The sequence below is a fragment of the Cebidichthys violaceus genome, unplaced genomic scaffold (genome assembly GCF_023349555.1).
Source record: "Cebidichthys violaceus isolate CVI_PGR_0920_01 unplaced genomic scaffold, fCebVio1.0.p SCAF_8, whole genome shotgun sequence".
NCBI lineage: Eukaryota > Metazoa > Chordata > Actinopteri > Perciformes > Stichaeidae > Cebidichthys > Cebidichthys violaceus.
The window spans coordinates 912,099-984,187 of record NW_027176964.1 but is presented as its reverse complement, the minus strand read 5'-3'; the positions used below and the strand labels follow the sequence as shown (position 1 = coordinate 984,187).

Here is a 72,089-nt window from a genome sequence, read left to right as displayed (position 1 = left end):
TTGAAAACAGCAGGGGACCTTGTGTTGGGTGCTTTTAATATGACATCAGCTGATGATTGCGACAATGGAAAAAGTTAATCTTAAATAAATGAAATATTTGAAAAAATGTTGTTTTTTGGAATAAATATGATATAAAGCACTTTTTGTGAAGTTAATGAATGAAGCTTCAGCATATTTGTGTCATTGAATGACCACAGCCAAACATAAGACACATGTAGAATGTTTCGTGATGAGAGGCCCTTGGGTATTAAACATATCTTTAAACACTGGAAGGTTGTATGATTCATAAATATTTCCTTGTATAAAATTTCACATCAATGAGAAGAGTGAAGAGCAGAGGTCTCTATATTTGTACATCTTTTCAGCATTTCAAGACATTCCTCTTCCATCTGCTTTTGATAGTCATTAAGTTCTGTTTTCACTCTAAATGATGTCTTGCTGTTTTGGTCTGTTTGTTGTGAGACTTGAAAGTTATGTAAATGAAAACTCAAAAGGATTGTCTTATTTAAAAAATGTGATTGTGCAGCTGTGATGTTGCTTTGTAGTTCAGACATAAAACATTTGGGCCAGATTTTTTATTTTATTTTTTCTTACAGAATTCCAGTTTTATGTTATTTATGTCAAAACCAAAATAATTGGAGTGACTGACATCTTTCTATGCCCCTTTGCTGGTGAACAATGAGGCTTCAACTCTTCAAAGGTTCAACAGAGCATGGACTTTGTCCAAATTGACTTGGGGTGCAAACAAGAATGCCCTGCTTCAAACATTAATGAGGGAATCCTTTTTGAAAGTGTTTTGCTTATTATGCTGCTTATCCAAATGAGGAGTGGGACCTTTCAAAAGAGGAAGCCATTTATCTGTGCCGGGACAGCAGAGCTGTTCTGGAGAGCCTCACTGTGCTTCTCTTATCATGAAAAACTTGAGTAGATTCAGTGCATAATGGCACTCATTTGATCTCAATGGGGCGCTGGACTGTCTACTGTCAACTACTGACCCTATCAGTTTTATATATCCAGAGTATTTCACCATTCCAGCGATGTGATTAAATGGACAATTATTATTTTGCAACATGCACACATGGGCCTAAGTGTGAGTCACTTGGCTCGCTGTGAAGAAGTTGTCAATAATAGCGTGAAAGGTTTTCACCCCTTGACTAGCAGAGAATATTTCCATGAAATATTCTCCAGATTCAGAATAATAAACCGCATGCCTGTTCTGTCCCCCAGCAGCAGCATGCTGTGATCATACACAGGCTTTCTGTCAGTTTAGAAATCGTCGTTACCGCAACTGTGCTTCTAAAAAAAGATGAAAGACTGCATCTGGACCGGTGAGGTGGCCTTTAGCAGGTCTGTTGCACCATTGCGTGCTATCTGCTCCATCTTCTAAAACCTCAAGGTGAAGAAGATGAACAAAAACACATGTGACCCGGGAGTGATTTCACACTGCAGAGCCGGGTCAGGTCATTCTCCATCTTCCTTTGTTTCAAAATGATTCTTTGAACCCGGGGGCCATAAGCCTGCTAACTCCATCATAAACACGACATGAATCTTTCAAGCCGTTCTGGTACGCAGCCAGAATATTTCAATAGCTACACTCAGTTTTGTAATGTTAGAAGTTCTTACTACAACCCACAACGCTGTAAATCATCTCACCTGTAACCCAAACGTGTTGGTGGATTTTAGTGTAATTCAGAACTACTAAAACATTCAAAAATTGTTCAAAGATAAATGTGCATGATTTATTACAAATAACGTACAGCCAACTGTTTTACAAACTCTGCTTTCCTTTTTTTAGATATCTTAAATGTTTTGTCCATTATGTTCTATTCATTTAAGTCTTCTTGATGTTTACTGTTATAAATTGTGCAACCGCTGACACAATTATTTGGAACGCTACTGCGGGACATTTTCAAACATGGCCGCAACTTGAGTGCCTGACCTTTCATGTTGCAAGTCTGACACGAGGATGTTTCTGTCTGTTTCTCATGAGTGTGTTCTGTTTCATGGTGTAGGGGGAACAGGTTTGACTCGCCTCTTTTCGTGGGACTGGAGTCTGATATTAGCCATTTGGTTGGTACACCTCTTCTGGCTTTGGTGTCTGCTCTTCTCTTGACATACAGTTCAGATTGTATTATGGGTAAAACGGTGGATGACAAAGTTCCCACATTAAACAGTCCAACAAAGCCTTTCAGGGTTGTTCTTCTTCTTTTTCACCGGACTACAAAGCGGAGCCCATTTCCATTCAATTGCCAATGTTAAGCAAACTTTTGAAATGTTGCAAAAAAGAAATGTGAATTAGGAACGTTTCCATCTACTGGTTTGGAGCACACAGCGTATTTTGGTCAGAACTTGGCGCTATGGCTATAATCTGCTAGTAACCAGAGTAGGAGAAGTAGAGATCCTTTTATTTCCTTTGTAAAGTGTCTTTGAGTTTCTTGAAAAGCACTTCCTAAATAAAATGTATTATTATTATTATTATTAGAGGTTGTGAAAGAAAGTCGGCTTGGCCATCTATGAGAGAAAAATGCAGAGAGGTCTCCAGGAATTGGTTTCAATTGTTCTTTCATGTCAGCTATTTTGGTCATGTTTTATGTTGTCTCTAGACAAAGACATGCATTTGCACATTATGGGAATATCCAAGACAACGCCAACAGCCGAAACAGCTGTTCAGTCATGTGAGTTAAAATTTGCTAAGTCAGAAAGGAACGTTTTCAATTCTCCATTTAACAGCCTTTTTACCACGTACAAAAGACATTTTGAAACATTTTCCAACTTCAACTGACCAACCAATTAATCTAATAATGGCTTAGGGTATAGATTATCTAAAAATAGGACCAGAAAAAGCCTACTTCATGATTGCAAACCTAAACATCTGCTTATTCCAGTTAAAACAGTTCAAAAAGCCAGTGGGATGCGGTTTAAATGATATGGAAAGGAGGAATCTTCCCAATGGACAAGCAGGAACTTACAAATATTTGTCATTTTTATTAAAAGTTTGGAAAAGGGTGATTTGAGACCTATCTGACTCTCGCCCTTCATATCTCTATCGATGTCCTACAGCATCTCTGATAAATTGCTTAAGTCCAGTGTGTATGATTATGTTATCTCTGTCGAGCCCTACCGTTCCCAGCTGGTTGACAGAAGCGAGCCAGTAATTGTCTGATGAAAGGCAATTAAGAGAAACCAAGGTCCTGATGTTAACGTTTGTGTCCTGACAACGCTGGTGGTCATAGAGGCCTGCTGTGTGCTCGGACTCTCACAGTTTGGGAAGTCGACATAACCCTTTGAGACATGAACGTAGCTCAATATTAATTCCTCCTGTCGTTAATGGCCTTTGCGCAAAGTCTTTCGTATATTGTTTTAATAGGGGAGCGGTGCTGATGTAAGGAGGGAGCAGTGTTCTGACTGCTCTAAAAAGGGAGGGGAGACCAAAAGGTTTCCATTGTCTCAAATGAAGTTGGCAGTGAGAGTGGTTTACTTGGATTCTCCCTGCATGGTGTAATTTGTGAGTATTATATTGATAACCTGCATTCAGCTTCACTGGTGTGTTTGTCTGTACTCTGCTGTAAAAAGAAATGATGCCATGTGTAACTGAGGCCAAAGAGAATAAAATTTCATCCAAACGGTTAAGTGAATCACCAACTGTGTTGCATGTGAAGTGTACATTTGCGTGACTTGTTGTTTATTGCCCACATTCAGTTCCGTGACTGTCCACCATATTGGTGCCAAGTCTGAGGCCACGTTCTTAAATCACTACAGTTTTTTTCGGTAGAGAAAGTGGCTTTTTTTTCCTCCGCTGGATAAATCCATTTCTCATCCACTATATATCCTGGGACATGTATGTTATATAAATACATTACCCTGTGTGTGGCATAAAGGATTAGAAATCGTACCCACAAGATTTTATTTCTGCCGAGGTGTGGATCCTTCTCCTTTCTTAACGGTGTCCTTTTGAATTTGTATGTATTTATTCTTATTTTTTATGAAAATGTGCTTATTGTTTTTGTCTAAAACTGCTAAACTAAAACATATGCATATGTTGCAGATAACCGCATAGTCTAATAGAATGTCAAAGATAGTAGAGGTGTGGAGATTTCTAGCTGCTAAGGTGCATCGCTATGTGGACGATTCTGCATGACTGAATGATGCAGTGACAGAACATAATCAGGAGTTTGGTTTCAGTTCAGTGTGAGACTTTGCTGCCTTTTGCTGTTATTTAAAGTCATGCTATTTCCTCTCCTCTCAGTTAGTGTTCACTGAGAGCGGAGCAACGGCTAACTTGTCGCTCTCGCTACCAATATTAACTGCTCTGTTCCAACTATGTCAGGCTGGGAAAACGTGCAATTAGGCTGAAAATCAACCGTGGTGTTGTTCCGTCAAGAGATGCAGTGACTTAAACCGAGTAAGAGTCAAAGTGCTTGGAAACCTCTGCTTGCTGCAAGGCTAATCTGTGCAGTTTGAAATGGCATAGGCATTGAAGAAGTGCCCTAGACCTGCTATGTGAAAACCTTATTTTTGACGATTGCAGCACACTTGGAATGCATTGCAGAAGTAGTAATGTTTGGTTTTTTAATGTTTATATTCTGAGGTGGGTCACACAGGTACTGGTATTGAAAAGAAGCAGGTTTTTATATTATAGATTCTTGTCGTCAGATTTTTTGGAAGACTTTCTAAGTAAAAAGGGAGTTGGGATTAATTGACTGCTTGTATTAACTGATGAAGTTTACATGTGCAGTAATATATAAAATTGAGGATGTGACAATAAGATGCATCAAGAATCGTTGCGCATTCAAATCGTTGAGAGGGATCGTAATCGTATCGTGACGCCAGTGAAGAGTCACACCTCGAAAAGATACATGTAACTTTTAATCATGAATTCCTATTCTTTACCTAACTTTACCTTTCAGGTTGATCACTTTACTGAGCAGAAATTATTTATGAAATACAGGTAAAGTTTGATAACCGTATACCTGCACCTGAAATTCACATGTTAAACTGAGAAGTAGCTGTGAACCAACTAAAAACCTCATTCTAATCTGTCAGATGTTACATTGTTTGCAAAAGAGAAATCAAAATGAAGGAGCTTTAACTGGTTTAACCCGTTTAATCCGCTCTTTTCTCACTTGTTTCACTTTCTTTTGAATAAAAAGAAGGTCTACATTCATATTGCATCCTATATATTTTCCATTTGAGTAGTAGTTGTTCGTTAATCTTTTAGTATAATAAAACTGAAAAGAATTTCTTCAGGGCGTTCACACGGATATGCACGCTTCACTTGCACTTTTGTGGATCCATGTGTTGTATTTGGCGTGCTGGCTGAGCACGTAAATGTGTTTGGCAGATCCATAGTGTAGTTTTGTGACTCATTCACAAGGGTTACATGTTAGGTCTGAAGAGAAGAACTCAGCTGATTTACAATTTGTCATAGGTGCCACTGCCAATAGGTCCTTTTCATTTTATGGCAGTGCCAATCAAATTTACAAGAGGGACCTGTGAACACCTCTGCAAACATAAAAGGGCCAGGCCTTGAAAATGCACTGCCTTAAAATGTGATGACATGTATATCCTTCCTAAGAGGATTGTGCCCTTTGCTTCACTCTGCGCTCTCAAGCAAGGAAGTCTGGCCACATGCCAAAACTATCGCCTTTATTATCAATATACGGTTTCTTTTTTTCTTTTTTTACATTTTCCTGTTTTGTAGTGATGCTTAGCATCTGCAAACTATTAGACACTAATAAACATAAAGCAATCGACTTAAAAGTGGAGGTGCACAAACACTATCTGTAGCTTTATTTTGTTTTAAATACATCTGTCTTTTTAATCACGTTGGCAGCATGCATGCTGGCAAAAGCAGGATTTGCATATTTACAAAACAGATGAATCAGTGCTGTTCATGAGGACATTTGTATGGTAAACATGTATTGCCGCATTGAAAAATCCAAATGTCCATGAGCGAATGTACACAAATGCTTATGTCTGCAAGTTCAGCAAATAATAATAACTTTGCATATTCATTTTTTTAAATCAAGTCAAAAATGTGTATCTTTTTTTTATTTATTTGTCTCTATCTCCTTGCAGGTTTAGACATGTGCATAGTTACTGACTCTGTCCCATCAGGTTTCTTCTATTCCGAAGCCAAGCAACTCTGTGACTTGTGGAGCTAAGGGACGGGAGCACACATGAGCAGACGATCGTCAACATCAGCATGTTTCAGACGACAGTGTCTCTAAGACTGGGAGGTGTTCAGACAGCAACAATTAGTCCCATCTGAAGAGTGATCATCATTTCAGTGCCACTTTTATATACTTTCCCACAGCCTGTCCCCTTCCCACTGGGACTGTCGATGCTATCTACTGTCAAATGTTTACATAAAATGTTAAAAGAAAAACATGAAGAAAAAATTGAAATGATGTTGAACACACGCAATAAAAATATGGGACTGCATTTCACTGAAGCTATAATATAGTCATTTGTAAAATACCAGCTGATTGTTTGGGTTTAGCAGATTTATTGGGGAAAATTAGATGCCACACAAGTCCATATTATCTACAAACTGATACAAGTGGAGCTAATCCAAACACTGACCCACCCTGTGATTGAATATAATTACAGATGGCCTTCCCGACATCTCATTCACTACAGCGGAGTTTGCGTCAGATTTTCACTAAGTACATTTTAAAAAGAGAAGTTAGAAAAGTTGTTTATCATTTGTTCATTTCATTGGAGCTACTGAATGTGGCTACGATGACCTAACTCTTTTTCTTTTTTTTTTTAGGGATTACAGTTTTGTCCGTCAACCCAGACTGACCACGATTTCGAGGTAAGGTTGGGTTCAGCTCAGATCAAAAGGTCACATCCTTCAGTATTTGTAAAGTTGATATACTGCTGGCAGCATAATTGAAAGGCAGGAGGTTGTCGGGCTGGCGGCGCAAGCACTTTACAGAGTGTTGTTTTCTTTGGGCGCATGGTGAATCTCATACTGCATATTTTTCTTTTTCCTGTATGGATTTCACATTTGCAAGGAAAAATCTTTCTTGTGTGTTTGGATTTCCATTGTGTGGACAACATAAAGGGCTCTGGGATGGGATGTGGGAAAAGGGAGTGTGCAGTTTGCCTAAGTGCATGTTTTGATGTCTATTTGACAGCCTTGGTCAGTGGCTGATGTCAGTACATACACAGAGTTAACGGCCATCCTCTTTCCTACTCTTAAATTCACTGAGGGATACCAGTGAAAGGCTGCTACTGCAGATATCCCACAATATAAAAATGTGGAACGCTTCCAGTACATACAATGTCCAATCATTATGCTAAGCCTGGAGCACTTTAAACAACCGAAAGATTAAACATTTGTGGTTGCGATGATATAAAATAACTTGAAAGCTACAAATTGATCAAGAATTTCTGTAATGCGGACTGTAAACCGGCTTACCCTTTAATTTGAAAATAAGGGCTGATTTTCGTATTTCAGTGGTTCCTTAAACACTATTTTGAAAGGAAGTATCTCAGTCATAAGATTTGTCCCGACAAATTGTGGTCACGGACCAATTGGGCAAACAATCACTGAAGTATTTATTTTGAACTGGAAATGGATGTCTGCTCAAAATGTATCCGATTTTATCCTCAGTGCTAATTATTTGTATAAAGCTCGGATTTTCCCATGACTGCTCTTTAGTCTAGCGCAGCAGACACTGAATTGAATGTGGATATTGGCATTAATTTGAAATAAATCAATAAATCTTTTTTTTTTTTTTAACAAGCACATTTGTCTTCCTCAGTCATCTGTGTCTTGGCTCTGCCCGGTTGAAGAAAGTTTGCTATGGCTGACCCTCATGGAACAAAGACAGCCTCGCTGCTTGAGCTGAGCATGAGAAGTACCTGAGCACTTTGTCACCTCATCAAGTCTGCATCGTGACCTTCGCTGCAGCCTTTGGCAAATGGAGGGTGTTGTCTCCAGATTAAACTTCCTTCAAAACTGGCACACTTACTCTCCCCATTCTTCTCTAGGTTCCCCTCTTTATTGCTTTTTCCGGCTTCTTTTTGTTGTTGTACAAATGTCGTGAGTATGAGGTGTTTAATAAGTGTCCACATTTCCTCTGTAAGAGGAAATAATACATCCCAACTCATTATTTCAATAAACAAAATGTACTACGATCCCTCAACAGCTAATGAGAGAAAAGTGTGTTTGGCACATGCATGTAACAATGATATGCCAGGTGCTGCTATTCTGTTATTTAGACGGTCTGGCAAAGACGGTTTCTTGGCATAAACCAAGGCAGTCATCATTTTGCTTGACACTTAGCAACTGAGCGTGAGAGGGGTTTTTTTCTGAGTTATAATAGGAACTGACCTTGTGACGGTAAGTATGGAGTCACTGACTAAATATTGGAGCATGAGGTAGAAATGTGGAGCTTGAAGTAAACGTCATCAGTCCGATTGTTGCTACTCATCTCACCATAACTCAGATATGTCGAGCTACCTGAAGCCAGCTGAAAATCAACCCTGACGGCATCAAAAGTATGAGGCTGTTGGCATGAAGGACTGAAATACCTTTCACATCCCTGTGACTGATGTCACCTCCACAGGCTAAATAAAGCCATCCTGGGTCTTGTTACACATGCAAGTTATCTGACCGATTAAACTTTCAACCAGTCACAAAAGTGAGACGGACTACAGTAGGCCGTTTCAATAAGGCAAGTGCAACAAACTAACTTCTCATCACTGAATATGCAGTGGTGAAGGGCTCTTTAAAGTAAAAGTAACAATACCACACTGTTAAAATACTCCATAGTCCAGAATTAAAAATCATACTTATGTAAAAGTACAGAACTATTAACAACCAAATGAATTCATCAAAAGTAAAACTTATAATGCAAAAGCCCGCTTTCAGAGTATTATAGTAATATACTGTATGTATATTATTATTGAAGCATTTGAATAAAAGAAGCATGATCATGTTTAAGTCATGGTGAAGCTCATTTGAACTACTTTGCATTCTGTTGGTAGTTCAATCTATAAGAATTCATCAAATTTTATAAACTCATCATTTGTATTGTATAGAAAATGTGAATCTGTAATATCAGATACATGTAGTTGAGTAATAAAGCAGAATAAAATGGAAACACAATGTGCTGTACAGTAACTTTCTCCCACTGTGAATGTTACTAAGCCATTCAGTAACCAGGTGTAAGACCCAAGAAAATGACAAATGGGACACAAACCCTAAGGTTTCTTTGTTCTTGCCCCTCCTCATAGGGAGGTCAATGTGCAGAGTCAGCAACAGAGGATTAAGTGTCATCCTCAAGGACTCGGCAGCAGGGTGGTTGTTTGCCAAAACCAGGGCTTGAACCTGGCTTCTCCAGTTAAAGGACAGCTGTCTTCCCCCCCAAACCGCAGTCACTCTGGCAGCAGTGGTATCGCCGCCAACATGGGACGGAAAGAGAATCCCTGACCCAAGTGCAAAAGACAATAGAAAATATGACATGGGAACGTCTCAACTCTCTGGTTCTCCAACACTGAACACCAAGAGTCAGACCAGCGAGGGGATCCCCAGTTCCAACCTGGGAGCCTTCGCTTTGTTGAGGGATTTGCCCCTCATCCTGTTTTTCCTTCCTGTCCTCCCGGTGAGCACGGCCAGGGATCCCCACGCTTCTTGAAAGTGGAAAATGATGGTCCTGTGTCATTTGTCTGGACAATGACTGACAGTCTCCCTGCACACTCCAAAGCTGTGAGGGAAAAATAATTTCCATGAGGGTAAGCAGACGTGGGAAGCTCTGTTACAAGTCGGAACCAAACTGGGAAGACGTGGTCACTTTAGCTCGCTTTTGAGGCGCTGACTCCTTGAAAACATGTCAGTCGTAGGAAATTGTGAAAGGATGGATGTCGTAAATCAATCCGTAAATTACTAATGGCGTATCAAAGTTATGTTTTTTTGTCAATAACTTTGCGCAACTTGAATTCTGGATTCAACCCAGAGCTACGCATCCATACAGTAATCCCTTTTTCTGTCATTAAAATAATAATTTAGCAATTTCTTTTTATTTTGAACTCAATTGACATCAAATATACCTTAGAGCATTTAAGCGTTTAGGCTGCTTGAAATGATCTAGTTCGCTCAAACTTTTTGTTTGAAAAACATCTGTTTTATATCTGTTCCGAATGCCCAAACTTAATTCCAGGCTGAAGATCCTGGCATCATTGCCTCCTCCTGCATCAAACTGCCTTCCTGATCTCTCTGCAAGGCCCCTGTCTCTTTTGGGTGTCTTTGTAATCTTGATGAGATGACTCAATAGATGTAACATACATTCTCTCCTTTATGGTGTTGTACTTAGTTTTATGCACAAAAAGTGAGAGAAGTAGTTTCACACCTGGCCCATTGCTGCAGGAAACTTGTTGAATTGTCTGTTTCGGAAAGTCGGCAGCCCCTCACACAGTTTTCATACTGAGGTCTTCTTTTTTGTTGTTTTCTTATGACCTATCTGACTAATCTCCTTTTGAGCCCGGTACTCAGGATTTTGTTTTGTTATTTTGGAAAGTCTTCTATTCCTCCAATCTCCTCATCATCTATTTGCATTGGACTCCACTGCTGTCTGTAGATATTGGCCTAATATAAACAAAGCTTTCATCATACCAGGGGGTCAGTTCAATGGTCAGGTCACAGGGGTGGACACAAACATCCCACCCCTAAAACCTAATTCTCCTGCCGCTTTCTCTTCCAAGACCCATACAAATCCCACACCCAGCAGCCTCCCACAGTCCTAAAATACGTGCTGCTGGAGCACAAAAAAAAGGAAAAAGAGCTGCCTGACCAGTGGGGCTCTTTCTTTTGTTTAATCGAGGTTGGCATTCTTTCTCTCAGCCTGGGCCTGCTCTGTGCTACAAGGGTGCAGCTCCAGCGGCTTAGGCCACTGGTGGCACCTGTCTCCTCTTCAGCGCCAGGCCGGGGAGACTGCCCTGCTAGCCTTGATCCCCGCGCTAATTATTTTCAAAGCAGCCGGGATTTATATCACTCTCATGCAGGCGCCAGTGGTGCTACAGCTCCCCCAGGAAGTAGCTTTTCTGGCTTTTCTCTGTTGCTCGGTGGGCAGAGATTGTCACCATGGACGCGAGCGGCGCTCAGGCACCACAGAAGCATCTGGCCAGCTGTTTGGATTTGGATGTTTTTCAGTGCTTCAGTACATGTAGGCTACTCAACATTTGTTTCGCAAGTTATTCAGTAACAGAAACAATTTCTTTCTCTTAGAGTGTGTTGGCCAGGTTTACACTTACATTGGCATGAGATGAGCTTTTTGGAATACACTGCAATACAAACAACCACAGGGACTGACCTCATTGATCCTTAATGGCACTGAAAGCAAATCAGTGGAATCATGGAAAAAGTCTATGACAAACGTTTTGATCAGGCACTTTTCTAAACGGATTCTGTTACACAGATTGGTAGAATCCGTTTAGCACTACCACGTATATAAAGTTGAGCAAAAAAGCATTTTTAATTAACATCTGTCTACACAAAGGTTTGGAGGCAGACAAAATAAAGTAGGATTCTTGAAAATGGATTTGCAACATGTGTTTTAATTGTCCTCCTGGTAAGCCAATATGAAATCAAAGCAGTTTCCATTTTCTTGGCAGTCCGAAGTTGACGCCACATCCTAAAGCCTGCCCATTTTAAATAGGTGAAACATTATGGTTCAGCAGATTGTAAAACACACAGGAACTTGAACTGTGACCTTCCTCATACAGCAGCCTATTCTCTCCTCTCTTTGTTTTGTGCAGGAGTCAATCTGGATCATTAATTTTACGGGCTCCCCAGGGCTCGCTGCATTCTTTGATGTTTTCTGATACGCTGCACTTAACATTCCACATGTACCTCTCGTCACTCTCAGGCCTGACGTGACGAACAAATAAGTAATGTCCCATGCAACACGCACTTATCTAAATGCAGAAGAAAGTAAGGAAAAGGCATGCATTCTTGGCTCTTTGCCATGCTACAGTACACCGCTGAGATAAGGGCTCCATTTGATGGTGTTGCTCGGTAGAGGCCGACTCGGTGGAGTTAGTGTACTCTTGACACACGCCGCCACACCTGCAGAATATTAATGAACCAATTGACACAGGTTCAGTTCTCTGGTAATCCCTCCGTCATATATCTTTGTCGTCCCAATTGCACAATCAATACCTTTCATAAAATCTCAATATTACCTGTTTGCTATTGGAACATGACTGTGAAAAGTATGTGATAAAGATCAAGCCATCTATCCTTAATCTCGTTTCTCTCTCCTCCACCATTTTAGCCATTGTTATGAAATGTTTACACTTCCCAATCTGGCAGGTCCATAAAGACATGTTTGTCTCTAATTGACCAACTGGCAGGGGTGCTGTTTCTCCTTATTGCCTACAGGTAAAAAGCCTTTAAGTTATTCACTCGGCATCCCAAAGGAATCCAAGAAAAAACAAACCACCATGTTTGACCTTTGCAGAGACTCTTGTAGCAACAGGCTCCTCTTACAACTCATATCAGCTTCCATTGAAGTACAAACAAAGGCTCAGTAATAGTAACCAAATAGACAAGCTGAGCAGTGGTCTGGCACAGGCTGGGGAACATTATGAACGTGAGGCAGATCCAGATTACATTTACACACGTATTATAACCAAAACCAATAAATAACAGTTTTAAATTGTTTTCCCTGCCTTGTATTTGTGGACAAGTTCAAAATCAGTTTGACCAATTTCATAAAAAAAAAAAAATCTGATCAATAAAAGCTAATATTGGACATAAACAGTCACAATTTTCCGGCTTATGGCCACAGTGACACTGAACAGGATGGTACTGCCAGGGGAATAGCCCATTACAACTGATTTTATAAATATTTAGGCTTATCCACATTAAGCTGATTTGGGTACTTTACTCTGCTGGTCTGCCGTGAACACTTGAGTCTAAATCTGCTTAATTTCTGTACTGTGCCACTCCGCGCAAGTTTTGCATTCTCTGGAGATATTATAAATGCCTGATCTTGCTGTTACATCACCATGCATTCTTTATATTATGCGATTCATGGATGCCATGAGGCTCGCTGATGACGTGTGATGCGTTTTTGGATGCTCTGAGTACAAAAACGGCTCCCGTCATCAGCTGGGAAAGTCTGAGCAGGTCTGTGATAATTGATGGGAAACCAACGACCCCAGAAATCCTGGCAGTATAGAGTTATGGGTGAGTAAGTAACCAATAGGTTATTGTGGCGAGACAGCGGAGATGTTGTGGTCAAGGGCTAGGCTAAACTCTCTGGGTGAAGGATATAGTGATCCCTGTGGTTTGAATGAAAGAAACAATTACTGGAAGATTAAAAGGGACTTCAAGAGAAGACATGATGAACATTATAAAGAACTGAAATAGAGATGTTTGTTTTTCCACTAAACGATTCACTCCATTTTAGATGTCAGACATTTTTGTGGATCTCAATCAAAAAAAGGGGATGCAGACGAAAAGACTGTGGTTCATCTTTGATCCTTGGACTCAAGGTGCTAGCTCCGACCACACTGCACAAAAAGGGAATGTGACCTCAATGGGTGTGTTTCATACAAAGTACTGGATAATTTATAACAAAAAATCCTAATTGATATATTTCAACAAGATGAGAAGAGAAGAGTCTACAGCCATGCTAATGGCTCTACAGCTATGAGCTAAAGAAAATGCTAAATGCTCACAGTGATAATGCTAGCACACAGATTTTAATGTTTACCATGTTCAACATCTTCAATGAGGCTGATGAGTTTTTGTTTTTGAAGGTATTTGGTCATTAAAGTTTTCAGGTATCACTAAACTTGTTACAATAGACCCTTCACTAAGCCCCTTCTTAGAACGGCCAGTGTCCAAACCTACGTTAGCAACTGCAACTAGATGAGGAGGCCGGTCAAGCTTCCAGCTGTGTGTAAGGAACCTGCAAGTCTGGCAGCAGATATCCGCAAAGTAAGTGGAGTAAAAGGTGAGAAGTTGCATATGGATTTAACAGTGGGGAAGACGAAAATAAACAAAAACTCCTTTGTTTGCTCCAAGGTGAGATGCTAATAACGTTTGCTAGCTTAGCATGTTAGCAAACCAAGACATTTAATTATTATTGATTTATGAGATCCAATGTATCAAGCCCACAGTGTGCAAACAATATCCTGGCGCACTTTAAACAAATGGGAAAGCAGGATAATTTCATTTTATATTAGATAATGAAAGCTATAGGGAGTCATAGCTTTAAAAAACACAATATATTGACTTAACCTGCATTGTTGTTGTTCCTGCATATTGTAGTCCTTTTCTGTCTACTTATGTCTGATATTTCAGAACAATTTATTTTAGGATATCTTCACTAGCACCATATTGACATGCCGGGTGCGAAAACTTAAAAGGCCTTTCAACAGTAACTGAGGGGGGGAAGGGCCTAGTGAAGGGTGAATTAATCTTGAAGGGGGCACAAATTATAAAGAAAATGTAAATATGTGCAACTTTTATGGCAAGTCATCAAATATTTGTTGAGTAATTTTGCTCGAAACTAAAAATGGGAACCATGTGGTGGCACTAGAGGATTACCAAATTTGTTAGGATAAATCCTCTAGGGATCATGAATATCTCTACCAAATTCCATGGCAATCCATTCAATAGTTATTAAGATATTTCAGTCTGAACCGGACGGACCGGACAGACCGGCTGACCGATCAACATTGCCATCCCCAGATCCTTGCCTCTAGCATGGCTACAGCGTTACTTTGGAATTAAATATTGTGTGTTTATATTTCAGCGAAAAAGGCACCCAAAATATTTACAGAGATACCCATCGAAAGCCCTTCCTTCTCTGTCCATCAGCGCTGCAATTCAATCTGTGGGGAGCCTGTTGCCCTCACTAGCCTCTCCCTCGCTGAATCTACTATCTTGGGCAAAATTCTTAACACAGCCACCGAAGAGCCAATGACAAGCTGGTCACACAAGTATTATGTTTTATGTTTTCCCCATTGCTGTCTAATGTTTCACATTGAGGTTGGGACCATCAAGCAAACTACAGCTCACAAAAGAATGGGCCCATTGATTCCCAGAGGAATAATTTTAGTGGAGGGAGTATTTAGCACAGGCCCAGCTAGAAAGAGCTATTAGCTGCTTCTCCAGCTCTGTGATCCATGACTGGAGAGGCTCAGTGTGAGGAGAGAAAGAGGACCCTCGCCTGGCACCGCATCCACACTCATTTCACCCCACACAGGCAGTGTGCTGAAGTCTCATCTCAGCCATAAAAACACAACCAATATGGCTTCCTTCTCAGATGCTTTATTTGAAACAAACAATGCATTTGATTTCCAACAACATCATTTTCGAGCTATTTTCATCTCTTGATATAATTGCTCAAATAAGAAGAAAAAACCCACTGGAAATGTTCTGTTGCATCTGAGCCGCAAACTCGCAGAGATATTATAGAAACAATGTCAGTGTGCTGGAAACCATCGCGTTCGCTTCTGTGTACATGCAGTCAAGAACCTCTGAGATTGGGCCTGAATTCCTATTTCTCAGGAGAAACCAAAGTGGTCCATCATTACCTCCTCCAAACTCCCCCTTTTCCCATTTCAGCACCACACTGAGCTAAGATATCAGCTAACACATTATCCTCTTAGCCCTGGAGACTGATAGCCAGCGAGGGCCTCGAGCCAAGAGCAGCCAAACAGTTCAGGGAATAAAACAGTTTATTACACAGTTACAGCAACAGTAAATTTAACACAGATCAGATCGGATATTGCTCACTTATTGATCAATTGACCAGTAGCAATGCATGCACATTTACCTTTTTGTTGAAAACAGATTTGAAAAATTAGTTATAAATAACTCTTACACTAAGATTACAAATCGTGTAATTAACTTTTGGATTCGATAATAGTTTTTTTAGGTCTACAAAAAGCAGCAAATTCATGAATCAATTAGCACTGGGACTATAAAATCAAAGAGATATATCATTGCTAAATGTTGTTTTTTTAGTAATCAATCCTGAGTAAAATAGAAAAAATATCCCCACTCTGTCCAGGCTTCACTCACACCTCAGCCACCATTAGTATGAGACAGTAACTTCAAACCATATCCCATAGGCTGATATTATCCTGTCTGTGTTGCCCACCACGACTGCCTTTTTCAAGAACATTTGATTGTATTTCTTGGCTCAGACCGCTCTATGTCAACACAGGAAGCCAAACCCACCAGGTTTTTATGATTAAGTGGACAAAGTCAGAAGGGTTTTATTCCAGACTTCTTGCCAAGTCATTTTATATCACTTCAACAAGCCAAAAACTGAACTTATGAAATAACATTAATAGATGTCAATGTAAAAGAAACAAAAGCCCGTAATGGCTGAGAGATGTTTTACAAGCAAATGTGACATTCCTCGGGCACCGTGTTTTTCATCAGAGCTCGGAGGCATTTTATGTAATACGTCGCTCCCTAAAAGTGAGATGTCATGCCGCTAGAAGCATTACAGCAGACCTACATGCTGGCAATGGCCCAAGATGCACCTGCACTTTGAATTACTCAGCGAGTGTACTCTGCTAGTCTAGACACCCAACACCTGCTGCACATTAATCTGTAATGGTCTCCGCTGCCGGATATTCCCAGTTAAAAAGACAACATGTGATTGCCACACCTTTCCCTCCTGCCTAGCAGGGCCACGCTCCTCGGTCTGGTCTGCAGAGGCTGCCATGCTCAGCTTCACTTACTGCATAACCAGCTGATACCTGTCACCGAGTGTGTGGTTTGGGGCTCGGCGGGGGGAAGCCAGGAAGGTGGCAGACCCAGTTTCACATGAATTAGCCATTTTGGCAGAGGCATTGTCAACTTGGAAGAAACTGAACACCTCCATTCTGCTTCGATACAAGGTTACAGTGTTTCTGGATGTGGTCCATGGGCTCGGTCCTCGCAAGCCACCCTCTTCCCCGGTGACGTCATTATTCCCTGTAGTCACAGCTCAGAGCTCGCTACAAGTTAGAAATAATCACAACTTGAACTGCGTGCTTACATTTTAATGACCTCCAATTTTTAAATGCCAATAAACTCAGCATGCATTCTGCTTTTGCACATATACCACATATTAGCCACCCAAAGGTTCTCGTTAGTCAACTGGAACTGAATACTCTTAAAAGGTGCTTTAATATGAAAAAACTCTTTCAAAAACAGTGACCTAACATGCTTTTTCAATAAAATGCTATTCAGTTTCTCTTTTAGCTTTACTTTAAAGCCCTATAAGTTCTGCAGGAATACAGTGTTAGAAATGTACTGTTCTTTAGAACAACAAACCTGGAACAACAAACTGCTCAAGAAAGGAAAGCTCAGCAAAGTGTCAATAGACAGCTGTGCACTCTCACAGGAGTCCACACATTACTAATACTAGTGTATTTAACTCAAATGTCAGAGGTCATTTTACAGAAAACACACCTGTTTTATAATTATTTGTATTCTTTGGCTGGACCAACAGGTGGTACAGTAATAGCTCGCATGCATCAGCACAATGTTTAACACGTTTTCTGAACTGGCAGTAGATCCTCACGGTAGATTATTCTGTTTCACTCACCAGTTAGTGTCTGAGAGATTGCACTGACTTTTGCATAACTCAAAGAACAATTTAGCACCTGCTTAGGCCAGTAACTATTGTGATTTTGAAAACACTAATGTATTGCCAAGATGCAACATATCCCCACGTCCAGTCTAGACAACGTGATCTCACAGAAAAAGAGGAAATGACAACGACCTCCTAAAATGACATGCCAGATAATTTACATGCCGCTACCACGGAAACTATTTATGTTTAAGCAACAAAATCACTCGTTAAGTCTTAGGAAAGACAGGAACATGGTTTGGGTTACAATTAGTAGCCTACATTAGTTACGTAACTTGATTTACGCAGCCTACATAATTTAAAATAACTCAATGTTGACTTTTGGTTTCAGAAACACCCGTGTTTGACCCGTAATTCAACCCTGACGTACATGGATTTAAATTAAACGTATTTCTATTAAGACCTGGAATTTGTGTTTCACCCAGAACAAAGAATCCTAATTGACTTTCCTTTGTCACTGTTTCCATGGTGCACTGTTAAGAGGTCAGTGGTCATTTAAAGTCTCTCTGTGAGATCAGACTGGTCTAAACAATCAACAGAAATTCATTCAAACAACATTTTTTATCAATGGTTAATTGTTTCAGCTTAACATTTGCTAATTCCTACTTGTCAAATGTAAACATTTACTTCTTTACATTGTTTTTTAACATTGTAAACTGAATATCTTTGGGGGTTTTGACACAACTCCAGTCAGTTTCTGTCTTTTCCTTGCCACAGGTCATTGCCACGCCTCCTGACCTGCAGTAACCTCATTCCTGCCACCCCCATCACCTGACCATCCCCATCCACGTACTCACCTGTTTCCCATATACCTAATCAGCCTTGCAGCCTATATATACCGACCCATCTCCACTCATTCCTTGACAGATTGTCTAGTTTGCAGATGCCCCAGCTTGTCAGCCTTTGTTTTAACTGGTTGTTTCTCCCTGTTTCTCTATGTAACTGGTTTTGACTCTTGCCTGCTTTTCAACTTCAGTAAACAGAAACTTTTGGGTTTAAGCTTCTGAGCAGTAATGTTTTGGACTTCTGGTTGAAGAAAACAAGCTGTCACATTGGGCTCTGGGAAGTTCTGATGAGCATTAATCACTTTTAACTGACATACTTTAAATGATGAATTGACTTGTTGCTAAATAATCGATTGATTTACAAGGAAAATAATGATTAGTTGCAGTTGTGGTTATGAAAGAAGCTCATCCACACACTCCTGCTCCAGTTTCATCATTGTGGACCAGCAGAGCAGAACTCCTGATGAGCTGAGGAGTCAGTGAATTCATTCATTGTTAAAGTTCGAGGAAGATGGTGGTTACAGTTAATAAAAAGGCAGCCATTATTTCTAGGTCTGTGACAAGATGTGAACTCTAGTCTCCTGCATGAAAAGTTGATGAACAAACACGCCCATCCACCACAATGACCTCGACACCCTAAGGTCTCTAGTTCACTACAGAGAGAGCCCACTACTTTCTGAATTGAATGTTGGTGTTGGATATAAATCTGTAGATAAAAAATCATGCAATATGGAACTTTTTTTTCACTTCCTAGTAATACTGGGCTATAATTTGACTGGTGTTTTAAGGAACAGGATGAATGATAATGACCTGAGGTCACTGAGATCTGAGCCTGCAAGGTGCACTCATCCACCCTGGCTGGCTGAAGTCAAGGAATGGAGCAGACACTGACAGCTGCAGGGCAGTGTTGAGTAAAGTGAATGTAAGGATACACAGAGAGTAGGAGACAGTTGCTCAACCTGTCGACAGCTTCTCCATAATTCAATAAGTCAAGGTGGAGGACCATTCCTGCGAGGCTACAGCAGCTCCGTAAATAGCTGTCTAGCATGATGAGTGGTTTTTTTTTTCCACGGTAATCTTGCTTGTCTCTCTCAACAAGCCTGCTAACATAATTGAAAACACGGACGTGAAAAAACACAAGTATCACTGACACAAGGAATGTTTCTTTGTCCTGGACGGTTACGCTTTCACTGTCCTGTTTTAACATGTTCCAAGAATCTCTGAAACCGTCTGCAGGTCAACATGTTCGACAATGCACCCCCTTGTTCCATTATCTTTAAAATGAAATAATTCATCGCTATTTTCATGCACGATGACAATGTGTCTCATGTTTACATTGCCAAGGAAATACTGTTCTGTCAGTGTGCTACAAAGGGAAATATTTATTTAAGATTTTTGGACTTGATTGGGGTGTTGTCTTTTCAATAATTCAGCTTTAAATGTTGATGTATTCTGCCAATGGGGCCTGCTTTGTTATATAGTATGTCAAAAGTTCCTCTGTATTTTTTACTTTTTACAATTTAAAAATATTAGCAAAAGTAAATCGCAGTAGTGAAGGACTTTTTGACAAACCTACCGCAGACTGTTGCTTCAATTTCCTCTTCAAATTCCTTCTTTTTGTCAAAGAAAAGCAGCATTTCAACTTTCCCACCGTCTCCTCTCAATATATCTGCCCCACTCCAATTGTGACTTAAGTCTCTGTTGGACCCTGGCCAGCGTGTTAACTCCAGCTAAATCAATGGATTAACAATTTAGCCCAACCCCACCACACACACACACACACACACACACACACACACACACACACACACACACACACACACACACACACACACACACACACACACACACACAACCACCACCACTAATCTTCAGGAGCTGACCTCGGCCAACAAATGACCAAATTCACACAAAATGGAGACCCGCCCCCAACGACAATGTGGTCTTTCCTTTCTCCTGTCCTTATGAGAGGCTCCTATTGAAGCAGCCAGCAACACTTGTTGAGATTGCGGTGACAGATCCTCAAGTACCTCTCTGTTAAACGAAACCCCACCATCCTTTGGGATTCCATTTAGTTGGCGAATGCTTGTGACAAAAACAGCAAGGGTGGGAATCCAGCTAAAGCAAACTATCTTGCATTTGTAGATGGGATTACTGTCTCCTGAGCTCATATTCCCACACCAAATTTGTCGGGAATGAATGAATTGCCTTTCCGTACGCTTTACGACCTATTTGTGTTACACTGTCCTAATTTATGGGAAATGCCGATGGTTTCACTGCCTCCAGTTAGCAGGCAGTGCTGGTTGTGACCCATGAGGTCAGCGTTACTGTTGAACCCGTGCCATAGCGTCTGGTACAGTCAAGCGGGCAATGTGCAGCTGTGCAGGGCTCGGTGCTGCAGGGCCGCTCACACACACCGTGTTGTCACACACTGTTTGTCGTTCCACATGTCAGTCATTCTGAGCTCTGCCAACACGAAACACATTTTAGTAAGAGGATGCAGGAGGAAAAGTGTTGCCTCTTCCTGTGTTAGCATCAATGTTTCCCACATTTTAGTGGTTTCCTATGCAGTCCACTGTGCATATGTTCCTAGAGCTACCATTCGAGACTGTCAGTACATGTATGGGCTTTCATTTAGTTTTGACATTTTTCATGATCAGCATAGATCACATCACACCCAAATTGCATGCTTTTTAATAAATGTCCTATGGGATTCCAAGAATGCCACATAGGACTTAAGCAGATTTCATAACTGTGAATTAAGAGGTTACAGATTACCGTAGCAGGCTGCATATGTAGGCACTGTCGAGCTCTATAGACTCAAGAGTGTTTCGGAGAAATCACATGGAGACGACAAGATAATTCCTTGTATTTGTAATATCTTAGTCACTTAACGCCAACTGATTTGCATATCATTTTTGGAAACTTAATTCTTCGTATAGTAACATTTTATGTGCATACAGCCAAACTGCAGGCTTGCCTGTTGAGAACACACATTTTTGCATATTAAACTGCTAAGCTCCGACGTAAAGACTAGGTAACTGTATCAACTAATTTAAAAATGAATTGGAAGTCTACAAATTGAACACTGTCTCTATTTACCAAATGACCCAAATGATATAGTTTGTTCCAAATTTCCTTGGAAATTACAGACTTGTGAAATAATGCCCCTATGTTTCTGATGGTGGTGAAGATTGTTTAAAGAGAAGACATCAAGTTTGTTCAAACTAAATATATTTTGTGATCCAGCAAAGCCCGTTTCAGCTTTTAATGCATGCTCCTGTCTAGTGACATTCACAAGGCAAACCTCTGGCTGAAAGAATGAAAACGCTGTACCTGCTAGCATACATAAGCATGACTCAACTCCATAATGTATAACACATGTGTTACATTCATTCAGCCCGATCATACAGAAATACTTGAAATGATCACAATCGTATAATAATGCATTACGTTGTGGTGGCACATAATTTGTCAAAATTACACACTGGCACTGAAACTGAAACCAAGTGGTAGTCAATAGCATCCTTTGTCGTGGTGGACACACAAATTCCCAGGTTCAACAGAAGTTAGTTCTGATTCACATATGGAGGAGGTAGGGTGGATGAATTCATGGGTCAAACCCTTTTAAACGACTTTCGACCAGAACACCGGTGTTCATGTTCCATGTGAAAATAAAAGTCAGTTGATTTTATATTAAATAGGCCACAGAAGTTATGTAACACACCTCTTTTAACCCAAACCACGATCTTTTCATTCCTAAACCTAACAACGTTAAATTGTTTGCACCGTTAAGAGGTCTTGGTCATGTCGCGTATTTCTGTGAGATCCCGTTAATTTGAAGCTAAACTAGAAGCATGGAAAGCAGGGCCACCATACATTGAGACACAGGTATAGATCCAGTTTGCTGGAATAGAAATTTGTAGCAGTCAAATCCTGTTTTCGGGAATGACTCTTTCTTATTATGTCATAAAACGTTCCCCTGATTTTGATACCTACAATGGGCAACAGGCTCATTTTCCCTCTCATGCGGTCCACAAACCCAGGTCTTATGTTGGGTGCTCCGTGTTGGCGACCTCCGCAGCATCACCCGTCCATCCTTTTTTCCTCCCATCTCATCTCATCTCATTCTACATTCTCCGGGTCAGAGGCGCCTGGTCTAGCCGCGGTGCCATGTATCCTAATCACATAAGCACACGGGCTAATCCGTAGGACAGCTGGGGAATCTTTACTGCACAATTGAAGCATGAGCTGGACAGCAGCTTCATGGCCCATCTCTGTAAACCCCCCTCGCTTTAACCAGCCTCCCATTGTAACCCCCCTTCCACCAACACACACACACACACACACACATGCAGTCAACACAACTACCATCTAATTTCCCCGCCGTCACCCCACACGCAGACACAAATGAGTGGTCGTAGGTCAGCGCAGCTGCTGATAGAAACTTCCAGGTCCTCCTCAATTCAGTGTTGTACAACTTTCCCTTATGTGCTTACATAACATCAACATTTTTGGAGAAAACAAAGCCCACAATTTGTCCCAGTAGTTAATATTTCATACATCCCTGATGCACAAAACAGGTGGTGACCTGGTTGAAGAAAATATCTCCTTCAGAATTGTAAATGGCTGCTCTACTCTGACATTTAATGTTGCATAGTTATGGTATTGAATATCCATTCAGCGATCTCAAAAGTACTTACTGTCCAAGTAAATTGATGGACTGAGGAGTATATGTCCATCGCATACATCCTACTGGTGATACATCAAAACACTCTCTTGTCTAGGATATCTAACTGTTTTCTTCCAAAGCGGTCTCTGCTAGAGCAGTTAGAGCATCCGTCTCCTCAGAGATTCTGATGAATAATGGAGTAATAGGTGGAATTTCCTCAAGAATAAAATGTTTCTAACCCTGCACCTCTGCTGGCAAGCCCTCCAACTCTCCTGGTGCAGTTGCAAGTGCAGCAGGCGTGCCAAAAAACCCAGGCGTCCACGCAGATCTATGTTTATCCCATCCCCCTAGCTATGGGGTCTCTGGGGCTTTCCTCCCTGTCCAAGCATGTTTGCCAATGAAAGAAACACATGCTCCATTATTATTTATAGAATAATTTGTTTGTTTATTATTCTATTTTTCCAGATGTCAGCTCAGGTCTACTCAGATTTTGTGCGATTTATGGGCGGTATTGAATTTTTCATTAGGACATGGGTAGGACTGCAATGTATAATACCAGAAGGAGGGCTATATGAGAAATGAGCTTTGTCATGTGAAGCTGACATTTTTATGATTGTGAGCAAGCGTTGAAAAGCTCCTGAGCCAGTTATCATCATTATCCATCGCATCTTGCGGGGACGCCTCGGACATGGTCAGTGAGCTGTCTCCCTAGTCGAGTACAAAACAAAAGTGCAGAGACTGTAGCAGTTCACTTCCAGTAAAATACAATTATAAAAAAATACTGATAGTTTTCACAGTGCACGTATCACAAGACATATTCAAGATATATTACTCTTGAATGTTCCTCCTGGCGCTTAATCATTTGAGCAGCCTGCCCTGTAATCTTAACTGAAGTGATTATTGAGTTATTATTGCTGTTTCCCAAGGAGTATATAAATGAAATGTGTCTCTGTGTCACTAACAGCGCCATAAAGCTTTTCACTCAACTTGACTGACAGTCTGCATGCTGATTCAAACAAAGTCATCCTTGTTTGAATAGCAGATTCTCACCACCATGATATATACAGTACGCTATGTAATTTTCCTCAGTGCACTGCATTTTCTTAATTCGCTCCCGTTCTGAGAGATGCTGAGCTCACATGTTTTTCCAGGCACGAGGGACGAGCGGGAGCTTTGACAGGTACTTAACAACAATCAAAAACAGTTATAAACAGGGTAAGCTATTGGGCAAGGCGCAGGAAGGAGGCGAGGAAGGCGCATACCCTTCAGACCCCTATCACACTTTCCAGAGAGGAACTTGCTTTTTCCCAATACGCTGAAAAAAAAAAATCATAAATCTGTGAGACCTGCGGCATGAGCTAAGGTGTTTTCATAGTGCTCGGCACATATGTCTTACCCAGTGAGACGTTGAGGAGCTCATGCTTGGATTCTCATTAATTACCCTCAAGTCTTACATTTTTGTTAAAACCTCATTGTTTAGTTTTTTCGAGGACTCAACAATGAATTAAAATGAAACTGTCACTTTAAAAAGAAAAAGATTCTTTCTCATGACAAGTTTGAATTCATAGCCAATACAATGCACCCTTGCTCAGCTCAGTATATTCAGAGGCCTGCTGCCCCAGATGAAAAATGTGTTCATTTTAAAGTTAAATGCATCAATCTGGTGCACTTTGAGTGCAAAATTAAGAGGCTGGATTTTATGAAAAACGTTGGGCTATTGTAAAGAACGTGCTCTAGTAAACATTTAATCATGAACACATTGTTTGCATAGATATGATGATGATGACGTGGCAAAAAGTCACACCCATATCCCCAAAATTCTATGAGCGTAATACCTGGTTTAGATATTACTATTGTATTACCATAACACTTTAAAATAGGGGGACAAAAAGTCTCATCCACCCAACTTAAAACATTAGATCCAGATGTTTGATGACTACAATCTTTTACCTTGTTAAAACATATAGGTAAAACAATCAGAGTTTTAAAGTGCAGCCTAAAATTATGACTTAGAAGCTTATTTATGGCTGACAAACACAACGCAGACGCAGGTGCATTGTCATCCATCCCATACTAAACTAAGAGCGGTATCGATCTTCTCCTCTTTCTTGTGGCAAAAAAGCAAATAAGCATAATTCCAAAAAAGGCCTGTTCTGTTGTCTTATTTTTTTAGCCACTAGTTTCTGTATTACTGACTCTGCGTATTCAGCTATGCATTTAATGCCGTGAAGTCTGCATCCAGTTACATGATCCAACACAACGAGGCCACAGTCAGCGCTCCTCAGCAAATCCTCAACAAGGCAGCACACATACATCCTGTGCAGTGGGGTGATGCTGGAATAACAAATCCTCTGCCACTTTCAGCAGTTCAAGAACAATCTCACTATCCACTCTCTCGGCTTGACAGCCATGTGCGTGTTCCAGCAGACCGGGAGGATGAGGGTGAGAATGGGAGGTAGTTAAGAGGAGGTGGGGGGGCCAAGCTCGCTTGATTTCTTTTTTTTTTTTCTTCTACCTTTTTTCTTTTTTTTCCACTATGTGCTTTAGTTGCACCCACTTCCTTCATGGTAACAGCTGTCAAAACGTTGTCGGATTATAGCACACCGCAAAGTTACAGCTCATATTAGAGCCTGGTACAGGACAGGAAGTCAGGAGGAGTCCAGCAAGTGGGGTACATTAAAGCCTTTCAGTTTCTCAGAGCCAAGCAGCCAGGACCCAGGGGAGGAATAGCTAACACCAAGAGGGTGCTACTCCTGTGCAGCTAATTTAGGTACACGTGTCAGGGATATCGAGGGCTTTTCCACTGATGTTTTAGGTATTAGAACAGATACACTCCGGAATTGTGTGTTGTTTTCCCAACCGGACGTGAAGTTCCTATTCACAGCCTAGGATCACAAAGCCCCTGCTCTCTTGGATTACTCGAGCTTCAGGGTTTGTAAGATGAGGCAACGAGATATTTGCAAGATTGTTGAGAGAGAAAACTCCCTGAAATCTCCGCTCATCTGCTGAGGGAATAAGGCCTGTTGAAATAATATCAGTTCAGCAGGGTAATCCTCCGGCACATGCGTATGTCCGAACGCTGTAAACCCAAAACAGAAATGTTTATATCTTGCGCTAATGAGTTTCATAGTAACTTTGTTTGACATTGAAGTAAAAACATCACTGCCATGGTACTGCGCTGTGTTATATGACAGAGGCCTTGATAATCAGTTTACACTAAATCAATATACAATGTCATAGCAAAGTGAGGGTGATCCTGCATGAAACTGTGAAAATCCAACAAGTCTGTATTAGATTCCAGATAAGACTTAACCACAACAATGACGTCTGGTTTCATAGAAGGAAAGCTTTTTTACAGCAGTCACTGTTCTTCTATCAAAAGGTGGGCCGCAGACTTTTTCCCAGTCCAACCATTTGTGACAGTGGGTTGTTGCAGAAAATGTATGAATGATAACCAGCTCACAAAGGTTTATATTCTGTACACTGCATTTCAAGTGTTTTAAGTGGAAAACAATCTCAACTCAAGGTCCACTTACGTGTTTGTTCAGGCACTTCAGACTATATCACTTTTAAGTCAACATGAATCGTCAAAGGAATATGTATGGTTCCATACACTGGGCCAACTAAACTTGCTTATGAGGGCCATGAGATACAATCAAAAGCTCCAGGATAAGTCAGTAAGGATCCTCCTATGTGCTAATGTAAATGTATTTGTTAAAGCCTGCGAGTTGTTGCATGTATACTGTTCATTTGTGCAGAAATTTGCATGACTTCACAATATGCATCAGTAGGGCTGTACCGAGAAAATTCCTGATAATTTAGTCATTAGCTAAAAAATGTTCATCACACTTCCTAGAGCCTAATACATTTGTATTGATATTATTGTATTGTCAGATTAACAGTCTGAAAAGCCAAATGGTATTATATATACTGCATTATATCATACTGCATTACTTTATAGTAATCACCTAACATAAAGTAAATTCTCAAAGCGCAACTGAAGAATGAAACCACACATGAAATAATTTAAAAATTCATTTATTATTTCAGATTTCTTTCGCCTTTGTTATACAAAGATGTTAAATAACTTAAATACATTCTTACCAGTCATTTGTGATCTGTTTATACCTACAAGCTATACACATGAGGTAGAGGAAAATAATTTAGGGTTCCCATAAGACATGAATACGTGAACATGGACAAAGCTTTGCTGGTGTAGTATCATCACAAAGGGCAATACATGGTTGATGTGTTTTATCTTTGTTTTACAAGCACAGCACAAATCCTAACAAAAAGTACAAGTACATGTAAAGTGATCCAAAAGGTGAGTATAAACTAGTCTACGCTGATGCAATCATGTGTTTATACTGCATCGTATGGAGATAACCAACGTTACAAAGTCTTTTCACAAAAATAGTCGATTATACAAACAGATCAAATCCTATAAAAAAATATTGTTGATGACTGTGATTTTGTTTGAATACTCTCAAAAAACGTGTCTTGATCGTGCGCATGAATAAAAGACCGCTAAAGGTGAGTTGATTCTAAATTTGTTAGGATTTGTTAGTGCTTAGATAACCGAGAATGATGAGATATGACATGAAATATGCTGAAAGTATACACTGCTTCTCGAAGCCTCCACCCCAAAAAGGAACAAACACCCTAAAGAAAAACAGAGTAAAAAATACAGGATATAAAATCAATTTAGACTTTGACGTTATTTACACTAAACACATGCTCATAATATATTTAAAAATAATTTATCTTTTAATTTTTTTTCTACAAAACAGAATTTTGTACATGATCCACTGACGACTAAACAGTGCAGAGTTTTGGATTTGAGAATATGGACGACTGTGACGTCTAAAAACCAATTGGCTGCTGCATCATGCTCCTTTCTCGGGAGAAATTTGTAGGTCTATGTACAATCTATAAACAAACAAAAATGCACTCGGTGTGCATTTGGTATTCCTGTCATGCCTGATTTGAATCTGCTCAATGGTAGAGAACCTCAGCGTGTTTGGGCCGAGGAGTGTGTGTGGTGAACGTACACACACACACACACACACACACACACACACGAAGGTTGTGGGAAGCTGGCATTTGTGCTTCAGGTCTCCGCATAGCTATTATGGTTTCCGTGTAGCGTGCAAAGTTCTATGTATATGTTTTGACCAGTCTTTATTTGGCATGCCTCCTCATATCAAAATGCTAGGAATTCATCTCCTCCGGGCAAATAAGCCATAAGAGGCAGCACGATACTGCTGTCGAGGACGGTGCTTTAATTTAAAATCTTGTGATAATCATCTTTACAGACTAAACCATCTGTTAAAAGGTAAGAGCCACCGTTAGGGATGTTTGGCAATGGTGCTGCATCGCCGATTACAATCTGTAACCATCTTGTTGCAGCAGCTGTGTGCCGTTTCCACAAACGTCTCAGCCGAACATTCCTAATGCTACCAATTTATGTTACAGTTGCTTGTGAGAGTTGAACATGTGCCTCACTTTTGTCTCTATACCACAGGAGAAGAAACCTTTGCTATTTACAATTTTTTTTTTTTTTTTTTTTTTAAAGAAACAAAAATCTGAACTGCACTGTATCTATAAATACAGATCTTAAAATACTTTAAAGGGCTTTTGGGCTTCAGTGCGTGAATGGTGCTATAATACAAAGCTGGGTCCCTCACTCAGTAGTTAATTCACACCCATCTAAAACAAGTCATAACTTATAGTATATAACATAATGTTCCCAGAGGCTAAGTGCTGAGAATACAATGACATAATATTGTCTGCATTGTTTGTGTGTTCAGAGACATTTCTCATAAAATTAAACCTTTGATTTCATTGTGTCTTAAAGCAATGGTTTGACATGTTAGATTGACAAGTACGCTTATTCACTTTCTTGCTGATAGTTCGATGAGAAGATCAATACCACTCTCATATATGTCAAATCAATATGAACCTACAGCAGGAAGCCAGTTAGCTTAGCCTAGCATAGAGACAGGAAACAGGAAACAAAATCGGCCTACCAGCATCCCTAAAGTTCACTGGTTAGTCATATTTTAGGTTTCCAGACTTTATGATAAACAGATCTTGATGACTGTAGCCTTAAACATGAGAGCAGTATCAGTAATCTAACTCAAGGAAGTGAATAAGAGTATTTCCCAAAACATCAAACTGTTCCTTTAAAACCGTCACTGTAGTTGCATGGCAGGGTTCAGTATGCTGCATTGTGTCAACGGTGTCACTTCAACGATCTGAAAAAGCAAATTAACCCATGTATTATAACAATTTCACTGACGTCTGAATGAAGAGACCTGATTTGCAAAACCCCAATATTTGCATTTAGACATCAATTTGCCGAACATTACACAAATGTTAGTCTTATAAAATATGTTTACATTAGCTATGAGACGTGCACATTCATCTTCACTCGAGCAATTCTGCAGACACGTCAAGTTAGATTTCCGCCTCAGTTGCCCCATACTGTTTGGACTGACCGATGCAGCTCCCACTGTACATGTCTACATGTGTTGAATATGGCTCAATCAAATCGTGGCAGCTGAAGAGGAAAGAAGGATGTGAAATGGTAGGGGGCTACATTCCTCCAGTTCTCCACAGTTTTCTTTACAACTTCAAAGTATTAAAAGTTAAACAAACTTAAAAAGAAAAAGATTTAAGCTCTGCAGAGCTCAAACAAATGTCTGATGTGAGTCACATGTGGACCTCCACTTGGATATTACTTGTATTTGCACTATTTCTCTCCTATTTTATCCAAATAGTTATAGTGGTTTAAGTTATTCCCTGAACACTGGTTCGCTCAAGGCCGAGAATAGCCTAAACTGACTGGTTTAGTTATTTTCTGTTAATGCATTTACTAACAGCTTCATATTATATTAATACCAACAAAAAGAAAGAAAGAAAAAAAAAGGATTTTTTTTTTTTCTCCCTGTGAAGGAGTAGTCCCAAAGGATCTATAAATTATCCACAGCAAGACGACGGACGCAAGTGTGCTGCTTTCCAAAGGGCCTTGTCAACATGAATCAAGAAGAAAAACGAGCGAGAGCACACAAACAACAAAACATTTGTGTGGTTAGTGGTTTGTTTTAACATAGTTAGATAAGTGGCTTGTATAATATCATTACAATATAACTGAATTTATTTATATACATATGCAAACACACAATGTGTGTGAGTGTAAATATGTGCGTGTAAAGTAAATCTTACACCCTGTCTTTTTTTTTTTTTTTTTTTTTTGTTAAGCAGTCTCTGAATATGGTTTTCATTGCCATAAAAGTCGTCATTCGAACCCCCCCCCCCCCCCACACACTATCTATCACGTGCTCACAAAAACACAAAGAATGACCAACACACACACACACACACACACACACACACACACACACACACACACACACACACACACACACACACACACACACACACACACAGACACAGACACACACACACACACACACACTTTGACCCCAGAATCCAGTCTGATGGTGTTCCTGTCCATGTGTTTGATCCTCATTAGCTGGACGCTAGTCTCTGATTTTTTTGTGAAAATATGATATTGGATTTGGGAAAATAAAAGCTTCTCTCTTCAAGGCAAAGCTGTGATTTAAAAAAAAAGAAGCTTGAGATGTTTTCCCAGTTGTCTGAGAAGGTTTTTTTTTTTTGGTTTTTTTTTATCTGCAAACTCCAGACACGGTGGGGGCCACAGGACCTCTGAAGCCCAACCCACAGAAATCCCTCAAAGTGCTTATTGCTTCTCCATCGGCTCGCTCCTCTTTTGTTTGCGGAACACTGTTCCGACAGTGGAAGCAGAACCTTGTTTGAGAACAAAACAGCCACTCCTCTTCAACACCACCATCTTTCACTTGCTCCACTGATCGTAGGGGCCGACAGGTCACTGGTTTACCCTTTGCAGGTGTAGACCTCCTCTCTCTGTGTGCACTGCTTGCATTCGACGTAGCAGCACCAGCGCACCTGGCACTGGCAGGGCCGGGTCACCTCCCTGCTTTGAGTGTTATGGCCTCGCCCGCAGCAGATAGCGTCGCAGTTCTTGTCCTTGTAGCACTTCCGGGCCGCCGTGCCTGACGAGTACTTGCTGGGTCTACAGAAACTGGGCGAGTCCTCGATGTGGAGCAAGTCCATAGTGCGAGGGATCTGATCGTTCAGGCCGGGCAGGGGCTGCTGTTGCTGTTGCTGCTGTTGCTGTTGTTGCTGCTGTTGTTGTTGTTGTTGCTGCTGCTGCTGCTGCTGCTGCTGCTGTTGCTGGCTCCGGCCCGTGGAGATCTCTCCCTCCCCCGTGGCCTCATTGGTGGAGCTGCCGACCTTAATGGAGGTCTCGTAGCGCTGCTTCAGCTGCTTGCCGATCTCGTGGAAGGGCAGGAGCTGCCTCCAGCAGGTCTGGACGGTGCAGGAGCCGGAGACGCCGTGGCATTTGCAAGTGGTCTCCACTCCGGCCTTGATTACCTGGTTCAGAGACAATGAAATACTGTTAACTGCCACGTAATATTGAAGGAATGTGATGAAAGCTATGTCATTTAATGAGCCTTTGTTTAGTAAGCAGCATTTCAAAGAGCCAAATTACCCAAATATGCTCACAATTAGACGCTGAGGGTGGAGAGCAGTGGTTTGAGAGGAATGTAAAGACACCACAGCAAATTAGAAAAAAAAAAAAAAAAAAAATCACTGGTCTCTTTGATACCACAATAAAAAGGGGGAAAACAGAGGCTTCACATATTGCATGTGAACTATAATTAACATAATTCAGAAGGAGAACAATATTGCACTTTGTCTAAGCTTGCGAAAAAAAGAGCAAAAGAATATTGGCTGGTGGGAAGATTGATTTTTTCATGATAACCACGGATGACATTTTGATCAAAGGCCATAACTGTTATCACAATAAGTGAGGGAAAGATATTGCGAAGAGAAGTACTCTCAAACAGACTATCCTATTCAGACTTTGTAAAGTAGAGACTTGTATGTAGATGCTGGGCGCTCCTCTCAATGTGTTTACTAAACTTAGAGTTGATGAACCCAATCTTCTAGTGTAGTAATTATGTCCTTGACTTATTATCCAGATAATAAGTCATGCATGAGGGAAAAAGAATAGTTAAGACAGTCTCTATATAAAATCGTATAATTGCAAGTGAAACATGGAGATCGTCAGCAAAAGTGACCACAAACGCGTTATTTTATTGCTACTTGACCTTTTTCGCAGTCAGCCAAAGTTTACTTCAGCATCAACCACAAAGTAAAAGCAGTGTGTGTGCGAAAATCAATGACAATAACATATTGTCCTCGAGTTTGGATAGCATCTACAGTTCTTTTCTCAGACTGTGAAAGAGATCGGGGAACAGGAAGCGCATATTCATCACACCAGCAGGTCAAGAAAATTTTGATAGGTCAGCTTTTAAATGTCGGGGGGATGCAGAGGCTAGCACATTCCAGCTCCGTCCTCCGTGTGGGAATTCATCCCGAACAACTGCGGTTTACCTCACTACATGTGAAAATCACAAAAAAAAGAGCAAAAACAATGTTGTAAATCTTTTATCACAAATGAAATCTCCTGTGAGATTGGATTGCGGAGAGCCAAGCTGAAAAGGAAGAGCCTGCATTGGTCTTTTGGGAGAGTTTTGTGTCTGTGAACATTTAGGAAGTGTGCTTCAGCTATAATTCATTTTGAAAGCAAGATGAAAATGACTACAGAATGAGAAAAGCCGAGTGAAAGAAACGTATTCCAGACATTAAGATTGCTTTGGCCTGACGGATTAAGACCAGTCCCTCTTTTTTTATTTTACCATTAAAAACGCTTCCAAGATGAAAAACCAATATTTGCTAACCACAAACAGTCACTGAATTGTGCCAGAGCACAAATGTGAGATGATGCCTATCTAATCCGAGAGAGAAAACCAAATATTGACTAATGAGCACTTTCATATTTCACCAAATGTACAGCGGCAATTACTTTAATCACTTTAGTTTTTTTTCCAGTTTTCTTGGAGATACATGATACTCTTTTTTTCAGTAATTTCAATCTACCAAAATGCCCCATGAATAACTATCAAAGTCCTTGTCTTGCGGCCGTATTCAATTCCACTTTGGTCATTCTAACCATATATTTGGACAGTGTGTTTTGTTTTGGACAGCAGTCATTTACCAGCGCTGTAATGTTTAAACTGCAGCATTTCACAGCAAAACCAAAGATAAAGTAGAACAGTATATCCGGGATAAGGCGCAATGACTTGGCACTTCATGTTGCTGTTTGTGTATATATATATATATATATATATATATATATATATATATATATATATATATATATATATATATATATATATATATATATATATATATATATATATATATATATATATTTCCACAGCACTCAGCCTGTATTATATTATCACAGTTTTACTTAACTGATTCAAGAGAGCAGCCAACATTTCTGTTTGAATACTGTCTGTGACTCCAAATGAACTCTGACCTCATTCATTCTTGATGAGTGTGTCCTGGTTGGCCTCATGGGTGTGTTTTTTTGCTTTCAAATTCTTGAAATTATTACTTTAATAAAAGGCAAATTAACATGACAGATACTGCTATAATATTTCTTTCTTTCGAATGAACCTCCCTTAAGTTTAACATCCCTGATAAGTCACGGTTTAATGTTTGAGTCAAATTATGAGCTGGTAAAATACTGTTTCTGTCAAAGTCACAGACAAACTATGATAATTATGAAGGAGTGAATAGAGAAGGCAACTTAAAGGGCTATTCCAAAAATGATGTATTGCACTTCCATTAAGTTTTGGGACTCAAGAGATGGATTAAAGCAAGAACTGTCAAACTCAATCTGGCAGAGGCCGAGATTCTGACTTTTAGTCTCTGGTTTTGCTTTTATGAGTGACCCCTTTCAGATTAAACAAAAAAAAAAAAAATGGATCCATTGAGGATATTAAAATATCTATTAGAGCAGCTTTAAGTGAAAGTTATGTCATAATTTGTCATAACTGTTTTCACAGGCCGAGTAGTACTTCCCATTATTATTAAAATTACTTTGATGCACAATATCCGTCAAGCGCCCCATTAATAAACCATCGCCATCTCCTCACTCTTACCTTCATGCCCACATTTGTGTTGTGCATGTCCACGCGTGCACGCAGGTCCTTGTTGGAGCGTTTGCCCAGGAAGTCCTTGACAAACTTGTTTGCGTATTTGAGGTTGTCTCCGCAGCCTCCCCACTGCCACGCCTTGCGGTTCTCCAGGTCCGGGGCCTCGTCACACGTGCAGCGCTCCATGCGTCCTGCGCTGCAAGCTTTGGCCATCGCATGGGTCAGGCCGGCCGAGGAGATGGCGTACAAGAAGGCTGTCTCTTTAAATCCTGGAATAAGCACATTGAAAAGTGACAAATGAGAGGTGGGAAGTTAAAGCAGGTTCAAAAGAGTTTTGTGCACTATCAATCTATCAAAGTGCTCTTTTAATTATATTTTTCATTTAAAGAACTGTTTCAGTTGTCATCATTAGTGTGCAATATCGTAGCAATTGGAAGCAGCTTGATTGACTCTCAACGGCTCTCAACTTTCTCTGCCCAGGTATACATAGCTCCACTAGATAATGCTTGTTTGCCGCTATATTAATGATCTGGATGTCATATATTGCTTCTTTGAAACAAAAAAACAAATACCTCTCTTTAGAATGTTGGCTCGGTGGCGCCCCTCTAAGGTGCAGTTCCACCTCTCAAAGCGGAATTGGTACTGGCATTCTAGGGCGCTCATGGTGATGGCCTCTCTCAGGGTCTCCGCCACGCCCGGGTCTCGTCTGCACATCCTGCGCTGCTTCTTTTCCAGTTTCAGCCGGTCGCACAGCTTGTAGTGGGCCCTGCCCACGTTCTCCTCCGGTAGAGAGTTCAGTGGCAGGATAGACAACGGTTCATTACCTGTCAACCTAGACGGAGAGATCACAGACACACTCAGGTCAGTTAAAAACCCTGCACAGAGAGTGGATTCATCTTGATAAAACGGTTCCAATAAAGCGCAGGATGCTGACCTTCCTGGACAAACAATAAGTTGCAAAGATATACTACATAAACAGCACAGGAAGCACAGCTGGGGCATATAATGCTCAAAAGTTTGGTTAATGTTCAAATGAATTCAGCTGTTCAGTGGTTAATGTTCAGGGGAATTCAACATTTGCTGGAGATTGAGATCAACCTCCAGCACAGGCGTGTCTGTGTATAGAGCAAATTCTCTGCAGAGGTGGAAGAGTTCTTTCTTTTCATAAGAAGTTCCCGACACCGTTTTGTCCCCGTTTTTAGACCTCACACACTAATAAAGTCACAGCACCAGCAGCTCACTGCCCACAGTATCGAGAATTTCAGATTGAGATTATAATTTGTCGAAGTAATAAAGTGCCCAACTGGTATGGGGACATGTTTTAAACAATGGCATGCAGTGAACTTGACAGTCATACCACATGCATGTGAAACAGTAGCCAGCGGAGACTTGGTTTAATATTTATATCATATCCTGAGGGGGGGGGTTGTCTGTCACTCACAGCAGCGTTGTACATTTCAACATGATCACACAGCAGGATTTACACTCTCATTATAGAAGCTCTGTAACAAAAGTCCGGCATTCAGGACCGTAAAGCTGCGATCCATTTGAAATACAAGCAGAAGTTTCAGTTCTAAACATGGTATGGAGAACATGTGGTAGACTTGCACTCCTTTCGTCGGTTTATTTAAGGGAAGCGTATATAAAACACACAAAGCGAGGACTGCCACATAGCTGGCAAAACCGACGACCAGCGTTCTGAGGTTGTGATGGGGAGAGCAGAGCATTACTTTCATAAACACACACAGGGGACATGACTGTCAGCCTGTGACCATTTTGGTCACACCAACTGACAGGATTGGCTCCGTGGTTGTTCATTATGTGGAATTTCTGGCCTCCTTTACACCCTTAAAGTGAAACTGAAGAATAACTGGATTTACAGAACTCACAAAACCACAAGTCTTCTGGCCAACGTGCCTTTGGGGATGGACATGAGACATTTTGGAGACACTTTTGTGCACCGATTGACACCTCGCCCAATGATGAACTAATAAAAAGCGGGACTCCAACTTTTTGCGTTCAAGTAGAAAGAAGTGGTGCATTTTCTTTGTAAAAACTGACCAAAAACAAGGATTGAAGAACCAAGTTTTGCAAATGAATGTCGTAACTGATAGTCCATAACATTTATCACAGCATTATTAAATCAGGAATAAAGACTTGTTGTCCATCCCTTCTTGCATGTAAAAAGTGTACATACAGCCAAATGAAATAAAAGAAGTCCAACTATAAGACTGAAGAGTAACCACAGCAAATGGGAAACACATTGTTTTTGGATTCAGCCAAGCAGCGTAAAAGAAATGACTCTAAAGTATTTTCGTAACGGTGCAGAGCACCTGCTGGATGTCTGCTTTGGTTTCGTTAATAGAGCAGAAGTGTTGATCGGTGATCTTCATTACTTACATTTCTGACTTCATTGCTGTTTTTCAGAGAGGATTCTGTCACCGCTCACAATCACTTCAGCCTCTAGCAGAAGGTCACAGGAGTTCTTCAACAAGAGATTTGTTTTAATAAGTCCAATAACTGACTGAAATGTTTCCCCTCGAGTCTGAGTTTCATACCAATGGACTTAATAGTTCACACATGCTATACGATATTGTCTTTACGATGCATTCACGTTTTTGGTTGAAAATCAGAACAGTCAAATCAAAAAGGAGACATCAGGATTTGCTTTCAGATTGGGTGAAATGGTTTCCTTTTTACAAAGTGTGTTTGCCTTTCCTTAACTTGTCTGACAGCTATGGATTTTCAAATGGAAACCTGGCAAGCTGGGTCTTGACGGAGATTGCTCTCGCAACACACTTAGAGTGTAAAAAAATGCATGGTTTGAGGTAAGCATACACAACGCAGGAGAACTGTCTCGCTGGGAATAACATCTTCCTCTTATTTCTCTCATGTTTTGTTAGAGTACACTATGCTAACAATGCCAAGGAAACATATTCAAAGTGCCAAAACAAACAAATCCAGCTAACCCGGTATGTTACCTATGGCTGACAACCGTTCCACAACATTTCTATGGCAAGCAGTCAGGGATTGATAGACGGCGCCACGTGGAGTACCTAAGTCCATTTGAAAAAACAGTGGGGAATTAAAAATCATGTGAATTCAAGACATGTTTTATACTGACACCACACCAGGAAGCAGTTTACTGCTGCACATGCCTGCAACTTAAAAGATAAGCAAATACGCATTGGAATTTGTACAATATATGGCTTAGCAAAGAGCTCCAACCAACAAATGTTGGTCTGAATTTACTCAATATCAATAAGACGACGTGCACTTTCCTCGGTAAGGCACGCAGAGAAACATGTATCAGCGTCAGATCTTTACAAAGGTCCACATGTCTGCCAAAACAAGAGACCGTTAGAGTGACAGGCCTCAACTGTCTGTGTGACGTCCGGCTGTCTGAGACAAAAAGATGGTCCGAGCGGAGCTGGAGGGAGGCCAAAGAAGACATGACACTGATCTCAGCGCTACTGTCTCTGTGGCTTTTTTTTTTTTTTTTTTTTTTTTTTTACACAGAGGCATATTTCTAGCTAGTTACAAAGACAGCCGGGAGGCAAAGTGCGGAGGGGAGAAACACTTTACGCCTCCAGAGGAGAAGCTACTGGCCGAGGCTCGCTCGTGTGTGTGTGTGTGTGTGTGTGTGTGTGTGTGTGTGTGTGTGTGTGTGTGTGTGTGTGTGTGTGTGTGTGTGTGTGTGTGTGTGTGTGTGTGTGTGTGTGTGTGTGTGTGTGTTTCCACTCAGTGGCAGACCAGAACACAGTCAAATAGTATCACAGATGTAAACTGATTCCTTTTTATCTGTCATCTTTTACTGGATGCACTTTTTTGATATTTTGAGGAATGAACTCATTCAACTCACTTAGAGGAAAAGAGAGTTGGAAAACAGATCAGTGGCTAAATCAGAAAAATTCATTACAAATCGGAACTTCAAATATTCGGCCAAAATGAAATTAATTGTGTTTTTCCCATAACAACGAACACAACATGTCATCTCAACTCAGTTATTCTATAACATATTGAAAAACCACTTCCAAATGCTGCACTATAAAAGGGTTTATAAATTGTATGGTTTTATTAATTTACTAAAGCTTTAGTTGTCAAAAGGCTTTATTAGATCTGGACCAAATCCATTTATCAACAAATCATTAATAAATGAATTGCTAAAATTTTAGGGCTGCCTCACATGATAATTTTCATCCATTGATGAATCTGCAGATCTTTTTTTTTTTTCATTAATAGATCAAAAAACAGGATTAATTGTCTGTTGATTGACTATTCAATTAATCAGATAACCTTATCAGCTGAACATTTACAACATAAATACAAAATCACAACCTTGCAACCCAAAATGTGTTAATCTCATAACTGTTCTATAAAGCACTAATGAATGATCTATTACCATTAATGAAGCTTAAGATTACAACTTATAAAAGCTTTATAAAGGGGTGCCTTTGAAGGTAGAGACAAATGTAGAATACAGTTGCTTATCACAACACACATTTAAAGAGTGAAGCTCAGGGACCCACACAGTGTCTCCGCAACATTGCATATGAAACATGTAACTGTGTTTTCACATCATGGACCATTTTCTGTAGGTGTTTTTGTTTGAGGTGTTGGCACAGCAACACCAATTACACGTGGAATATAACACCAACATATAAAAGTCATTATTATCCAACGTGAGGTGGGATTCTTGCTGATGTTTGCTCAGCTTTGCTTTTTCCAGTCACACACTTGCCTCTACACACTCCTCGCAGACATCACTGACCAACTCTCACGCTGCTCCTCCTCCACTGTCTTTCACTTGGTAACACCGGAGTTTGTTTAGTCCTTTCTCTCTACCTGTCAGCACCTCCCATCGCCCGTGACATTTACTTTATATACATTTTCCAATGCAGCGGGTTCAGTGAAAGCGGCTCGTTTCACACCGTGGAGCCTCAGAGTCGATCCCTCGAGGAAATCATTGACTAGCACTAAACTTCGCCATCATCGCTCTCTCTCGCCGTCTTTACATTACAGGCCTGGAAGTGACCCTCAGCTGGTAATTCAGCTCTTTCTTCACTGGTTTGGTATGTAAATAGTTAAGGAGGTGTAATAATACCTAAACTCTTAGATAGTGGCAAACATATTTTTTCTCTTACCTTAAATTTCTTGGCCTAGTTGATTTGCGTGCTCTGTGTGTAGGCTACAAACACACATAGCTTTGTAACTGCTGGTGTTATTCAAATACTCCATATGTAAACCAAGGCGGCTAAGTCCATGTGGTATTGATTAAACTCAGGAGGCTAGAGCAAAACAGCAAACTTTACAAATATCAGATGCTAAAACAATTCGTCAAACAATCTAACCATCGCTGGTTACAGCTTTTAAAGATGTGAACATTTCCTGCTCTGTTTTTTATCGTTGTAAAGTCAGCATCTTTGGGTTTGGACTCTCGTTTGGACAAAGAATATCAAGTTTTTCCCTATTTTTCCACATTTTATAAAGATCTCCTCACCTAAAAAGTAAATGAGTTAATTGGTCATAAAAAAAAAATAATCACAGCTGGAGCATCAAACGAGATTATATATCAGCCAACTTTAGCTCACAAGAAAACAAAAGAAACTGAAGTACCGAAATGTCTGAGGTCATTTAGAAACGGTGTCACTATTACTTCTGTTGTCCAACAGAGAGTACTGAGTTTATTATTCAACTGTAAAATGAAAAAAAAAAACATGGAATCCTTAGCAAAGCTGTTTTACTGTTCTGCCTTCAAAAATGGTTATTGGCCAATATATCACTTTCTTTTTAATTTCAACTCTCATAAGTTTATCGGTCGGGCTGTCGTTGCTGTCCTGTTTAGATCAGAGATTTGAGTAACTTCTGCAGACATTCACGTTTTGTAATTCCAATACTTACAATAATGTCACGATCAATAGATTTTAAAAAAAAGACAGGCTCTCATTGGTGCTTCAACTGCTGAAAATACCGCATGTTACCAAAGCAAACGTATTTCTGGTACAGTATTGTTTTTCAAATTTGGAGATAAGCTATTGTTTGTTCATCATCTTCACTCCTCAAATAGTTGCTGGCTACGTTTAGTTACCATATAACGTTACACGTGTGTGCATGCGTGCATGTGCACATGCATACAGGCACTTACTACCTTAAGTCAACACCGACAAGAGTCAGTCGTGGCTGAACGCGCCCAGGCAGAAAAAGCACAAAAGCCACAGCTTCTCCATCAGCCTGGACTTGCAGGTTGTGTGGTCTGGTGTCTCCTAGATCACAACTTACCCCCCTCCTCCTTCTCCTCCTTTTTCCCTTTTTCCGAACTTACCCTATTCCCACTGGGCAATTACTCTAAACGAATGCCAATCATTCCGCCCAGCTGTTGGCTCAAAACAAAGCCTCCTGTAGACAAAACCACTGCTGTCTCTGAACGTAACCTACACAAGACAATGACAGACATGAACATGTGTCCTGGAACAGTTCAGCTGTCATGAAGACAAAGTACCATGCTCACCTGATAGCAATCTGTACGTTTTTTTCTTAGAAATCAAACATTGGCTTTCTGTAGAAATTTAAACTCGCCAGTGCTGATCTCCTTTTCTCTCGTTCACTTTTTCCTCCATGCCTTCAGTGTTTAAAATGCTCCTTTTTGGGGGGGAAAAAGTGTGTTCTTTTCTCAGAAATGTTGGATGAACTTCAGACCACCCTGCCCAAGTCCCATCTGGTGTATCACGCCAGGCCATGCCAGAGGTTGTAGGAATGTGAGTTTGTGTGGTGTTTTCCCTCTGGCCCACTCCAACTATAGCTGACAGTGTGCTCCACAGCTTAAACGTGAATAATTGAAGAAACCATGAATCAGTGTCGAATGACTCTCTGGTAAAGGGAGTCTCCAGGCTATTGTCCGCCTCTAAAACGTTTATAAGAGACAAAATCCTGCATTGAACTCCGATATTTTCTCCCCAACAGCCATAGTGACACCGTTCTTTCCCCCGAGTCATTAAAGCCAGAAATAGGGGAAAGAGTAAACGATTACGTATGAGGCTAAGATAAGATTAGTCACTGGTTGAAAGCACTGGGTATTGTGACTACTCCTAACAAGCTGTGGCTGACACAGTACAGTAACATGACAAAACGACTTTGAAAACAAAGTGGTACTGGCCTGGGACTTTGCAAGTCATTATTAGTTGAGTAATGAGCCTTTCTGCATTGTGGGGATGTCATGCGACGTCTACCAGCACTGCCATTTCCAATGTGAGAGGGGAAAGTCCGCTATCTTGTATGACTTAACAGGATATGACCCAATGTTATATCATCTGCTGTCCCTTCTGGTCATATACAACCAACATAGGCTGCATCAGGCTACTCCCCCTAATTGGCTGATTGGGTCGAGTTCCTGTGCATGTACCCTTTTGATATTTTAAATGTGAATGACATGATGCATATTTTCACTCAGTTTTTTCCGCATAAAAGCAGAAATATATTATTTCTTTCAATTCGTAAAAAAAAAAAAGAAAAAAGAAAAAAGGGGAAAGTCACTGTTCAGCACTAATTTTTTAATCCGTGAATGCGAGCACTAGTAGCTGAGAAGTAGGACTACAGGACCTGGGTTTGGGAATGGGAGTGTGGGGCATGGTAAGAGGTTTAACTGCTATGTGAGAACTCAAGGCTTCTAAGGTCAGCAGCTCAGTTATAGTCACTGTGTGACTGGCACAGATTGGGCATGCAGCAGTGTCCGCATGACTCCCCTGTTCTAGCCTACACCATGGCACAGAGCAGCCCTGTACCAGCGCACCGACGCACCAAACACGTTCAGGCACACATACTGTTCTCGGCTCTCACTGATTCGCACGTGTAGACACAAGACCCAGACTATGGTAATTTGGTGAGAGAGCAAAACCGGCTAAAAACTGTAAAGCAGATATTTAAAAGTGTGCGGAGACTGGAGATCTCAGGTTTGTTCGTTCCCGTTACACTGGGCAAAAGCACTCCTGTGAATAAACCAAGCATGCAAAGTCAAACCGCAAAATTCAAAACAAAACAATCACTCATGCCTCGGTAACTACAAGTGGCTAAGTTCATTCACGGTTATTTACTTTTACTACTGAAAGATAAGTTGGTTTTTTTCCTGAAAGTCCTGCAGAACCCAAATGCAAAATGAAAAGGTTTTTTTTTTAATCTGCAAAATTGAAGCTTGTGTACTGACAGTAATTTCAAAGTTAAAGACGGAAAGTGTTGTTAATTGGCCTCTCCTGGGCAATATTCCCCAGTAGCATGAGTTTCTGTGCATGTACACACAGCTCATTTATTGCCTGAGGGAAAAAGTTTGACTCTTGACATTTGACTGATGATTAAAGCAGCAGCAACCAGTTGAAAGTCATGCAAATGAGCCATTTTCAATGAGAAACAAAAGTACTTCAAGGTTAATCGCAGCGTCGATCGTCTGCCATGCCTAGGCCCATTCATGTCAGTGTACTTCTGACTGTGTCCATTCTCAAACTAATACTCAGGCTTTATGGATAAATATGCCCTTTGAAGCAAACCTTAGTCTATATAATAACACCCATTTGGCAAACACACACACACACACACACACACACACACACACACACACACACACACACACACACACACACACACACACACACACACACACACACACACACACACACACACACACACACACACACACGTTTGAGTGGAGCATCTCAGTGCATGTCAGGTCAGGCTTCTATAGGATTGTGTTTACGCAAGATGAACGTCCTGATTAAGTGCAGTAAAAGTCTAGCCCTGCAGTTATTGAAAATGTACGGTCAACTTTCTTTCATCCTTTATGAAAGTATTCATCTTTGCAGGTGCATGAGATTCAAAACCAGGATTTCATTTTGGCTGCTGCGGAAAGCCACGTTTTAAAACTGACAACATTGACTAAAAACAACAGAGTTAGACATGAGAAACGCACAGTTATTCTTTAGAAGACCAAAGCCTTAAGTGAGGGTTTGTCAATCTGCTAATCTTGGCACTCATGTGAAGTGCCATGTCTCGTATATCCCCACAAACCAGGCAGCGAAAACGCCTGTGGTCAAGGATGGAAAACACAGGACATAGCGGTCACACTAACTAGCATCATCTCATCAATGTCTGACCACTAAAAGTATCTTGAGCCTATATTAGCTTTCCTGTTTTGCAAATTGCCCATGTCTCCAGCTCCATCTGCAAAGATCATCATGCATTACCAACAACAGTTTCCTTCAACGGGAGTTTCTTTCCCATATCTTCTGACTTCCCACCAATGAAGTGCACAGCTGACTGGTGGGACAGTCCTTAAAATCAAATATGTCTTGGCTGCGGTCTGCTCGGCACGCTGATGACACCAGAACTGTAAGTTTTTAGGATGTGAGGAAGCCAAACACATTTCAAAAGCTTTACCAAACCATGTAATCTTCAAAGATATTCATGGGAACCATGTTATTATACAGTACGAGCCCCATAACAACCCACTACAAATACCACTGAAACCTATTCAATAACAAGGTGTGTACCACTCTGTAATTCTTGATAATTCAACCTGTTAAACAAACAGTAACGCTGCGCATTACTTAGTTTAGAGAAGACATCACATTCTCTGCAAAGGGGATTTTTTGCTCTGTAAACTGAAGTTGAAAGAAACTTTGAACGTGTCATGCAAGTTGACCACAACTAAGCATATGTAGAAGTATTTTTGTTGTTTTTTTGTTTTTTTTTACACAAACTTGGCTGCCTTTGCATTTGATGTTTTCACATTTCATTTCCCACTCTCCTACTGTTACTCAAAAAGGTTACAAAGTGCTGATTGAGGACCATCCTGCGCTCTCGGAAGGCGCTGCACCACCCTGTGGCATCCACAGGCGTAGCAGGCCTTTCCACGGGGACGTTGTAGAGCGGAGCACCCAAAGCTAAGCATGGCTTAGCTCAAATCCTGATGTATCAAACAGAAATGTAAAGAAAACAAAGCTCTCTCTTTTCAGAGGCCATGCGGTCCGTTATCTAAGCCTCCAGGTTTGCGTGATCTCACCACGCTGCACGGTCACAGCGCCAATGCTGAGAGAATCCTATCTTCTTGGCTCACAGTAAAAGTGATACCCTTTGAGGTGTGGCTATAGCCACAGGATATCCTATGAAGTTGGGAAATCCCTCTATCAACGGTGCTCCCCGCCCTGCTGCACGTCAGGGCTAATCAGTCCTTAAGGCCTGGTAATGAGACGCCCGCCACCACTGTCTGCCAGCCATCGCCAGCCTGAGCCCACACTAACTGTGCTGCTTCTAATGAGTGGTAATCACCCAGCAGCTCCCCACAAACCACTGCAGGGATGCCGGCACGCACATGAGGCAGGCGAACCAGAAGATGGGAAGGGAGACAGACGAGGGGACCAAAAGGAAATGTTTACATGGAGCCACTTAAAAAACAACTTGTAATATTTCTGAGCTGTGCTAAAGAAATGAGGCTACTTTAAACTTTAAAACACGCTGCTGTTCGACACACACTAGGAACTAATTCAGCACAGTGATAAAACCTTTTACAGCTGCAAACTGAAAAATCCTTCCTCCTCTGTAAATTTACACACATCCCATTTGTTATCCTGTTGTTTTTGGCATTCTGCCTCACTTAATGGAGCGCTGAAAACAATAATACCATCTGAAAGGGCATCAGGAACAAACTGATGATAGATTCTTTGAGGATGATTAAAAAGCAAGTAATAGCAACCACTAGATTTGCTTCTTCCGGATGCTGCGGTGCCTCTGTGATTGGTAAATCCCAGCAGCATTACTGTGGGCAGCCTTCCTGTATATGTCGCACATGAACCAAATAAAAACAAACTCTTGACTCAGTGTTAGGACTCGCAGAGTTTACAAGACTACAGAATGACATGCCTTTCACCGAAACTCAAATTTAAACCGACAGACGTCTCAGGGAGCCCTCGGAGCCCCGACAGGGTCAACTGAGCAAACACTTCCCTCTCCGACAGTTTACACAGCATCTCATCAAGGTGCTGTAACCTATTAAGTCAAGTAACGAAAGCTCGGCAAACGCCACCGATTCAAATTCTAATGATAACGGATTTAGCAGAACCAGCACCTGCCACAACAGGCTGGGGGGAAGAAAATGAGCGCTCACATTCTTGTGGCAAAGGATGACAATTTAAGCGAGTGCTTGACTACGCCAGGAATCCCACCCCACCCTCGGCCGCGCAGACTATGGGCAGGAGAGATTGTGTTTATGTTACACTTACGCTCCACCGCACTCTGGAAATTGGGTATGCAACATTGACCCTCTATTTTGAGTAAATCAGTACTCAAGAGGCCCGAGGATGCCTCGTGCTCATGGAATATTTATTTGAACAGGTTTGTGCGAGTGTGGCCCACAGTTGAAGCCGAGCAGGACTGTGCCGGAGTGTCACCGGTGTCGAGTTTCTGGGAAGTTGGCCACGGGGCAGTCACATTTTGTATCAGTGTCACCTGTGCAGGCTCTTTCACTATGTTTCATGTTCCTCAGCTGCAGGGCTAAATCATTCACTGACACTCATTCATATTCCCTCCTCACCGGGCCGCGGAATAATAAATCTGGAGTATCGCAATACCACATGTCTCGCTGCGCTACACAGGCCACAGATAGAGAACAGACCGACAGAGGGAATTGAAAACAAGTGCTAACTGAATGAGTAAATATGCATTACCATTAAGACCATTAAGGCTGATGCGAGTGCCAATTTGGCACGTCAAGCTTAATACATGCTGCCTGCCAAGGGCGACACTGCTAGAAGGAGGGAGACAGAAACAGAGAGGAGGGTTACATTTGTCCTTCCAGTGCAACTTTGGAGCTGAAACCAAAGACAGAGACAGAGAATGTAGTCGATGTGTGCATGTGCATTACGGATGATGACGTTTTACTGAGAAGGGCTGAGATATTTCCATCACACAGAGCTATTACAGGTGCCGCGCAGCATGTTTACATCACTCAGATGAGAACACTTCGGTGCAACACCCAAGACGACAACATTAACCAGATGTGAAAATCTGTGTTAATCAGAACAATCAAGTTAATTCAGACAGTTTGATATCTAGAAAATGATTCAGTACTCCCAAAATTGCTAATCCTTTTATATTTTATACCACCATATCTTATCAAGGAGAAGGTAGATCCCGCTTCAACAGGTCGACAAGTCTAACACACGAGTCTAACGGGCCCTTAGAGGACACTTCCTGTCCTCTCTTGCAGATTCACCACCACAGTTCTCAGATCAACAAACACTCCTGGATCCTGCACAACACCCATACCTGCCATAAATTTGACTCTGCTGGAAAGGTTTTAAGTGTCATCACTCCGCAGCCTACCGCCTTTTGTCTCTGTGCAACGTCTGCACTCTTAGCAGGCCAGGGGCGCACCAACGGCACCCATCAACACCGATATTTGTAGATACAGAAAAGCACCAAGATCGTGCTTCTGCATAGTATGACATGCCACCTTGGTACATTTTGTTCCGACAGTTTCCAAATCAGTCAGTTGTCACTGGGGAGGCTTTTTAGGATTAAAAAAAAAAAAAAAACACCTCTTCAGTTCCAGGTGAAACATGGCTGCCCTCCCACCTGACATGCTGACCTCATTTGAACAACCTTGGCGTCCCTGCAGGATAAATGTTCTTCTGTAACTGAGACAGAAGAAAAAACGAAGAGTGCAGGTCATGTGAGTAGGCAAACTGGAGTTCAGTGCATTAGTAGGCACTCTAAAGTGGAGGTCATAGTGGGCTACACCTAAAATCCAAGGCGTTCCCTGGGAATGACTTACTTTGAAATATACACCCTTGTGCTCTTTCTAAATTAAACATCATTGTGTACATGACATGATTCATGAAATGCTAAATTTTTCTGATTAATTTCCTTACACGTGTTCCAAGTGTGTTTTAAAGTTGATTGAGGCAGCAGAAAATAGAAAGAAAAAAAAAAAAAAAAAAAAAACTGCTCGAGTTGTGTGATGTTTATGCTGGATGGGGGAATTTTCTGTGCAAGCTGAGCAGACGTTTCGGCCACCAGATTGCTTTATTGTTACCAGCTGTGGAGTCTGAGGCATATACACTCACCTTTCGCTCCGCGGCTGTTTTCTGAGTCGACTAAGGATATGATTTTACAAGGGTTTCAGCAAAATAATCACTCGACCGCTACCTGCCATTCAAACGTGCCCAGGGGTTACTTTACAGCGGGCGCTGGCTCAATTGTCAGGGAAAGAATGGGGTGAACTCTCCTCGGCCAACATTACTCCGAGGCTGCGTGTAACGACCTATAATAGATGCTGTGTTCGTGGGCTTGCTAAGATACACGCTGACCGTGCTTGTCACACTCTTTTTCTTTTCTTTTTTTTTTTAAATTGTTAGCAGCTTCAGCGAGGCCAAATCATGTGCAGACAACCTGCCGCAGCCACCAGCTGCGAGGCCGCTGAGCGCTGCGCAACCGCCGCAAAAATGACACCTCACTGACCCGCAGATATCAGTGCAATCAAAACAACTCGTACAACGAATCCAAGTATAATTAGATTACTTTCGTTGAAGTCTCGCTAAATAAACTTGTGTTAAAGAAAAGTTTTCAGTCAGTTTTGAAGGAGAAACAAAAAGTTGTTACCTGCTTTGTAATTCAGGAACCAATCAAATCAATGAAAGCAGCATCATGGACATATCTGTTCTTACCCGAAATATGCTGCGGTTGGTCCAGGCAAGTTGAGAAGATACACTATAACTGTGAACGTTAACCATCCCAGGAGTAGGTGTCCATCCAGCATTTTGCTGCGGCTCCAGGGCAGATCATTTCGTTTCTCCTGAGTAGCTGTGTAAAATCCCTTGTTGAAAGTTCAACACTTCTTATACAGAGAGGAGCAGCGCTGCGCTCCTCCCATCAGCAGAGAGAGAGAGGGAGGGAGAGAGAGAGAGAGAGAGAGAGAGAGAGAGAGAGAGAGAGAGAGAGAGAGAGAGAGAGAGAGAGAATAATATGGCAATGCATACAGAGTGCCGAGTTGATTCACAATTCTCTCTCAGGTTTGAGACAGACTCAGTTGTCTTCATTTATACGATTGGAATGACAGTTTCTCTTCTGTGGGCGTTTTAAGCACCATACCGTCAGTGTTTGTGCAGACTGAGGTCAGTCTGAGCTGGCCTGTATATGATCAAATACTTGTTTACCATCACTCAGTGACAGTTTATTTCCAGAATGGCAAACCCTGAATTTGTATAATCCAGCAGAAGCAGGATACAATTTATACTAGTCCACTGAACTGTATTGAAGTGAAGTCCCTATTCAAAAAATACATTAAAAAAAAGATGTTGTAGCCAGACTTTGCACTTTTTTTCTGCAGCAGTGGAAAGTATATGTACTTCACTATAGTGATATAGCCTTCTCACTGCACGAGGAGTTTTGACATGGGCTGTATGTCAAAACATGCGCACCACAAAGGCCAGCATCTCCTGAAGAAGAGCGTGTGATACGATTGAAAGCTCCGGAGCAAATACTGGAGCAATTTTAACACAAGAGGACCTTATGTCAAAGTGGTTTTGTCAACTGTTTCCATCGTTAAGAATGAACTTTCAATCTGAAGTTTTGACATATTTAGTAGGTTTTTGAGTTGCACATTATGCTTTATGCTTTGAAATATCGTGTGCTACTTTTTACTCCATCTGACAGCTGGAGTTACTTTCCAGGTACACAGAAAACATATAATGCGCAAATAAAATATGATGCATTCTTTTATACATTAAACTGCCCAACAGTTTTAAAAAGTTAAAATTCCACCTGAACCAACTACAACCGTAGACTAAACATTTTATTCGGTGGACATTTTGCTTGATAACAAGTGCTTTTATTTTCGATACTGAATTCCAATTCGGAAAAAAAAATGTGGAGTTATGTTTACCTGTGCAGAGAATCTCCACAGGTGTGTGTGTGTGCTGTAACCTGAGCTTCTCTGTGCTTTGTTTATGTGTAGACGGTCTGGCTGAGGGTGCATGTTAGTGCATGTGAGTCCCTGTGTCTGTACCGCACTGGCTAGCTAATCGCCGCCACTTTGGACCGCTCTACAGCTGATAACGCTGCCCCCACCCACGGCATCGTCGCCAAAGCATCCCCCCCCCCCACAGTTACCCCTCAGGTTAATACTGTCCGCTCTGTAAGCACTGTTGGCGTTGTTTGCACTGATCATGCTGTAAGCACCTTTTAGCTGTTAGCCGCCGGCTCAGTTGTTGCCATGTTGAGAGCCGTGTGGAGGCAATCCCTCAACCTTGCACTGAATTTGGAATTTAGCAACTTTAAAGTGCATTCTGCTCAAATAGCTACTTCTGTTAGTAGTGTGAGTGAGCAAGGTTTTAAATGCAGGATTTCTTCTTTCAATATAGCGTTGATATTTTGACTTAAGTGAATTATCGTAATACTTTTTCCATCATGGAGAGATTTATAGTGCAAACTGTCTTAGTTTTGCTCTCGACCTTGCCAAACCAGTCTACTCATATGCTCCATATATTGTCACGTCTGTGTTGATTTCATCGGTCAATAATGCATCATACACTACTGAATAGGCTGCCCGTTCAGTAGATTTTAGTTAAAGATTGTCTGTTGAAGTTAAATATCAGTCTGGTCTTGCCTTTTGCGAGACACGGCGATCACTTCTCCTTAACCAGGAGTTCACCCGCAGTTCACAGGGAAGAAAGCTAATTTATCCGCAAATATAACTGTAGGCGATTTCGCAAGAGCTAAAGATGAAACCTTTAATCGCTTTGAAAAATATCTTATTGAGCGCCATAAATCAATTGGCAAACTATCAATCATTCTTACAAGTAATCTGATCGCTATGGCAGGCCTGCTCTTGAAAAATATTTACTCTTCCTACGCATTTGATTGCATAAGATTTGAAGATTACCAAAATGGTTAGTTATTGTCCCTGAAAAGATTGTTTAACAAACTCACTAGAACGCTACACCATTGTAAAATACAGACATGAAGATATAACGTAGCAAAGCTTTTAGCAATGGATTCTTTCATAAATAGAGATGACTAAAATCCATTTAAATGGATCACTTTAAAACATAGACTTAGGTGGTTAAATGACAGGGAATATTTCACCAACCTGTCAAGCATGACAGCCATAATAAGTACGAATCAGTATTACAGATTTGTTGACGGTTGACCTCTTGATTTGTAAATAATATCCACTGACTGCCAGCTGAGAATGTATTTAGTCAGGGACAACCCTGCTTAACTCCTGTGTAAACACCTTTCAGTGGCTCAGCTACCAACTGACATCTTTTGTGTCCGCACACACCTTGATTTCTGGCACGTAAAGAGAGAGAGAGAGGTATCTGAACTTGGGAAGGGTCCAGGTTTTCTCAGCTACACCTGGGGAGCGCTCCTGCCAGGATTCGGGATGAAGTCTATTCATTCCCAATCTCAAACAATATCCACTCCGTTCACCGCAGATCACAAACAGCCGTAGATGGGACAAGTGGCTTCACGGAGCCAAGTTTCTACTTACTGTGTGTAAACAAAATCGCCCTTCAAATTAGAGATTGAAGTGAGCAAGCTTGATAATTCATGGTTGCATGTTTCACATGATACTTGATCTCTTATGATCGTTCCTGTCAACAGATCCCCAGTTATTCACCTTTTCCATTGTGTGTTATCTGAGTATGAGTGAACATGACAGGTTGACCTGTTGCATTGTGGAATGTTAAACAAAAGCAAACATTTAGTGTATTCCCTTTCTGGCGGACAATAATATGAGAAGATTGATCCTATATATATCTGTCTATTGAATACAGGGCTACAGCCAGCAGCCGGCAGGCTAAAATTAACAATTGATATCTTATTTCTTCAGCCTGAACAAAAACTTAAGTGTGAAACTTCAACTTGGAGGTTTTGACAGGAGGTTATATGCGGGTGCAGTGTCATCCTGAAGTCTTGTCGTCACAATGAGGTTTTTCGTACGTTAAGGAGATATTATTGTCTTCGACAGAGCCACGCTTGCTTTTACCTCCTGCTTCCAGTCTTTATGCTAAGCTAAGCTAGCCAGCTGCTGGCTGAAACTTCATATTCAACAGAGAGTACCATTGATCTTTTCATCTAATCCTCAGCAAGAAAAGGGGATAATTTGCTTTTGGGGGCTTTTGGGGCGGCTGTTGCTGAGGGGATAGAGGGGGTCGTCTTTAAGTCACAAGATCGGTGGTTTGATCCCCGGCAGCACAGGTTGAAGTGTCCTTGAGCAAGATACTGAACCCCAAGTGGCTCCCGTTTTCTTTACAACAGCCCATTGCTCCTAATGCTTAGAATGGGTCAAATTCCATCTATGCTATGTATGTGATTATTTAAATAAAGTTTAAGAGGTCAGGGCTGATTTCTCAAGACTTCATAGAAACATACAAGTGCTCATGAAGGCCTGAAATCATTTTGTGCATCTGCATGTGTAGCCTGTAGAATGATTCTACATGTCGGACAGTTTCTTAACTACCTGAAGTCTCCGATTGGTTACCTGACAACCGCTCAGAGCCAAGACATAGTCCTGAACATAACCCCCAGTAAAATTACCCTTTGCACTTTTACACTTAAACACAAAAGATAAAGCTTTCGTTAGAGTTGATGGTAGACGGATTTTGTTTTGTTCAAACAGAGCCAGGCTATTTCCCTCTGTTTCCAGTCTTTGTGCTAAGTGGGCTAATTGAAGAGAATATCTCCCAAAATGTCAAACTATTACCTTAAAATAAAAAAATGTCAACAAAATGCTGCCTAACCTTTTCCACACAAGATGATAGATAATATACTTGTATAACAGGATTAATCAAAGCAGTCCTATCAATTAGCTGTTTGCATGATTTCACTTTCAGCTCATGCTCAATATCATTCACACAATTCACACAGGTGAGCACATGAAAGCACAGGAATGCACTTTTTTTCAACATTATAAGCTTGTCAGTCATTCCTAAAGGGCAGTCATTCAAAAGCCTAAAGGCCCCCAGTAAGGGCTGTGCTTCTTAATAACACCTGGTTTTAAGGAGATCAGCAGGAGGGTTTGTCAGTACATGACAAGAATGGACACTAATCCTAAGCAATACCCACTGGTCCTGCATGTCTCTTGAGTGGGATAATTGATTCCCACACCCTTCTTAAAACACACTCGCCCCCTCTTCTCAGACCCGGCAACCAAGAAAACAGAGCTTGTTTCATTCTGGTGTCGAGGGAGCATGGCCATGAGGACAAAAGTGTGTGTTATTTTTTTTATTTTCAACCAGCGCTCCTATGAGGGTTGAACTGAGGGCTGTCATAAGTGTTGTAGGTGGTAGCAGAAATTTGTTTGGTAATGGACACTAATCTCTTTAGGCTGTCAGGATATTTCCCCCTCTCTGCTGTTGGAGAAACTACCTTACCCTCCTCTACTTCTCCCTCAGAAGCTGCATGACGCATTCTACATGCAAATATCATGGTTCCATCCGAAAATAGTGGTATCAGGTATCCATGAGAAAGTCACCCTTAAGTAACGGTGTAGAAAAAGTCAACTTTGTTTCAGCTGCAAGTGTGACTAGAATACTCTATTCAGCTCCAAGTGTTAGTCTGCAGTGTAACATTTCTTTTGCAATTACAATGAGGTTCCTCTGGGCATTGAGGTTAGTCTGTCTGTGCGCCGGCTATTCAAATGAGATGGAATGTGCTATGGGACGTTGATGGAGTTTGAGGTATTTTCTTGAAGGCAACTCCTACAAAAGAATCTCCCAAAATGCATTGAAAGTATGTCAACGTATAGTATTGACAAACACTGTGTGCAAGGTATCGGCTGAATGTCCAGATTTATCAGGCAAATAAAGAGATCCATAAAGATGTAGGTCGTTAATATAATGCGAGACAGATTGTATCTTGTGGAAAATGATACAACACGCAGAGTTAACATAAAATATGGTATTGTATTCTACATAAAAAAGTCATTTTGAGTAAAGAGGTAAAGAGCAAAGATTAGATTACTCCTCCCTCTCCTTGGAGTCTTATGTATTAGCCTTGGTCTGACCTTGTCTTGATATCACATCCCTGGAGAGGAATGTAAATCGTATCCGTCCAATCCCAACCCAGTTACCACCAAACTCCTCGTTCTCACCACCCCTACTCCGCTGCAGGGCCACATGATCTTTTCCATGTACCAGACATAATTTGTGGCTTAGGTTTGGAGGCTGACGGTGCGTCTGCGCCACTCTGCTGTTTCAGGCGTCGGGTGCACCGTGTGCAGCAGTTCTCAGGATTCAGAAAAAAGTCCGTCCTCGTGGGCTGGAGAGGTGGCTGTTGTTTTTTGAAACCTCAGTGAAAGCTCTGTCAACCTCCTGCGTTGGTTTGATTGCATCCCTGAGAGAAAACCAATCAGATATTGCTAATGAATAGATTTTAAAGTGGGTTGAAGGACATCAAGGAGCAATTCCCAACAAAAAGTAACTAAATTAGGAAAAGATTCCATTAAAAGGTGTCCTCAGAGCTAAAAGATTACAGAATTTCCTCAGACTTACCTTCTGTAGAGACACCAAAACAGTGGCTGCAATTTAAAGAAGGAGCACCTTCCTATCAAAAAGCACTATGGTGGAACTTAATCTCGGTGCTTCATTTGTGGCATGTAACCTGTGGTCCATGCACATTTTCTAGTGAAGTATTATGACACACTTGAGCCAAATTGTATGTGAGCATGTGGCGGCTTGTCCATTCTTGAAATTGCTTAAGTAGGCACATCTAAGCTGCTGCTGCTGCTGCTGTGGGAGGAAACATGAAATGCCTATAAAGCAAGGTGAAATGGTTGGTTGTAACATGATATTCCAAAATCAATCTCTTAACTTGAGTTTGGTGTGACATGACAGAGATGATCATTCTAAAGGCATCTTTTTGGTTTATTTTATTATCATTTTTATCCCATTGGCGGCCGACAATCAATATCTGACATTAATATCAAACCACAGTCTACTGATCTTTTTATTGCTAAAGCTGCATGATACAATCCACTCTTTGGTTTCCCAGCAACCTGTTCAACACGCTGCTTTAATAGTGTTTACAGAATTGCAATTTTCTATTTTCCCTTGAACAAACCAAGCCATTCATACAGCTTCACTTCGTCTCACTGGAGAAAGCATCTACAATGACACAACACAGTCTCAACAGTGAAAGTAGTGACATGTGGAGAGAGTTCCAGCCAGGAAAGTACAGGTTGCTGTACGAAGACAGACGATATGGTAGACGTATAGTGAATGGGTCGTGCTCTTGACCAGCAGGTGGTGTTGATGGAATGGTATGATCTGCTTTACTTAGCGTTAATGAAACAAGACAGAGTCAAGCTGAGCAGCTGGAGTCTGTGCAGCCTCCCTCTCAGCTGATTGCAACCTTGGATGACCCAGAGGAAAGTGTCATTGTGTGGAAAAGACCAGAGAAGAAGAAGAGACTAAGAGAAGGTGGAGATATGGAGCCTCAAATTCTCTCTCTCAGCAGTTGAAAGAAAACACTGCACCCTGATATGACACACAGGGCTGTTCCTATAATTAAAGCGGCTTTGTCTCTTCATGTTTTCTGGCCTCTGGAGTTTCATCCAGCTTGCTTAATGTGTGACCTCAGCGCTAACACAACTATCTGAGAAACCAGACAGAATGATTTTAGGCCTTCAGGTGCACCTATTTGCTTCTCATTCTCAGATATTAGTTGTGACTCCAACACATTAAAGGATTAAGACAAAACCGGCATCTGTTTTATTGCTACAGTTGACCTTTTGATATTAACTGAACGTCATAAGTACTGGGGGGGTATTTTACATACTGTTTTAGATTTAGTTGTCCTATCTCATTGAAAGGACATTTTTGTGTGGCTATAGGGGACAAGAAATCCTCAGTTACACTCATGGAGTACCACAGGGACCAGTCCTTGGACCTTTACTATTCCCTTCAACATGCTACCTTCAGGACATTTTCAAAAGCATCAAACCTTTTTTAATACAGATCATTCTCGATTCTACCTCTCTTTTTGTTCAAATAATTTCACAACGTATTTCAATCTAATCTTTCTAAATCTATTATTAGAAGTTGCAGAAATCTCAAGGTGGCAGACAAAGCTTCATTTTGATCATCATGTGAAGTCCGTAGGCTCAATTTTGCTTCTTGCTTTTTCTTCTTCTTTTTCTGCAAAGCACTTTAATATATACTTTTGATTTATCAGTAGGATCTATCCAAGCTTCAACTGTTGCTCTTCAGAAAGAGCGTTATCTAATCTGTCTCAGCTGGGTGAAGATCTGGTGACTACGAAGGCAATTGCATATTATTTACTTGTTTTCATACTCATCAAACCACTCATTTAATTGGCCAACCATATGTTGAAGTTAATATCTATTCTCATGCTCCGCTAACACACACATGACATGTGTAGGTGTGTTCTGGGCTCAAAAGCAACAAGTAGAACCTCGGAGGCTACAGAGATCGTTTACATTAAGATTTGAAAGTGGTATCCCTTGATTTGTCTTATCAGAAGCCTTTTTACACCCTGTATTACCAAGAGGCGAGCAGGCGAGATAGGGACGTCAACGCCTGTGGTAATGCCCATCCTGAAGATAAAGTCAAAGGACAGACAGACCCTTTGCTTTGTTTCCCATGTCTGGAGACCAACGGAGAAGTACAAGGGAAAGTGATGAGTTATTTCCAGGTGTGAGCTTGTGGAGTGTGTCACAACTTATTGAGGTACAGCTCTCCTCCCTTTTCCCCTGAAAGGCTTGTAACTCAAACAGAATTAAGAGTCGAGTTGGTCTGCTGCTGGTCATCTTTTCTGTGTTTCTAAATGAACATATGAGTTAGTTTTTGAAGACTAAGAAAAAAAATTGCATTTAGCAACACAACAGAGTAAATTAGATTGGATAGCATAATCTGAGAGATTTCAACTTCCTTAGCATGCATTTATTTCATGATTGCTTGAACTAAACAGCATGAAAAACTGATGAACTTTTATCCACCAGGTCCCTTTCTAAATGATCAGAGCAACAGAAGTCTACCTCAATGTGAGGCTGACTAAGCTCGATACTGAATACACATTTCCCAGGGAATAAATAGGAACGAATAATTGTCCAGTGTTATGTGTATTTCTGGTCTACTATTTTTTGTCATTCTAATTTGTATATATATATAACTGTCTTCTATTTTGTTTTATTTAATTTTTCCTGTTTTTAAATCTTGTTCTTATGCATGGCCCTGCTTTATTAAAGTACTTTGAATTGCCTCTGTGTTTGAAAGGTGCTATCCAAACAAACTTGAGATAGAGAATTTGTTTCTGTTTTTAAGTTCAACCGTGACAATAGATATTGTAATTCCATTACAACGCTGACATCTAGTGGTGCTGTCACATTTGTACACAACAAAAATCTTAATTTGTTACGCGCAGAAGCTGCAGTTAAATCAAACTTTTCTCTATGTTGCATCTTGGACACCTAAATGCACAAATAAGCATTAACACCCTCGTGGCACGGAAAAAATTCATGGAAAAGTCAGTGAAGTAATGAAACTGTGATTAGTTCAATATTTGTGTATTGCACTATGTTGGTGTAGCTGTTTTCTGTCAAACAGTGGGAGTCTGACTGAGGCCTGTGATGCAGAGCAATGACAAGACTCGCTGCTAACGGCACTTTGCTAAATGACATCATCATCGCGGTGAGGTCACCATGGGCACACAGAGGTGCCATGATGTCCTTCTGTCTGCTCGGGGGAAAACCTGGATGGATGGACTGCAGAGACAGCGTGGTGGGAAACGTGTTGATGGAGATGAAATGAACATAAACCAGTCTGCAGCTTGATGAATAGATTGCTTTGGAAAAGTGTATTCACTGTGTGACCACTTCATATAAAACTATAATTTGATTGATTTTTTTTTTTTGTATGGTATGTAGAAGTTGAACATTTTAGCATTTATTAAATCTCTAGTTGAACTAAATGAACTACAGTCAGTGGGCATAGTTGAACAGGCATCACATTTTTCACATGCATTTAACACCCTCGAAGTCTTGGCCTCTGTGCCAGTGCTGACAGCTCCTGGGGAGAAAAAAGGCCCGGTTCATAGCTGCTCTATAACTTCCAGATTTCCCCCTTCTGCAGCTGCCGAAACCCTCCGGCTACTCTGTGTACCTCTCCAGTCATTCACTTTAAGTTTGGTCATTGAAGGACAATGTCTGGAATAGACTATTAAATGAAATAGACTCTAACTTTGGTAGACTTATAAAACTTTATCAGCATAATATTAATCAGAAGCCTTTCATGGCAACATCCTTGTGGATGTAGGCAGTGGTGAAGTGTTTGTGCAAAGCACTCACTATGCATATCCTGTCCAAGTTATATTATTACATATTACCACATATGAGGTTGTTATTGTTGATGCTTAGACCAAGATGCATTTTATTGCTGTAGCTGATCTAGGACGCCTTAATTACTTCATGTAGCCTGCAACAATGCGTCATATTTTATTAAGTAGCTTTTCTATGTAAAGTCTGCAAACTAGTGACTATAGCTGTGTCATGTCGTCAAGCAAAACGTAAACTGTTTCCCCATGAAATCCAGTGAAGTTGAAGCTAGAGTGGCAGAAAACGGACATACCCAAAAGAACAAGTACTTTGAAACTAAACCTCTGCAGTACATGAATAATGTACTTAGTTACTTTCCACGACTGAATGTAAAAAGGCGGACTTGTACTGTAGGTGGCAGGCCTCTGTTTCCGTGGCTTTGTTAAGGTTGCAATGGGCAACAACCTCCACTGGATGGCACTAACATCTTTATGCTTCAGGGTGTGTGTGTGTGTGTGTGTGTGTGTGTGTGTGTGTGTGTGTGTGTGTGTGTGTGTGTGTGTGTGTGTGTGTGTGTATCATGTTTTGCCTCCTCCAGGCAAATCATCAAAGTTAAGCATGTGAACACTTTTGGGAAATTACAGAACAATGAGAGTTTGACATAATGTTGTATAACCATCTAGATGATAATGTACAAATTAGCTCTAGCAGGTAAAGTAAACGTAAACTCAAACTCTCATAGAAAAGTTCAATCAGAGAAAATAAAAAAAATATTGTTATAAATATTTAAATCAAAATGGGTCCTGTTTTCATATTAGTCACTGCAGCTTCATTAATATGCACATGTTTTTTCAGTCCCTTCAAGATACAAACGTGCAAAGTCTTAGTGAAACATTGATAAAATTCTATAGAATTGAAGTTATTATTATTACTGTTATTATTTTATTTTTATTTTTTTAGACAACAACACAAGCTGACAAAAAAAATTGGGAAAATAACAGTGAAAAAGGGCCACAGCTGATTGACTATTTCAGTTACTGAGTTATATTTACAAAGATGTTTTTTGTTCAGTCCATTATTTACTGATGTTACACAACTAGGACAGTTTGTTTAATCTTCAAGTGAGCATCAGTGCCTGTAAACGGAGACACCTCCCACCAGATCAGCTATCAACAGCCACTTGACACTGAGAAAGGGAAACAGACAGTCTGCCATTTAAACTCAGTGGTGCGGCCAATGTTATCCACTATTTTTGTTGGAATAGGCCTAAACTGTCGTATTTAAAGTTAGGCTCCTCAAGATGTGAGCATCACAGTTATAACAGTGCCGGAAAAACCATGTGAAGGAAAAAAAAACGTTCCTTAATTAATCCTTTTTACCTTCACCTCAGGATGCCTCTAATTTATATGATGACAAGAACATTAACATCAGAGATTATTTTTCCATTTTGCAATCTCAGAGCGTAATTTACTGCTGTAGTGACATCAATCCAAATATTTTAGATTTAACTACACACATTAAAGAATAAATAAATATAGATATATGGTCAAATTATTGACGATGTCTTTCTAACAGCAGTTTATCAATTTAGTCTGGTTTTATTCAGTTAATTGTGAATCCACCAGTCCGTTGGAAAAACGTCTCAACCTCTAATTTTACATTCATGGCAAACAGGCACGACTAAAGGACTGGAGACCTTAATAATAGTCTAAAGCAATTCACACATATTTATTTCTGCATTTTAGAAGCTTCAAGCCAGGGAGTGAAATCCGGACAGGTTGTTATAGCTACGCAATCCACAGGGGTTCCGATGTCTATTTAAAACCCCTCAGACCCTCCCTCTCTCCTTTAAACAACATTATATATCACACACACTGCATGCTAATGCGACCAATTCTCAATGAGCACTAAAACACATCTTAAAATTAGCTCATTCCGTTGTCTGAGTTCAAGCTGCCTGACTAGGCAACAGAGGGAACATATCATCAGAATTCCCCCTTTGGCAATACCTGCTGATTGGGTCCTAAAAAAAAAAAAGCAAGCAGCTTTTAACTTTTAATATTTGGCTCCCGAGTTCTGCCACGAGTAGTCGCGAAAGATAGATTATCCCTCAGTGTTTCTGGATCATAGAAATAAAAATCCATTGGTGCGGATTCGTTGTTTTATTTTTCTAAATCTTCCGTTAAAATCTCGGTGCGCACATGAGCGCGCATGTAGGCTTTCTGCTGGAGAAGTTTTAGCGAAACTTTAAGGATGATATACCTTGGATGTTTCCTGTTGCTCTCTGGGCTTACGCATGTCATGGCAAGTTATCCCATCTGGTGGTAAGTTTTATTTTCATTACATCCCTGAACGAATGGTGATATTGTTTTGTATCTAATGATCTGTTTGTGCGTCAGTGTGTGAGTGGTTATACTTCTAATTTCGTTTCTGACAGCAGCGGGACATTTAGCTGCTCCGGTGATGAAGTAGTTTTGAGACGTTTTACATGAAAAGGACGCTTTATTATTTTTAAAATCTAAAGCAGAGAACAGCTCTGTAGAAAACACAACTAATAACAAATAAAAAAAAAAATCTTAATTGTAAGTGTATTTAATACACCAGCATTTGCAGGACGAACGATGCAATTTGACTGAGAGCATTTTGTTTTATATTCAGAGTGCAGCAGGTGCAAAGTTTGTGTGCTTGCAAGTGTGTGTGTGTGTGTGTGTGTGTGTGTGTGTGTGTGTGGGGGGGGGGGGGGGGGGGGGGGGGGGTCAAAGTGGCAGAGAACAAATATGAAATCTTGCCCACCTTAATGCTTGGGACAAACTGATCATGTAAAACATACTGTTAATGCATGGTCTATTCTTTATGTCACCTTTTGCTATCTATGCTAATAATGACAACACAACATTGGAAGGTCAATTGTCTAAATTGTATTATCAGATTAGGGAAAATTCTTTCACTTTTAAAAAACATAGCTGAAGGCTTAATAAACAATTTCACCAGTTTGAAGCGTGATACAGCAGCATTTGCTGCAGGGTATGCAGATATCTCAGTTTCTTCACTCTCCAAATGTCTTTCTTGCATTTTTTTCGCTTTCTTTTTCAAAAACACAACAGGAGCACAGAGTCACTGCAGAACATGCACTAATGAGATTGTTAAGTAATGGTGCAGCAGCCTTATTATTCCCGATATTTAAGAAACTGACAAATGTCACTAATTGGCATTATTTATTGAACAAAACATTTTTTTTGTATAAATGTTCTGTCTCAACTTTTTTAGAAGTTCTTGTCTGGTTGCACAATTTTCATGCTTGATCCATCAGCTACGCACATCAATCCCAAATGTCTTGATAGCAACAAGACATTTGGGTTTATAAAAAAAATAAAAAGATAAAGGTTGAATATTTGGTTTTGCTTAGATTGTGGGTGTAATCTTCCTCCCTTAATGGGGCTTCTGGTGGTAATACTGATGAGAAACTAATTACACGCACAGCTGGAAGGAAATCCTGATACAACAGCTGGTGGGGAAAAAATGACCCAAATCAGTAAAGTCCTCGTTCTAAAAGTTAATGTGCAGCAGATGCTCTACCAACTTGATGTTTAGTCTAATTTAGTGTTTTATCAGCATGTTTTTAAGTTTTTATTTCCGATGCCAGAGTGTGCGGTGCCATGTGTTAGCTCTGCTGATTGACACACGTATGCACATTGGGAAGAAGAAAAAAACAACTTGAATTTCAATCTCTATACAAGCTTTTTTTTTCTTTTTTCTTTGTGGACCCAGTTATGAATGACACAATGGAAGGCAGGTTTCCATTCTGTCATGACCAAACTGCAGCAAGTCAGGAACTAACTCCTGTGTTGATGGTTTGATTCTGGAGGGTGGGTCAGGTCTTTGATTGAAGAGTCTAACTACAGAAGCAAAAGAGTGGCACGTAAACATAACGGCAGCAAGTTTGCTGTATCACTCCTACCAACACAAAGAATCTAAAGCAATGAAGTCAGTCTTGACGTAATACTTAAGTTTAGCTTTTTTTCTTTCAAGACTTCTGATGTGTTTTTTGTATCACAGCAACTCATCCCAAGTCAAATAGCGTGGTTCCTTTCGGATTGGGCTCAGTACGGCTGCATTGTCTCTCTGGCGTGTCAGCTATCGAAGAGCTTTCGCTACTGTGAAAAGCAACCTGTGATGTTTTGCTGACAGACTCTGCTGAACTTTGCTTCAAGTGGCCATCGGAGCTGGATCACACTCAGCCTCTGTGCCGCGGTAGTCTCTTGGGATAGGGATATGCACTAAGACAGGTTCCCGTCTGTCTCTACTCGACCTGCCATGACATAGCCTGGCTGCACCCGCCACCCCCTTCCCCAGTGCACCCCACCTTAGAAGATAAATACCTGGAGGTGAAAGCTTGCCGCACATTCCTTTTCCCAAACATATTCTCTTGATGTCAAAGTCGGCTCCAAGGCCCCAGGGCCCACAAGTAAAGTGGTAATTCTAAGGAACCCTGCTTGGGCTTGCTGAAATATGCATTAAACCTGCGCTGGATACACTTAGATGAGAGGGGGAAAGTCTGTACCGAGGCAAACATTTTATATGATAGATGCTTTACTTAAGTATTTATTTGTAACAGTTTTCACTGAAGTGTTCATTTGGCAACATAAACCTTAACAACATTAATTAATCCACTTTTTTTGACCACTTACACTGAATATGAGTTTCTTTTGAGGGCAGCTGGTGTGAGGAGGATGAATGGATTTATCAGGAAGCCCTAAATAGATGCAGCATAAACCCAGCATTTGAGTTTAAATATGTATTGGAGTTTGTATCCAACAATGCTGTTCTTTATGCAATAGTTCCCTAAATAAATCATCCCTGATGGATCATGCCCTGTGTCATCTCTTGGACCATTTCCTAATACAGGAGGAGGTGGCATGGATTACTCAGCCCAACTGAGACAGACGCAAAGACACGCAAGAGTGCAACCGAAACACAATGTTCCATGATGGTTTTGTGTGACACGGCTGCATGCAAAAAAAACCCTCACAGATGAATCCTGAGGAGTAAAAAGGAAGACTGAAGACTATGGTCAAGAGCAAACTCCTACATGACTTTTATTCTGCACTGTTTTCTGCTGTTGAGATACATTTGGTGCTCTATCACTAATGCAAAAAACGCCGGGGAAACCTCAGAGACACAACGTGTTTCCTTGTAGAGGAAAAGAAAGCAGAGGAGGTTCAAGACCAGACTGACAGTGGACTACTCCTTGCAGGCCTGAAGGGCTTGTTTTCTCCTCCATTCAGTCCCAGTAAACGTCTCACATTGTTGAACCTCAGATGAATTGTTGTACAACGTTTTTCTTAGAGTTTCAGGTCCGTTTGTTGTGCGTGTTAGTAGCAAACCAAAAGTCTGCACCAGTTTGGGATGTGGACTCAGGTTTCTGCTGGGAAAGATGTGCTTCAGGGTGTTTGGACTGACAAGGGCCAAATAGAGGTCATTGTGTAATTGTGTCCTTGTTTACTGATGGATGTCGCAGACAAACTGCAGACAAATACGATTTCCTATGGAGTCATTTTCAACTTGCCATTGCTCGCTTTCCTGAATGTCTCATTTATGATTAACTAGGGCGGTATGGTCTGTCGAAGTTAGGCGAGAAATTCTGTGAAGAAAACCAGTGTGACACACAACTCTGACATTTGCTCGGGGGAAATAACAGTGGTTCACTCACCTGTCAGTGGAGGGCTTACACACACCTTGAAAACCGGCAGCATTACATTGAGAATGGAATTAAATCAGCCTTTAAATTTAAAATTACTATTGAAGTATTCAAGGTCAACATGTTTTGCTGCCTTCAGAAGTGGTCAGCCAGGGGTCAGTTGGCTGAGATCTTTTCTTGGCCTGTGAGCTTTTAAAGGAAGCAGCCTGAGGCCAGTGTCAGGAGTCTTTGTAATCTTGTTGATCAGCAATTAGTCCTTGAACAACAGTGAACGGGTCAATAGACAGAGAGCTAACTGAGCAGCAAAAGACTGCACACCTGCTCTAGCTCTGCATTTCTGCAACAGCTACAGTAACTATTATCAACCCTGTATCACTCAGGGGAGGATCAGCTGATTACTGCTGCCAGTGTTCGGTCTTTAATAGACAGTTGAGGTGATATGTAGACTTGTCTGGGTTGCCAACAAGTTACTTTGTTGCTACTCAGCAGAGCACTTGCCAAAGATAATAGGAACTCTGCTATTAGTAATTAAGTCATCAAAATGTTGATTTTCGTGACAATTCAATAAAAACTGAGCAGCTCAGGTCAGCGGGTTATGCATTTTTGAAAAAAAAAAAGGGTATTAGTTTATCTAAATGAATTAATATATATTGGCACAACATTTATATGTGTAATTTAATGAACGTTAACATGCAAATCAAACCAATTATCCACCTTTAGTATAAGTCAATAAGGCTCTCTGTGATGTGGAAACAAAGCAGCAAAATGTTTCTTAAAATTGGCAAAATTACATACTATGCAATGATACAATGGATATCCCATTTCTATGATTACTAGTTACTAAATGTCCTAATTGAGAGGAAACAGAAAAGAAAGACAGAGAGAAAGCAATAAAGGGAACGAGACAGAGAGATGTAATCAGTGAACCAAGTTTGCACTTGTTGTATCCCAGAATACCTTCCTCAAAGGAAAGGGGGGGGGGGGGAGGATTCTGTGTTACACTTAATACACTCTGAAGTTTCAATGTAGGTTTTGCACTCTTATTACCCTAAGCCGAAGGCCTGTTAAGTGTGCGGACAGTTAATAACAAGGTGTAGTTTTCGAAGTTGTCAGCTTAAAGTCTATGAAGACCTCTAGATGCATTGTGGACTTTCATGTTAGACAGAAACATTGCCTGCTTCTGTGGAGCAGGGCTGCAATTTCAATACACACAAAGGCCAGGTGTCTGCACAGAGGGTAGTTGAAGGGATAAAGGATGGACGCCTAATGGTAGCATCTGACACAGCAAATAAACACACACAATCAAACTCAGACGTAGAATTACACTGCACCTGGAGAGGGAAATTAGTCTTCCACTTGAGAGACGTCGACTCAATAGATAAAGATCATGAAAATGCACTGACACTGTGACTTCCCGTCTCCTTGTAGGTCACTAGCAGTGGGCCACCAGTACTCATCACTGGGCACTCAACCCATCCTCTGTGGCAGCATCCCGGGTCTGGTGCCCAAGCAGCTGCGTTTCTGCCGGAACTACGTGGAAATCATGCCCAGTGTGGCCGAGGGGGTGAAGATTGGCATCCAGGAGTGCCAGCACCAGTTCAGAGGGAGACGCTGGAACTGCACCACGGTCAATGACAATTTGGCCATTTTTGGGCCAGTGTTAGATAAAGGTAATAAAACACAGCAATCACTTTCATGTGAATTATAAAAAAAAGATGTGCAGTGTTCTGTATTCAACATCATCAGAGTGCACATATGCTGCTTTTTTTTTCATGCAAAGAATCTGTCGGTGTACCTCAAACACAGGTCTCCAACATTCGTGTTTCAACTCACCCTCGAAAGATTCCTGGAGTTTTCATTTGGCACTGTTTACTTGGTTCATTTGGGATTAACAGACAAAGCTATCAACCGAGTTCACCTTTTCCAAACCGGGTTTTCAAAGGTCAGACAAAACCAATTTCTTGGAAACATTTGCAATAGTGCTACTTGCCCATAAACAGGTCAGAGTTCAATAATCAAGGTAAGAGGCTGTCAAGAATCTAGATGACTATTAAATATGACAAACATAACAGCAACATATATATGCCAAACAAAAACAACAACAACAAATGAATAGGCCTAGTTGCATCATGTAAGATGTAATTCTATGTAAAGATGGTCATTATACCCACAATACTTACTTTTATGATGCTGTGTAACCCTACTGTCACAAATTATGTTTCTAGTAATTTCTTAGAAGTCGGTACTTCAAACCACCTGAATAAAGGCTTATTGTACCTCAATGCTTATTAACTCTTCCATTAACAATTCTGTATTATGTCTGTCTTATATTTGCATTAGAAAAGCTGCACTCCCTTCGTGCATCATTCATTATGCTCATACAAATCCTTGTTTAAATAGACTTTAGACTGAACAAGAGCAGCCTCTATGCATGAAATAATGTACACAATTAAGACGAGTGAGTTCTGTCTTGTTGGAGTTTTCTTTAGGAGGGAATCCCCTGTGATTGCTGTTCAATCCTCTGAAGTGGACTTTTGGAATTTTTCAAAATATTATTTCCCGTTAGATTCTGTGATGATGTATTAGGACTTTTAAGTATATGTCAATTCTGGTCTACTTACGGGATCAGGCTGCAGAAATCCCCCCTGTGCAGGCAGATTTCGTTACCTTCCGACAGAGCCAGGCTGGCTGTTTCTCCCTGTTTCCAGTCATTTTGCTAAGCTAAACTAACCGCCTGATGTAGCTTCATATTTAACAGACAGATATCAGTGCATGGTATCAATCTTCTCACCTAACTCCCGGCAAGAAAGTGCAAGCGTGCAAGTATTTTCAAGTATTGCCTTAATGGCTTCAGGGAGTAGAGCAGATACGTTTTATAGTATTGTGTCCCAGGAAGTTCTTTTTTGTGCTTTCTTTTTGTCATCTGCGTTGCTTCTTGCTAACTCTAAAATGAGTTACAAGCTCCAAAATTGAGAATGAAGACTAAACATAGGAGTTGAGGGTCAGGGATCTTAACCTGTCACCTAGTTTACAGAAGATTGATGCAAACACAGAGGGTTGGAGGTTAGTGAGGGCAATTGCTTTTAATAAACTCCTGAGCCAGTTGATAGAAGAGGCTTGAGCTCAAGTAGGTGGCTAACGATAGGGGTTCTCAATCCGAGCCCTTTTGTGGTGCAAAATGCCACCACATCTCTCCCATTGCCTCCCCTCCCAGGCCCTTAATTGCAGGGGTACTGAGTGGAAAGAGGAGGCAGCTACTGGGCTTTAGTAAATCATTTTGATTGGATTAAGGTCACTGAGGCCCTTAATAATGTGAGAGGTCAAAGTGGCTGGATTAAGTGCCTTTGTCAGAGGCCAATGAGAGTGACTCAGGGGCTCACAGGCCTTTGATAGGGCTTAGTAGGAGAGGGCTTCCATTTCATTGGATTTGATTGATGCCGGTGTTTGTCTGTGCAACAGGGCCATTGTCCTCACTGGTGTCTGTTTGTCTGCGTTTCAGACTGTTGTGTGTCGGTTTCCTCCTGCCTTTTTGGGGGCCAAAGCTGAAAGGAAGAGAAGGCGCCTTTAGGCTTCAGGGGCTTAGTTCCTATCAGTTAGCCCATCACTGCCCATGTCCTCCTCACCTTTACTGAGGACATTAGAAGTTTGTTCTACATAGGTGGATTAAGCACTGGATAAATACTAGAAGAATGAAAGACATGGACCTTTAAGGAGAGGAGGCCATTCTGGGAATTGAGTTGAGACTGTAGTTTAAAAGTAAAGAAGGGACATTTTTCTGTTTCTGCTTGTGGAAAAATGCTTTGATCGCTGACACATCCTCCTTTCAAATACACATGCATAAACATACGCATGCTAAATGTGATCATACATTGACTTGACCACACACAAACACTTTACCATCTAAATACATTGTCACGCATACCCATTCCCAACCTCAAGCACCAAAACATGAAAGAGTTAAGTTACTCCTGCCTTTAAAATTAGCACATACTTCTTCAATGTGCCTGTCCCCTCTCCCTTCCACATGGCCAGATCCTCTCTCTCTCTACGTTTGTCTCTCACTCCACACCCCAAATCACGAGCCCTACCTGCAGGCTATGTCTGCGTCAGCACTCATTAATTTACATTAACTAAAGTGTCAAAACATGCACTGCTGGAATCTGCCTGTGATGAAAGGTGATAGAAAGCTCCGCAGGTGTTGTTAGTCCGTGGAACCAATCCCAGAGTTGTTTCTGCATTCTTTGTATTTACAGAACACCTACCAACTATATGGGTATAATCAGTCTCTATTTTATGAGTCATATGATAGAATTAGTGACGGCAACTTTGCTACATAAAGTGGACAGTCTCAATTTTGCAGGTGTTGCCACCCACACAGGTATAGACATGCACCATCACTATTCTACTTGAAACCATTAAATTCAAGTGAGGTTTACAGGAAACTCCTATTACGTAATATTTAAAGCATTTGGAAAGTATTGCAAAGTTTCATACTGTTGGAGCTCTAACTTATCTAACTTTCACTCCCTGTAGGTACCTCTGCCTTCCATGCATTCTGTATACAAGGAAATCCACCTAATAAATTAACCTAAATCATTAAGTCCCAACTAAACTAACTGGGAAAAGGTCAGGTGATGTGGGTTACGACCTATGACCTGAGGATGAGAAAGTGTAACTATTTAGGATGAGCTAAGAGGTCTGTGCTTCTCATGAGACGTATGTCTCAGCATGCTGGGGGAGGGAAACTAGCACACCAGTATATCATTAACTCTGGGCAAGAAAGAAAGAAGGGGTGTGGTAAATGGAGTTGATGGGGGGACCTTAGCCCCACTCCCTGCTGGGCACTGCTCAGAGCACAATATCTTCGCAACCATGAGATTAAGCAGGAGAGAAAGTGCTTTTCCCCATTCACACGCCCTTTAGATTGTTTTATTAAACCATTTGAATAGGGATTTCCCCGTCTGCCGACAAGCGGGGTCCAGCCAATGCATAGTTCTCTGTTGCTATGACTTAACTTGGTCCCCACTAATCACTGGCCAGGGCAAATTTCATATAAAATATCTGGGGCCATTGTGGGACTAACACAGCGTGACAGTGGCAGCACAATAGGGGATTCAACCCCCCAGCAGGTTGTAGGGACCACTTGGCCTGCCAGGGTCTGGCAAAGTTTGGTGGAGGAGCATTGTTGGAGTATTGTGTCCTGAAATACCATAAATTGGTCGTAAAATCAAGAGAATCTAAGCAACTAATGTAAGAGCTGGTGCTTCCAGTTGAAGTAAATGTTATTACAGGTGTATGCCGTATACACCTGTATAACCTAGAAGTTCTAAAAACATATTTCGAAATTTGAACATTTGTATAACGTTCGTTGGCTTTTTGAATCTAAGGGACAATGCTTCAACAACACACCCGGTTCAAAATATGCCTTTAAATTGGCACCAGGTTCACATTTTGGTGTTGAGGTGTAAATGGAGTCTCATAAACCATCTGTGTTCTGTGTATGCACATGTTAAACACTTTTAGTGGTTGAGTGGTTAGAATAAAAACCACAGATTTTATGGACTAAAACATATAGGTTTGCAGCTTATTGGTGAACGATTCTGCACAGCCAATAAGAGTTTAGGAGTTTGGTGGACAGTAGCATAATTGCTTGGCATATACACTTATATGCTTGAATGCAGTTCATCTTTTATACTTTTGCATCAACACTAGTCTTGTATTATGTAAATAATCATACTATAATGTAAAGGACTACATTGGGGTTAATATTTTCTGTATTTATTGGAAATCAAAGCACTTGAAGACTTTATTAAAGAGTGCGGTGCTGTCACAATCTTTTTCTTTTCAGGTTAGCTCGTCCACTCACACACAGATACACCAGGATATATTTAATTTGCCTTGATCCTTCTCTGTTGCTCATTTTAAAGATAATCCTCTTTCCTCTTGCTGTTTGAACTCCTCCACCCCTTTTTGCTCTGCAGCATCATTGCCATCATTGTCATCCACAAGGTCATGTTTCCAATGAAATCCCCCAGGGTCCTATTTCTGGTCTATATATCTTCACACTTTTCATAAATACTGACAAGTAATCTGGGACACGCTCAATTTAGCTATATTTCTATGCAGATGATCCAGTCTTATATTGCAGAGAAGAATCTAACTTAGCTGAAGCCGAAATCCAAAATGTTGGTTCAAATGGTCCAACTTAGTTATGTCCTAACCTTGACATTTTATATTTATCTATAGGACTAACATCTTAGACATGCTCCGCCACTCACTTGTAGCTCCAAAATTTAAAACATGAAACTCATGCTTTGTCGGTTTTAGGTTAGGTTTAAGGCATGGTGATATGTAATGTATCACTGTAGACAGCTTCCTAATGTTGTGGTTTACATCCTACATGCCATTAGCTACCTTGATTGCAAAAAAAATATTACACTATCCAAGTGAAATGATCTGTGGTGGATGTAAGCGGGACTCCAGCAAGGAGAGCAGAGGTTCAGATGTATTGTGAACATTAGTAACCTCGTGGGTATACAAGAGTAGTATGAAGTGGGTGGTGGCGGCCTTGTGGTGGAGGATGCCAGTAGACCTTTTCCCTTGCATCATTGTTCCTAATGCCCTTTAGTCCTCAAACTGGTTGGAACCTGCTGTAAGGGAGGAGCTCCTACTCCCTTTAGCTTTATACTCCTCCCTTCATTCTTTTTTTCTTTCCCTCTGTCGTTCTTGTTCTTTAGAGAGAAGCATGCACTGCCACTTTATCTATCCCACACATACACAGACATGCACACACACACACACACACACACACACACACACACAATCCCAAATGTCACTGTTGATCTTTAACCCTCTGTCGAGTTCTTTACTCTGTTTGTTCAATTCATATTTACACCTGGTGTTTCTATTTTCTTCATCTTGTTCTCTCCGTCTCTTTTCTTGTCATTGTGCAAGACCATACAAGTAGGTATAATCAAGGCAAAATCTCTGTTATAATGAATTCTGATGAAGCAGGGAATGCTGAAGCATTCAAAACGTCTCATTTTATCTAACTGTGAAATGCTGTTTCGTGATTGCAAATCTGGACATTACAGTACCATCTCCATGTTGTGTCTATGATTTGTCCCTACAGTCTGAGGTAGTTTCCTAACCTTTCAAAAGCTTAATTGAGTCCCTTAATTATAGGCCTGTCAGGCCCGTCTCTTCCTCTCATCTATCTGGAGGATCCTGATCCCTCTGAGTCATCAGATAGCTATGTCAGACAGAGGCACAGAGGGCTTGCTGGCCTTATTCAGAGACAGGATGATTGATGTCTGCGCTGAATGAACACACACTTTGGAAGATACAACGTTAACATGTGTAGCCAACTCTACAGTTATGTACAGTTTGTTTGATGTTTTCATGTTGGCTTGTGTTGAAAAATATTTGCCTATACAATCATACAAGACCTGCCACAAGCAGATTTCCATATAACACGCGGTGACCTACATGTCCTAGCAATTACAGCAACAACTTTTCTATACATTTTATCCTTAAAATAGCATTAGGAGCACATTACTCACGTGACATCACACTGCAGGATCTTGCCTCCGAGTATTTTCCCAATGCTCTATGTCTTACAGATATCTGAACTTCTCTTTCCAGCCACTCGAGAGTCAGCATTTGTTCATGCTATTGCCTCGGCGGGAGTGGCATTTGCAGTGACCCGTGCCTGCGCTGAGGGTTCAGCCACCATCTGCGGTTGTGACACACGCCACAAGGGCCCCCCCGGTGAGGGATGGAAGTGGGGTGGCTGCAGCGAGGATGTGGAGTTTGGAAGCATGGTGTCCCGAGAGTTTGCTGATGCGAGGGAGAATCGCCCTGATGCACGCTCAGCCATGAACCGCCATAACAATGAGGCAGGAAGAATGGTGAGTTCTCTTAAAAAGCTCTTTTTGCTGATTGTGTTGTAGCAGTTTTTTCTTCATTCAGATATTTGATCAACACACTTTTTTTTCCATTCTTAGTCCCTCAACGACAACATGTTCCTCAAATGTAAGTGCCATGGGTTGTCGGGCAGCTGCGAGGTCAAGACGTGCTGGTGGTCTCAGCCTGACTTTCGAGTAATTGGCGACTACATGAAGGATAAATACGACAGTGGATCAGAGATGGTGGTAGAGAAACATAAGGAGTCCCGCGGATGGGTGGAGACCCTGAGACCCAAGTACAACTACTTCAAACCACCCACAGAGCGCGACCTGGTTTACTATGAAAGCTCACCCAATTTCTGTGACCCCAATCCTGAAACCGGCTCTTTTGGAACCCGCGATCGCATCTGCAACCTGACATCCCACGGCATAGACGGGTGTGACCTGCTCTGTTGCGGCAGAGGACACAACACCAGGACTGAGAAGAGAAAGGAGAAGTGTCACTGCATCTTCCACTGGTGCTGCTACGTCAGCTGTCAGGAGTGTGTGAGAGACTACGATGTGCACACCTGCAAATAAGGACATCTGGTTTTCACCTTTTCCACCAAAATGTTAAGACTTAATTAGGCAGAAGAACGAATACAGCAACTCATCTACAAGACATGAGAGACTGTAAAGCTGTCTGACCTGTCCATGGACTCCAGTGGCAGACTTGACGGCCCTTGTGTTTTGTGCTGCAATACTAAAAAGAGCCAGACTCTACTTTGATCAAGGGTTGAGTAGATGTTGACATCACAAAGCCTCATCCATATGAGCCGTGCAGATGGTGATGATGACAACAATGTTGATATCTGTAGTGATGACGAAAGAGTTTTTTGACGTAGGAAAGTACTGTCGGCTAATTGACAAACACCATATTGGTGATCTTTTTGTTTTCTGTGTTTTAAGTAGTTAGTTTTGTTGAGAATA

The 72,089-nt window shown here is 41.0% G+C and overlaps 2 protein-coding genes across 2 annotated transcripts; one reads left to right on the top strand and one right to left on the bottom strand.

Moving 5' to 3' along the window:
• Positions 1 to 27,100: 27,100 nt before the first annotated feature.
• On the bottom strand, positions 27,101 to 48,041 carry wnt9a (wingless-type MMTV integration site family, member 9A). Its single transcript, XM_068701597.1, has 4 exons — positions 47,905 to 48,041; positions 34,771 to 35,030; positions 34,205 to 34,467; positions 27,101 to 31,559 (listed from the first exon to the last, which is right to left on the bottom strand). The coding sequence occupies exons 1-4, from the start codon at positions 47,994 to 47,996 to the stop codon at positions 30,999 to 31,001; spliced, it is 1,176 nt and encodes a 391-aa protein (XP_068557698.1). The 5' UTR covers positions 47,997 to 48,041; the 3' UTR covers positions 27,101 to 30,998.
• Positions 48,042 to 59,716: 11,675 nt separating this feature from the next.
• wnt3a (wingless-type MMTV integration site family, member 3A) lies at positions 59,717 to 71,797 on the top strand. The gene is given in 5 exon segments (XM_068738010.1): positions 59,717 to 59,749; positions 59,751 to 59,839; positions 64,642 to 64,883; positions 70,858 to 71,123; positions 71,220 to 71,797. Coding segments are annotated over 5 exon segments (1,110 nt in total). The 3' UTR covers positions 71,700 to 71,797.
• The last annotated feature ends 292 nt before the right edge of the window (positions 71,798 to 72,089 follow it).

What these genes read in the sequence shown, in the direction of transcription:
- wnt9a (XM_068701597.1), bottom strand. Translation starts at nt 47,996, where the DNA reads ATGCTGGATGGACACCTACTCCTGGGATGGTTAACGTTCACAGTTATA. An exon ending in AGCCAACATTCTAAAGAGAG is followed by an intron (nt 34,468 to 34,770) that starts GTATTTGTTTTT and finishes TGCTTATTCCAG; the next exon opens with GATTTAAAGAGACAGCCTTC. An exon ending in ACACAAATGTGGGCATGAAG is followed by an intron (nt 31,560 to 34,204) that starts GTAAGAGTGAGG and finishes TCTCTGAACCAG; the next exon opens with GTAATCAAGGCCGGAGTGGA.